This window comes from Onychostruthus taczanowskii, unplaced genomic scaffold (assembly GCF_017590055.1).
Source record: "Onychostruthus taczanowskii isolate IOZ18803 unplaced genomic scaffold, ASM1759005v1 scaffold4, whole genome shotgun sequence".
NCBI classification, from domain to species: domain Eukaryota; kingdom Metazoa; phylum Chordata; class Aves; order Passeriformes; family Passeridae; genus Onychostruthus; species Onychostruthus taczanowskii.
In genome coordinates this window covers 19050380-19109801 of record NW_024501459.1, presented here as the reverse complement: position 1 = coordinate 19109801, position 59422 = coordinate 19050380, and the positions used below count along the sequence as shown (strand labels likewise).

Sequence of the window (59422 nt, the reverse complement as noted above, 5' to 3'; positions counted from 1 at the left end):
GGCACGGCGGGGACCCGGCAGAGATGCCGTGCCGCCCGGGCGAGCGCTTCCTGCTGCTCGAGCGCCCGGTCGCCGTGGGACAGGCGGGCTCTAAGGAGGTGGACGCGCTGGTGGCCAAGCTGGGCGAGGTGCTGCAGCTGAGCGCGCAGCGGGCGCCGCCGCCGCCCCGCGTCCCCAAGCACCTGGGGCCGGGCAGCGCCCGCGACCGCGCCGCCCCCTACTCGCCGCGGTGCTGCAGCGGGGCCGGGTTGCTGGCGCCGCGGGGACCGGCCCCGCCGCAAGCTCACTCGCAACATGTTGAGCCTCCGCGGCCGGACCGGAGCGGCCAGCAGCGGGTGACCAAGCAGCTGTGCGGACGGGGCTGGCTGCGGAGCGCCGCCCGCCGGAGGAAGCAGCCTCCGCCGGGGCCGGGCGACGGGCCGGCGGAGGAGGAGGACCCGCACCGGCTCCTGCAGCAGCTCATCCTTTCCGGCAACCTCATCAAAGAAGCCGTCCGGCGGCTGCAACTGGCGGCGGCGGCGGCGGCAGCAGCGGCATCGGCGGCCTCCAGCGGCAGCGCCTCGGCGGGGAGCGGCGGCGCGGACGGCGAGGCGGCGGCGGCGGTGCAGCCCCTGCAGTAGCCGGCGGGGAGAGCGGCGGCGGTGACCGGGCGAAGGAGCGCGGCCGCGGGCGGCGGCGGAGCCCCCGCCGGGCGGGCTGCGGGAGCGCGGTGCGGGCTCCGCCAGGATGTAAGTGTGTCCCGGCGGCGGGGCCCCCGGGCCGGTGCCCGTTCGGGCGGGAGGATGCCCGAGCCCCCCGCCCCAAGGTCACCCGCGGCGCGGACCCCGCGGAGCCGCAGCCGGCGAGGCCGCGCACGCCGCCCGCCCCGAGCTGTTGTTGTGCCCCCCTCCCTCTCTGCCTTCCCGGGAGCTCCTCCTTCTCCTCCCCCCGCCGGGGCAGCCCGGCCGGGGCCGCGGACCCCCCCGCCGCCGGTCCCCCGCTGCCGCGGAGCTGCTCCGTCTCCCAGGAGCCATTTGCAATAATCCTCGCTGACCCCGGCGGGAGGTGTTTCCTTTCCCCTCCCGGGCTGGTTTGGTTTTTTTGTTGGGGGTTTATTTGTTGTTATTTTAACGTTTATTGTTATTGTTTTTCGTTGTGACTGTATGAAGCAGTTTTAAAAAATGTGAATATCAAAGCTGGAAGGCAGCTGGACTTAATAACAAATGAGTGAATGGAGCCTGAGATGCATTGTTCACATAAGGTAGCCGAAACAAGTTTTTTCTACCAAAAAGAAAAACCCTGAATCCACCCTTCCCCGACAAACTCAATGGCTCAAGTACAAGATGCAGCTGTTGATTTTAAATATATGCACTTCGTACCGGAGCGTTTGAAATGTGTTCCTGATTTACAGGACTTACTGTCTTAATTAACCTGTCTGTATTGAATAAACGTGGTCTTGTTTTTATTTTTGGGTCTGTGTCTCATTGTTAAGAGGAAATGCCTTCTGGTTCATGAGAACAAAACTGTGTAGGCACGTTCCCCCTTGGTCTTCTTTCAGTTGTAAGATCTCCATTTTGCAAGCAAAAAAAAAAAAAAAATGCCCACAACAATCCGCATAGTCTGATGCAGTGGGACACCGGTTATTAATGCACGGAGATGCAACTGAGCCCCTTTGTTTGCCAGCAGCGTTCGTTCCTAAGCCGTGAGACGCCCCTTCGAGCAGCCGAGAATGTGGCTGTTGGAATTTATAAGTCAAACCATACCGAAACAAAAATTAGGTATTTTGTACTGGGGAAGGAACATGGTTTGTCTTGGTCACTTGTTCGGGTTGTTTTGATTTTTTTTTTTTTCTTTAAGGATAGAGGGGGAAAGAAGACTCTAGAAAAGAGAGAAGAGGTCTAGGCAGCAATCAAAAAAAATTTTAAAAATGTGTAAACCAGAATTTGGTAATTTGATTCTGGTCATTAAGTTTGAATACCTATTATGAATAGCTTCCTTTGTAAAATCCTGTGTTGGGTTTTTAGGAGTCATTGAGCTTCAAGATGAGAACTGAGCACATCAGACAGACTGGAGCTTAACAATCTCCCAACCCCCACTCAATTTGAGGTAAAAGCTTCTCCTTTGAAGAAGGTAGCAATCCCACATGAAAGAAAATGGAAGATGTTTGCCTTTGTCCAAGAGAGCAATTTGAGCAGCTACATTTACTTGTGTGATTAGTTCTTCCATGAATACATTAAATCCACAAAATATTTTAGATTTCTCTCTCTGCCACAGCTGCTGCTAGAAACTGATGCTGAAGCATTTTATGATGTTTCACTGCATTAGGACCAGTATGTGATATTATTAGCTTTATCTTGACTAAGTTATAAGTTGAATGCAGTTTTTCCATATCAAAGCATGTAAAGTGCAAAAAGAAAAAAAAGTTCAGTGCATTTTAGAACCTCCTTAATTACTAACATCTGAAGTCCTTTTTCTCCTAACTTGGGCTGCTTTCGTGGCGTTTTGCACAACTTGGAAAAGATTCAGATCTGCCATTAGTTCTTACTCTCTAATACAATGATGTACTGTGGAGGTTATCCTTCAAATGAATTTTTATTTGCAATTTTCTTGTTTCTTTCTCCAGGAAAAAAAGTTCAATAGCAGTTACAAAGAATATAACCACTAGCCACAATTGAAGAACTAGTTATTCTTGTATTTGTCTTTTAGATGCTCAGGGAGGTAGGTATTTGCTGTGCAGATGCTGAATTTGAACCCTAGGATGAGTAGTTTAATTACTAAAAAAAGCTGGAGGAAACAAGCTAAAAGCTGGGCATAGCTGGTGGAGCCTGAATAGTTAATTATGGTTAAAAATATATGGGTGGGGGTCAGCTGGAATTCTGAAAGCTGGCGAGTTTGACTTGAACTTTTTGCCACTGATAATTATGCATCGATTTTGCATCTCCTTTCCCTCCCCCCCTTCCTCCTCCCCAAACCCTAGCCCCTGTATACTAATGAGAACAGCTAACTTTACAAGTGTCCTTTGTAGTCACTGAAAGCCTCGAGACATTCCTTTTAAGGATTTTACTAGAATAACACTTTTCAATAAAGTGGCAGTTGAAGTGAGGCGTAGAAAAGATGCTAATAAATTTCTCTGTGACTGGCTGGTTTTTAAGCTTCCTAAATTACTTCTAAAATAGCTTTTACTTTCTCCTTTGTGCAAGGCTGGGAGATGTATATATGAGCAGGGTTATAGTAAGCTAGTTACGCAGTGTGTGATGATTCAGTAAAAGGAATTTTGGCCCTTGTTTCAGGTAACTTGCATAACTCACTGACACATCTTTGTCACTTAAATCTTCCATATAAATATTTGTCTTCATCAAAATACAGAACATGTCACTCCTTCTTAAGGGAACAGATCAAACATGGCTCATTTTGGTTTTGGAAGACACATTTTAAAAGATGTTGGACCAATTGAAGTATTGCCAGAAGGTTTCTGTTGATGCGTTGCAAATTCTCCTTTTCTTTGCCTTGTGCTACACTATGCAAGCATACAAACTGTGATATGAAAGTCATCATCTGCTTTGTTTCCCAAGTAGGATAAAAAGTGTTGACCTGGGAAATAATATTTTTTCTGGGATTTATATATCTGTGTTTCAGAGGTGGGGTTTCTTTAGTATATTAAGTCTGTGCCAGTCCTCTCATACCAGTTGTTGGTTTCTAGAGAAACAAAGTGAAAATACATTTGGCCTTTACAGTATGCTTAAACTTTCTTCATGAGTGAAAATGTAAGTTTACTTACAGGTTTAAATTTGGAATAAAATTGTGTTTTCATGATAGGCATTTAGCTAGGTTTTATCTCTTTTTTTTTTTCTGTATTGTGAAGAAAAAAATTGTTCAAAACACACAGATTTTGCAGTGGATGACATGAACTGTAGAATCAAAAGTAAACCGTTTAGATTTTTGTAACAAGTAACACTTCAATGCATTGGGGAAGAAATTTAATTTTGTTATATCTACGGGGGCTATATGTTTTGAGGGTAAGCGTAATTTTAAATAATGTTGTAAACAAATGCACTAAAGGCTCCCAACGTCATCTTTCAATGTGCCTCTCTGTGGTGTTGTGCTAGCATGGCACTGGGCTGCCACAGATTTTTCATTTGTGGTCTACATTGCTGCTTAACTCCTCCTGAGTTTTCTTCATATGACTGGACAACTGTTTTCCTGACTGCCCAAAACTCAGCTTTGCATCCTAGTTATATCTTGTTGTTTGTACTCCCATGTTCCCTGAGCTCTTAAAAGTACCTCAATTTAGCCAGAAGTCTGGCAGGTAGAATGATTTTTGTCTGCTATTTCCCTCATGTGACCCATATCCCTTGTAGCTCACTACTGTGTATTGTACCAGCACTTAGAATCTACTGTAGAAATTACATTGGCATGGTACTTGGCATGATAAACATGGTGGGAAAGTAGGAACTCCACCCTAAGTTCTTAAAATGTGGTTTAAAAAAAACCTTTCAAGCAAATAGCAAGCACATTCATGGAAGGCAGACAGGAGAAGGAGGATCTGTGCTGGTTAATGCACAATTTAAGTTCTGGTCAGCTGGGGCCAGTCCCAGTGTTGCTGACTTCTCCTCCAGCTCCATATAAAAAACATTTCTCATTCCCTCCTAGTCCCTGGCTCCATGATTTTCATCTCTTCACCCTGCATTCCCTGCCTTAGCCAGGCTATTTTTTTCAGCTTGTGGTTGAAGTATTTCACTTTTGCTTGTCTTGTCCATGTCATATTACTCTTCCCAAATATTAAGTAGCTTTGTTCTCTTCAGTTGCTTTTTGGTGGGTGCTTTTGATGTGCTTTTTCACTTGACTTTCAAATATTGTTGCTCAGTCATTATTGGTGGCCACGATCTGGTTAACTCCTTACAAACCTTGCAGTGTGAGTTGGAGGGCAAGTTACAAATGTCCTTCATCTTCAGTTTGTACAGCATAGGGCAGAAATCAGAGGAGAAATCCTAGCTGCAATGAAATGAACAGATGAAGTTAACAGAAAAATTATTAAATTATTTTCAACTTCTATGCGATTTTCCTCCTTTTTTTTTTTTTTTTCAGAAGTAGTTGGGAAATACCACTTAAAGTGGTACAATAACTATATAAACGCTTTGGGGGGACACGAAAATGACATCAGCGCACTCATTTCCTGAGTCAATGAGTTTGGTTCACTTTTTCTCTTCCAAAAATTATGTTTCAGCTGTGTGACTAACCTCAGTCACCTTTGTCAAAGCTGCAGAACTGCCATTATGCAATTTCCTTGGCAAAAGGCAGCTGCTGGAGAAGAATTGGTGCCCATAGAGAGGAAGGCTGCAGTGTGCCCGAGCTGCATTAGTAAACACTGTAAACTCCACAGCAGAGGAAGCTACAGGAAATCAGGCACCATAAATTCAGAGGCGTGCAGCATTCTGTTCCTTATGCAATATCCTGTATTTAAATTGTATTATTTTTGCTTCCCATTATATAATATGGTGGTGTCTGGTGGAGTAATGCAGCCAGCTAAGGGTGCTCTTCATCACTGCAGGCATTAGGTAGGACATGAGCAATCAAAAGAAATTGTAAAAAACACCACCTCTCTGTGTCCTGCTTGTAATTACCGACTTGGCAGGACTTCATTCATGAAGAGGTGCAAGGATAGGATGTAAGCTCCTGAGCTATATGAAGAAGTTTAATATGTTCAATTCCAACCCCAAGAACATATTTTATAGCTGCAACAATTTTAAAGCTAGGGGCAAAAAAATTCTGCTGGAGCTTTGAGCTTAGAAGCCAGGTGGTAAGTTTGAGAATAAATGGACTTGCTTTCATTTTCCTCCCATGTATGTACTTCAGTCCTCATCCAAGGAACTTCACTGCTCCCTGGCACACTATGGGGCTTGTATCATCAGCTGCCCCTCAGGAGATGATCTCTGATTGATTTTGCAGTCCAGGGAAACTGTAGTCTTCCAGCTCAATGGGATCACTTTCAGGAGCAGTGCTGACTTAAATACATTTTTCGTTTAGTGGTAAGGGATGAAACAGCACCAGGATAAAAATGTTTTAATTAGAGGAAATGGATCCTGGCTAGCTTAATAGTAAATATTTACTGCTCTAAGCATTTTATCGTGAGAGATTGGGGCTTATTCTACCCTCATCACAACAATTGTCCTAGTTTCAAGGCTTAAATCTGCAGAAGCATGGGCTCGCAGTTAAAGTGCAAATTTAGTGTTCTTAAACCTACATTGCAACGCCATTTCTTGTTTACAAGACTAACTTAGTGTTCCAGAGGAAACCACACAGGGCTAAAGCAGGTGACTGAATGCATGCATATACATCCCCAGCTTCTCCTGCAAAATGGAAGATGAGAGGGTGCCTAATCCTCTCCTGTTGCCAGCAGGCAGCATTGCCAGTTGCTGTTCCGGCAGCACCGATCTGCCAGTGCATGGATATGCCCCACTGGTGTGGTATCTCCTCTCTACATTGTTTTGGAAGGTAAAAAAACAGTCATTTATGTTTTCCATCTTGCTGTTCTGCTCTGTTGTTAGTTTTCATGAGGCTGCTGTGACAGCTGCTTTCCTCCAATGCCTCTATGCAAGCTTCCTGAGCTGCTGTCAGCTCTGACCTGAGCTGTGGCTGGATTCTGGATCACAGGACAGAAAACTTGTTCCTGTAAAAAAGGAGTAAGTCAGCCTGGAGTGTGCCAGACTGGTAGTAGGATGGAAATGAGAAACATAAATGTCCACACCTGCATTTGTGTAGATCTGCTCTTCTCCCACTTTTTTCTTTTTCCTTTCAAGAGAGGCCACAGATGTCAAGTATCTGTGGAAATCAAACTGCCTACCTCAGTAGGGTACACAGCACTTTTGGTTTGTGTTGGTCCTGTTCTCCAGTCTGCAGTGAAATAAAGATGCTTTGGGGCTAAAGAGCAAACGTGCTCAACCTGGGTGCTGTGCATGTGCAAGCATGGATCAGATGTGACTGGCTGAAACAGTACTTGTGTTCAGGATCAAATGTGCAGATGTTTTATTGACACTAAGAATAAACTTATACGAAGGACTGCTATTCATTAGATTTAAAACTAAATTTTCAGGGAAAAAAAGCTGGTAAAATCTGTGGAAGAATGCAGTACTGCTTTCTGTCTCAAAAAAGTCAAGGCAAATGTCTTTTAGTGTAATACTGCCTATGTCCTGCATGTCTTTACTTGATAGCTGCTCCTGAACAGGTCTTATCCTAGAAAAAGCAGATTAAACCCTACCAGAACTACCAAATTATTGTAAGAAATAGAATTACAAATGGATTTTGGTTTACCTACTTCTTCCTAAACATAACAAAAATCCTTATTCTAAGGTATACATCAATGATGAAGAACTCTTTGAAGAATGTCTTCATGCACGAGTGACTTAAGTTTGCAGTCAGCATAATGCAGATCTGCCTTATTGTTGCAGTGGCTTTAGCTTATCTGTTATTGACAGTCTCAATTTGGCTTCAGTAATTTTAAATATGATTGCAAACACATAGAAGTTCATTTTGTGTTATCCAGGAGGCACTGCTTTTAAGTTCATAAACTTTAGAAAGTTTTAGACTGGAGAGGAAAAGTTTTAACTTGAATGGTAAACCTAAATAGAGTACTGATTTTCCATGGGTGATTTCAACTTCACAAGTTGTTCAGTTTATTTGAGCTCTTGTGAATCAGCAGAGGAAATTAATAAATTGACACCAAATGTGATCTTTTGGAAGTGATAGTCATAGAATCACAGAATTATTTGAGATGGAAGGGGCCTTTAAGATCAACTTCTTCCAACTCCCCTGCCATGGGCAGAGACCCTTCCCACTAGACCAGGCTGCTCAAAACCCCATCAAACCTGGACTTGAACACTTCTGGGGATGGGGCATCCACAGCTTCCCTGGGGAACCCTGTTCAAAAGCCTCACCACCCTCACAACAAAGAAAAAGCCACTCCCCCTTGTCCTGTCATTACACACCCTGGTCAAAAGTCCCTCTGCAGCCTTCTTGCAGGCCCCTTTAGTACTCCAGGTCTCAGGAAAACAGCAGGGGGGGAGAATCATCTCATCATAAGGAAACCTTTAAAACTGTAGGGACAGTCATACTGGGTAAGAACCTGAGCTCTGGGTTGCTCAATATCTTGGATGCCAGTCAGCTGCTTCATATCACCTGCTGTGTGGTGGAACAGCCCTCAGCAGCTCTTGTCCTGGTGTCTGGCAGTTTGGCTGCTTCTTGGTTAGAGTCCCTTGGTGCTGTTGGATTTTGGAGCTTTAGCCATGGCTACAGTTGATTTTCCTGATGGCTCTGCAGGACATTGTGGGTGTTCCAGTGCTTTCCGAGCCAGGAGAGCTGCCCTGCAGTATGGCCTGTGTCTGCTCAAAGCAGAGGCCAGATTCAAAGCTGCCTTCTCTGGATGGCACTGGGAGGCTGATCAACATGGTCAGGGAGCAAGGTTCTCCCTGTGAGAAGCAGAGGGGCTGGCCAGCCCATCAAACCTGACCACCTTGACTTCTGCATTTAATGCTGAGGGCTGGTGGTCAAAGAGTAGGAATGGATGTGGACGCTGCCTCCAGAGAGGAATGTGGGACTGCAAGTCATGCTCTGTATGAAAAACTCCTCAGGACACATTGGAGCTGACCAGGAAGAGAAACAGAAGATGAGACAGCACTTCACAGAGGTGGGATTTGAACCAACACAAAGATAGGAACAGCTCTGGGGGAAAATGGCTTTATACACTCTAGATCAAAGGATCTACACTGACACCCAAAAGGGTGCATAAGCTTCAATTCCCCTTACTAACTCCTAGAGAAAGAGGTTACTGAGACTTTGACAGCAGATTATGGAGCCCCATCATGAGAGGAAAGATTGTTAGAGATCCATCTGGAGAATTGTCAGTAGAAACAAACTTCCTGATGGGAAAAAGTAGTTGCATGACAGAGAAAACTAAGACAGGCTTGAACAGCTATCCCTGACTGCATACAAAAGGGTGTGGAAATGTGGACCCTGACTGTGGGCAGCATTGTTCTTTCTGTGCTGGTGTGCTGTTGGCCTGGGTCTTACTGGGGTTTTACCCTTTTCCTGTCACTGATTGACTCTGGGACTGTGGGTTTGCAGGACAGATGGCAGGACAGACATAGTTTGGGGGCTTGCCCTACATCAGTACTCCTCAACTCCCCAGCATTTGAGATCTAAACTTTTTGTCTAATGCCCCACTTAGAAGCCTCGGTCTCTACGGGGAAGTGGCAGAAGTACAGCGCTGCCCAGTCTGATTTCTGTAATTGTGGCTATAAAACAGCCTGTGTGGTTATTGACTCTTGGCTGTTGCAAAGTGATTTTGAAAGCACTGGAGTTGTAGCAGCTACACCTTCCTCTTAACTTGCTCTTTTTTTCTCTTTGTTTAAGTTAGTTATTTGCTACTGCACTTCGACCCATATTACAGCAAACAAAATTAAGTGTATCTATTGGCTTGCTGCTCTTTTGAATGTACATTCAGCAGCAATGACAAAATTTTTTTGGTACCAAAGACTTCAGCACTTACGTTGTCATTTATTGAAATTCATGGCCCTGGGTGCTCCTGGCATCAACAGCTTCTCTTGAAAAACTGCTGCTACTCAGTTGTTAATGCTCACACTCTATTTGGTGATGTCTCTGGGGCACAGCAAATCAGCAAAGCTGATTATATAATTTACCACATCCTTATGTCCTGGACATAAGGATAAACCTCTTTCCCATAAAGACAGCCCGATTTTGGAACAGGTTGCCCAGAGGTTGTAGTCTCTCTCCTTAGTAGGTTTGATTAGATTGGAGAAAACCCAGAGTAACATGGTCTGACCTCAGGGCTGTCCCTGCTTCTGACAGGTTTCTGGACTTGAGACCTCTTGAGGGATGTTTCTGACCTGAATTATCCTATGATCCCACAAAGTTGGCACATTTGCTTGCAGTAAAATATTCCTTTCTAATGCAGTACACGGAATTCACCCAGCGTTTCCCTAAATCTCAGTTAGGAATAAGGAATCCAGTCTATGTGAATGTATGTGTTTAGCAAGCATGCAATTACAAGGCTTTTTCCTGCCATATGTTCATTCACCCTGACTACTACTCTCATTTAGTGTTATATGATTGAAAAGACCATTCTTCTCAGTTTCTTCCATGTCTAGATTCTGATATTTCTCACTGAAATCTGTGAGGTTTCAAAAGCAATAGCATCCTTTCCCCTGGTACTTAATACTCATCTACAGCAAGCAGGACATCCACTGTTCTGATACTGCTCAGGCAGACACATGCACTTTCTTCTCCAGCTGTAGAAAAGACAGACAAAAAGGACAGAAAGGATGGCAGATGTCATCTCTGTAGTTTGGGCATTCTTACTTTCCTCCATGGCCCACACCTGGATCATTTGGATCATACCTTTGGACTCAAGAGGAAACAAACCACTGCAATATTCATGTGTGCCCAAGGGCAAGGGTTATTCCTGAGAGGCCAAGAAAAAAGCCTTTTCCTAGATTTGTAGGAACCCAGTCCTCTGTGTTCTGAGGATTGTGTTCATAGTGGCAGCTCTTGTCTCAGTAAACCCAGTGCCTTGGGACTTGACAAGAGCTGACACCACCTTCTGTATCAGGAAGCAGTTTCCTGTGTACCAGTGATATCTCAGAAATTGTTCTAGGCTGGTGCCTGAGTGGGTGTTTCTGATCACTGTGCCTGGACAACAAAACCACTCCAACTTTGGTTGTTCAAGATGAAAATTAAATGTGAGGTCAGGTTTCTGTTTGGTACATAATCAAATTCACATCCTTTGCTTCAGATAAGTCATGAGCCTGAGACCACCTTTCAGACATATCTGGGTGCCCTGTACACCTCTCCTACCCAGCATATACCCTCCTGTTCTTCTCTTGGCAAGGGCATTAGGAAATTCAGAAGAAAGCCTACATGTATGATCTTAACAGGGCATGGCCAGCCCAGGCAGTTCAGCTGTCCAGACCTCCTGAAGCTCTCACTGCAATCTCCAACAGCATAGGCAAGTTGTTCAGCTTTTCTGAATGACAGCATCTCTAAATCTCACCTGCAGTATTGGTTGGCTAGCTTCCACAGGGATGGCTTCTTCAAAGTCGAACCAAACTCCCCCAAGGTTTCAGTTAAATAAGGTCAAATATTAAGAAAAAAAAAAAAAAGAAAAAAAGAAAAAAGGTGTGTGTGTGGAGTTTTCTACAGTGGCAGAACACTTTTATTTCTTAGCAGTGTCAGACATTTGTAACAGATGCATGGATGTTCCCAGAGCAGAATGTATATGCCCAACACATCTCCAAGAGCCAGCTCTGAGGAACCAACCATTATTTCCCAATTAAATATCAGAAATGGGGAATGATGGATGGTTTAATCAGGCTGCATGATTTACTCTGGGGTAGACCATTCACATTTTTTTTTCCAAAAGTGTCTTGGCACAAGGGCTTTTCTTGATGCTTAATTCTTTTCCTCTCTCTTATCTGAAATGCCATTATTCGCTGCTGTTCTCTGTGGGAGGCGTGACCAGAGGCTTACATGGCAGTGCAGGCAGAAGCACTGCTGCCTGCTCTGAACCACCGCAGTCCTCTCCCTTGTCTCCATCCCTGCCTTTCAGAAGCGAGAAGAGCTTGTTTGGTTTTTAACACCCTATTATCCTATCCGGCTGCAATGCACTGCTTTTTCTTTTTGCCTGGCTGGCTTGCTAGCAAGCCCCTTTTCTTTTGCATGTATCCGTACCGCACTGGCGTGCCGAGAGGCGAGCACAGATACTATGTCTGTCCTGCTACGTGTTTGGCAAAAGCCAACCAATCCTTTTAGCACCAAACGAGATGTCATTACAGTCACCCTCTGGCCTCTCCCTCAGCAAAATGACGCTATAAAACCAAAAAGGCGGGTCCAGCCCGTCCTGTTGGAGTTGCTGAGGAGCGCTCCTGGCAGTCAGTGGCGGGGCCGGGCCGGGCTGCGCGGTCAGCCCCGCACCGGGATGCTCGGGATGCGCACCCGCCTGGGCTGGGGACTTCCTGCCGCTTATCCTCGCACCTCCCTCCAGTGCCGAGTAGAGGGAGAGCGCTTACAAACGCCGGCTTTGAGCGTGGGGGTTCAGGGTCAGCAGCCCGTGTCAGCTCCGAGCCTCCGTGCTCCTGCGTCGCGGGGCTCTGACGGGGCAGAGGAGTGCTTCCCGTTAGATACTCACAAACACCAAAAACAGATGCTCCATTGCTGCAGCGTGCTAGCTGACAGTCATGATAGGGCTCTGCTTACTAGTTCAGTTACATATTGGCAACCTAGCCTCTTTGCATGCTTTATTTATCAGGCATTAATTGCAATTTCCACTTACCACCCCCAGCCGAAATCACTGCACTGTCTGTTGCAGCGGTCAGACGTTTACTTATTTTTGCTTTTATTATTAGCATAAGAAAACTCAATTACAGCAGGCATGCATACACAAACACACAGTAGTAGGTCTGTGCTGATGTTCTTAAAGATACACATCTGCTGATACTAAAAATAGCTCCTTGTCAGCAGCTTGGTAATTTTAGGCTCAATGAGAATTCATCCCCATGGTAACTGTACAGTTGTTGAATCATTTATTATTTGAGCTTCAAAATCACAACAGTGCAAGCAATTTTCATCCTCCGAACATTTTTAAGGACCTTTTGCAGTGTTGCAATACTCCTTGCTCCACACCATCAATATTTATCAAGCAAACAGTTGTAGCTGACTGCCAGCTTCTCCTTGGACATAGTGGGGCTGGGATACTCGATAGCAGGATGACAGTTGGAATAGGTTTCACTTTTGTGATAACAGCAGCCCCGTGATGTGGCTCTTTGGCCAGGGATGGTACACACAAAGCCCTGCAAACTCCCAACTGGCAAAATGAAACTTTAAAGTGTCAACCTAAGCCACGGTCTTTGTCTCGAGAGCCAGAAAACAAGATATCTCAGGTCTCGGTGTTGCAAGAGGTTTTGTAGATAAGAGGCTGTTAGTTTTTAACTTCTCAGATAGGCGCTGTTGACCCCAAGCCGGTGGGGGACACACTGCCTGGCTTTGTGGAGATAAAAGTTGTTTGCACTTTCCCTTGCTTATAGATAATGCTCGTAGCCATCTTGTGCTAAACCCAGAGAGGTCAGACCACTAGGCTAGCAAAGAGTAAGGTGAAACTCAGGTTCCCTGAGACCAGCCCTTGCTCGGAGTCTGCTGTCACGGAGTCTCCAGAGAGCAGGACCAGGGAAAGCTCTGCAGGGTGGGGCAGGAGGTACAGAGTGAGCGCTGCCAGGTTTGGAACAACAGAAATCACTCAGCAGCAGAAACCCTTCCATAGCACCCAATGGCAGTGAAATGGGGTGCCAGAGGCTGATTTCAGGATGGTCTAAATCACAGACACCAGTGCTCTCACCAGCGGCACATGTGACTTGTGTCACACTGTTGCTGGCCATTAGATTTACTGGAGTGCACAGTACACAGGGAGCTGTTATGTTCCAGGTAGGAGAGGTTCAGTCCCTTTTAGTCTGACTAACTGGGATCTGAAAGACTGACCCAGAAACACAGAGGCTATTCCCAGGTGCCAGCAGTTGTAACGTGATACACTTAACAGAGCTGCTTCTCCTGGGCTAAAACATTGTAGCTATTACACACTGTCAAGACTGATACCTTATTTTTAGATCAAATGCACGTTAATTGTGTGAGCTTTTAAGAAGCTCTTGGACAAGGTGTTTTGAATTTGCCTTTGGTCTTATTAGTTCAGTTGAGTTGAACACAACAAAATAAGAACGTGCAGGTGGCTTTTACAGCTGCTGTGCAGCTGCCTTCTACCTTAAGCAGCATCCTGTAAATCTGTCGGTACCCGAAGTGTGTTGTGCATCACCCTGGTGGGATTTGTCAGGTGATCCTGGTGTGCACTGCAGGGAGAGCCAGCGTCTGCCATCAAGGAAAGCTCATTTCCCCTCCAGTGCAAGTGTATGATCATCACTGATGTCAGTTCAAGCCACCTACATGCCAAGACAATACCGTGGTTTTCTCACAGACAGGAGCAGGAGAAAGTGGCCCATCCACAAACCAGCCCCCAGCTCTGAAGTTGTCTCCTGGAGAAGCAGCAACTATTCTTTATTCTTTATTCTTTATTCTTTATTCTTTATTCTTTATTCTTTATCATTGCACCTGGCTCCTCAGTCTGCTCATTTAATTAAACCAGAAATGGTCTTCCTTCCAGTTGGTTCTGCTGCTGTCAGTTCAGTCATTTATCCCAGAGCACATACAGAGATAGATGTGGAAGACACTGCCTTTCTGTATTTCCATTTCCCAGGCTCCATCTTCTTGGGCTGGGAAGTGCTCTCTGTGGCCACAGCCTCATCTGGTGGAGGCGATGCCAGGTCTCACTGTGCCACAGACAGAAGTGTCAATAGCAGAATTACTTGCTTGTAGCAACAAAAAAGCTGGTCACAGTTCATAGGTTTTATAATGAGTTGGGAGGTGAAGAAAGTCACCTGCACAATAGTCCAGAAGTGGAGTTTATTCTCAAACCCTTTGTGGCCAAGAGCTTGGCTTCAAGCAGCTTTTCCCACTTGCCACAGAGTGCTGGGTGGGTGGTTTGATTCTGCTGAGCAGGGTGCTGCCCATGAAGATGGGGGGGCTGTGCCAGAGGCTCCCAGCTTTTCCCAAACATTGTTTTCCTCTTTTTTTCCTGACAAAGGATGAAGATCTGAGTAATGACCTCAAATATGCTGTTACTGCCCTGATGTGTACAGCTAAGCACAGCACCCAGTTTTACATTGCCACTGTTTATTTACATTTACCTCATTATACTTTTTTGATCCTGCTTGGAGAGCAGTGGGGGGTGGGAAGAACATCCACATTGATGTTGTGTGATGCTCCAGCAGCATTGTAGACCAAGGACCACCGCAGCCCATGAGCTCCCCAGCTGGTTGTAAGCCAAGGTTACAGAAGCCTTCACCAGGCACCAGCGAGGGTGTTACTGAACCTGCAGAGCAGCTGCAACTGGTGACCACACAGGGAAAGGAGACCCAGCCTGCCTGAGCCTTCGAGATCAGGTTGGGTTTGAGGCTTTGGGTACAGTCTCCTTGAACATAGGCTGCTTTTTAACCTGAAGTCAGAAAGAAATAATGAACATGTCATGCCATTCCATACTATTTTTGCAGTCACTATCAGAAAAGAATCAAGTGTTAAAGCTCATGTCTCAACTCTACTAGTTTTTACCATCTGGTTGTAACTGTATTTCAGGGATGCCTCACAAGCAGTGGGGTGCTCTAGTAATGTCACTCTGTCACTTTGTGCTTACTTTGTGATAGCTTTTAAGTGACATTTTTTCCATGTAATAACCTTTCCCACTTCACCTGAAGGCAGACTTGCATGGGCTGAAACTTTTTAATGCATGGGCTGCTTTGTTCTGTATTTGGCCTGAATCTTGCACTCCAAGTTACACATCATTCTCTTAAAAAAATGCAGGTGAAGTACTGCTCTGTTCCTTTTCATGTGGAGAGCACATGAGAGACCTCCTGCTGCCTGTGGAAAGCTGGGACTGCTGGGGAGCTTGCAGCAGACGCCTTCCTCTGTAACCTGATGCTGGCTTTGATGTAGGGGCTGAGACTGGAAGCTAAGCCAAGCCGTGGGTGATCCTTTGTTTCCTGGAAGCCAGAAGGGCAGGTGAAGGGACAGTATGGACAGCATGGACAAAGCCAGCAGCATCTGGATTGCAGCAGCCCATGCAACTGCTCCTGTGCATGGAAAGACACAAGACATGGGATTTGGTGTTAGAGATCTCAGAGCAAGCACTCACAAAATCTAATTCTGCTGCTGATGCTTCTTTATACAATGATGGATAGATTCTCTCTGCAGGCACCAGTGTGTAGCAGCTCTCTAAAAAGCAAACCAGGCTTGCTGATTAATGTAGGCCATCTTTAATTTTCTCTGCACTCATTTCTGTACATTCTCATTTAATTCCTGTGCTGTTATGGTGGGCTCTCCCTGCTAAGTGCACTTAAACGTGTCTGCAGCCATTGAGAGAGGACTCTCCTCTGTCCCTCCCCATCAGAGATCTCACTGCAGCTGAGTTCATACAGCCTCAGCTCCTGCCCAAACCTCCCAAACACCAGCAGGAATTCACAGCATGGCCTCAGCACTCCCCATCCAGGCTCCCTGACTGTGGTGAGCCCAGGTCCATTCTTTTATCACCAGTCAGGCTCACGAATCAGCATGAAATTAGTCATTAATTGCTTGGGCAGACAAAGCTTGTAGCTTTTGAGGTCCAAACCACTCCTGCATTTGATTTCTCTTCTGTGGTGCAACAAAACTGGGTGGGATATGTTTCTTCCCCCCATTTGCCCATCACAGGAACTCTTGACTGAGTGTGGGATGATTTGTTGTGCTAGTGCTATGGTCAGGGTGAGAGCCTCCAGCTGGCCTGCCCCAAATTCCCCTGGGATCTTCTCAGGCTGTTTCATTGCCTGTGTTGCTCTAGTGACAGACCTGTGCTGTTGATGGTGCTCCTTGGTTAGCACTGCTCATTCCTGGCTCAGCACTGGGGCTCCCTTGTGTGTGCAGCCACCATTGTTGATCCAGCTCCAAACTGTGGTCAGTAATAGCCAACTGTAGAGTAGTTAAAGGTCTCTGTTGCTTCTCTATGCCCACAAATACCCCTGGACCCTCAGAGCTAGGCCCAGGACCCAAGGTGGTGTGTGGTGGCTCAGGGCTGAGTGCAAGCATGGCTGGTGAGGGAGAAGGGATTTTCAAAGGGGGTTGCTTTCATACTATGAAATCATGGCCCCAGAATATGATTAGGGGCATATCTTGTAGACAGAAGTGATGTTTTTCATTAACTGAAGAGACAAATTTGAAAAAACCCAAAGTTCAGGTGTGAGATGATATGATAGTCTGTGTTTCAGACAGTTTGTCGTAGGCAATGAGAGGCAGTCAGGTAGGGCTTACTGGAGTTCTTGTGGGCTCCTTGCTCAGCTGTGGCCACTCAATCAGCCATCTCCCTCGAGCCCAGCCAGGCTGATGTGTGCAGCCACATTTCTCATTTTTACAATGAAGAAGTAAAATTGGTATTGGATAACTTTTCTCAGTGCAGTCACAGACAGTTTCACAGCTGTTTTCCAGCTTGGTTCTGTAGGCAGTGTTTTGGCTGTATATCCTTTCAGTAGGGTTTGCTGCAACTTTGTTACTGGAGTGTCTCATTGCAGACTTGGACCACATTCCCTCGGGAGATGCAGGTAATACACCAAGGAACTGCCACAGGACATACCAGAGCCACAGGAGAATAGTTTTTATCACCACGTTCCATTTACACCATGAAAACATTTGTTTTTCCTTTGCTTCCTTTAGTATGGTATGACCTGCCATCAGCTTCACAAACCAAGCAGGGCAGAGGTGGCAAAGGGGGTGAAAGCAAACTCCTCTTGCTTACACTCACTCTGACTGCCCAGGTGACCTACAGTGTGTAAAAGGATCGCTTGGCTCCTTTCTGGGCGAGGGCACAACAGAGCACAGTTGTTTACATCTCCATTCAAGTGATTAACGATTAAACGACAGCAAAGCAAGGGGTTGGTGCGGCTCCACGAGCTGACCCTGCCTGTCTGAGCCCGTGCTGAAATAACCAGCTGTGCTGAGGGGCTGGCAAGCCCAGCAAACACAGGCTCCTTCCCCGAGGACAGCACCACAAAGGGACACGGTCTGGAGCGTGGGAGACGCTGGGGAGTGGACAATGCCTGCCCTTGGTAATCCACTCTCCTGGGGCAGCGCTTTGACATTTGCTCAGGATGGTTGCTTTGGGTCTCCTCTCATCCCCTTCCCTCCAGTGAGGGACACAGCCCAGCTTTATCCTATTCCCAGCTCCAGAGAGGAGCTCCAAGGAGGTGACTCTGGGAAAAGCACAACAGGCCAGACGTGGGAGCATAGAAAAAGAGAAGAAAGAAAAACTTACTCCATGTAACACAATAAATTTAAATATAATCTTTATGAAAGTATAACATATTTTTACCTTTTTTTTCAGATCAATTCCAGTTACCTTCATATTAGAAATTCTTTACACATTCAAACACATGAGTGATAGATTCCCATCTCAAGTTCAATCAATACTCTTAACCTCAAGAAAGTTACATTGTGGAATTGGACTTTCATTTTTACTGATGGAGTCTCAAGCTTTCCTGCTTAAATAAATAAAATTGCCTCTAGCTGAGAACCTGCCTAACTGAGATAATGGAGATATTAAGGGATAGCAGAGCTGTAAGATTCACCAACTAATTTTGCAAAAAGAAAACAGAACATACACATTTCTCCCTTCTCTGGGAAACATTTCTAATTTGCTTTCTAAACCATACACACATTATAACAGGGAAATAATATTCTATTCAGATTTAGGTTAAATTATATTTAATGTTGTAATGAATTTAAACAGAGACATATTGAAAAGGAATATAAAGAATTCATTTCTGAAAATACAGAATACAAAGACTCCAAAACATAGGAGAGCTTGTGAAAAATAGCAAAATACATATGGTCTGAGTTGGGGGCTAAGATGTACAGCTAACTTTATAATATGTGAGGACAGGGTCCAAAGAAAAAAGCAGTATCATCACAAAGATGAACATCTGAAGAGGACATCTTGTCCACATCTGTGCCTGACAGTGGGACCAGTTATACCAGTACCATTTTCAATAAGTGCTTGGCCAACCAGTCCCAAAAGATTACCAGGGCGGAGAGTGTGCAACCTGCCCAGGCAGTTCAGATCAGTATTTAACTACTGCTGGTAGGAGCAGGTTTGTTCTGAACCCTTAATCCCTGCCTGTCACTCCATCCCTTGCTTCTGGTCCCATGCACAATGGGAAGAATTTATTTCTTCATAGCCACATTTTTTAATATACAGTTCTCATACCTTTCCCCAGCCTCCTTTCACCAAACTAAGCAATGCTAATGCCTTCAGCAGGCCTGGGGGAGCTGTTTTCATGTTGCTTCTCTTCACTGTGTAGCTTTTGAGCAAATTGTTGGTTATAAGTTTTTGCTGAAGTTTGACAGTTACACTGCAGAGAATACTTGGAAAAATACAAAGGCATCCCAAACCAGAAGCCCATTTGTGCAACCCAACATGAAATTTGTTTTTGCAAAAGCATTTAACTATTTTTGCATTCAGTTTGTGATTTATATTTCCAAACATTTTCTGGCCTACTGCTTCCCATCCCCTCATTGTCTGTCTCTATTTGCACACTTGAGATATTCCTGCACAGATAATAGGCAAAAATTATATTCCCCCATCACTTCCCTAGTGGCTTATATAGGCTAATTTTCCTTTTGCATAACTACTAATTTGTAGTTGTGCTACATAATTAAAGGCAGAACATTTTCTCAGAAGGAAAAGTTGGAAATAGCATTTTAAAATATCTTGCATCAATTAATCATGTTCAATGTAGTCATGTTTACAGAATAGTGATTTTTAAAAAAGGCCCTGCCAAATACTTTAGACTGTAACAGCATGAATTTTTCCAGGATAAAACGTAAATCTATATTACTCTGGCTGGAGTGATCAGGGGAAGGTTGGACCAAGGAAAGAGAAGGGCAAAAACCAAGGAAGAATTAAAGGGGGGGAAGATGGAGTTTTTTTGATTAGACACTAGAAATGAGATTATCACTTGCTTTGTCTGGAAGACTTTTTCTACTTTGTCACCCCACCACCCTCTTTTGTTCTTTCTTCCCTTTTACTTACTTTCAGGAATACCAAGGCACTGCTGTGGATTTGGGGTCATGGTAACTAAAAACTCCTACAGCACCACCTACCTAAAGTGCCTGTATTCCTCAGTTCTGCAGTATTTATTTTGAACGTGCCAAAGAACCTATCTCATTTGCCAATTTTAGCCTCATACATCTCTGCTTCAGGGTTTCCTTCCCCCTTTCTTCAGCACAAAAGAGGATTTTAATTGCCATGAGAAGGTGCAGCGATCTACTCCTGTGCCTGAAGCCCAGTCCCAGGGCAGGCAGGGGGACCCAGGGCTGCTAAAAGACAGCAGTTATTTGGGAGCATGAGTAGCATCTGATTTTCTGATTTCTCTGGTAAGAGTGACAGTTGTGGTGCTGGGTTACTGGCTACAGTCCAGAGAGACCAAGCTCAAACTAACCAGCTCTGACTGACCCTCTCTTAGAGCAGGCAAGGCACTGGGTGGTAACTACAGGTCATGTTACTTTTCTTGCATAGAAGACAGTCAAACACCAAGAAAGGTGGAGAGAGCATGAAGTGGAAATATGAAAGTAGGACCACAGGAGAGAGGTGAACTGCATTTCTCATTTTCTGAGTACACAGTGTAATCCAAGTTTGAAAATGCCTACTCCTGTAAGCCTTTTAAAATTTAAATACTTGAGTGAATATGAAAAGCCTACAAGATAAGAATCAGAGACAAAGCATTTAACATCCCACACATATTTTTACAAAGTTACAGCATTTTTTCCCCTTAGATAATCCATTTTACATTCCTAATTATTTCTGCACTGTGTAAAACATGCCTGCATATAAAGTTTACAGTGGCTTCTTTCGCAGAGATTAGACAAATATATACAAGACAAAAGATTTTTTTTAATTAAAATGTCAAATGCAAAATTAGAGGTGGTAAAACACTTTAATTAAAAAGAACTATTTTAAACTGTGTGCAAAATTATGTAAAAGAGACTTTTTTGCTATTTCAAAGAACCAAAGAGAACAGACTTTGTAGGTTCAGGCTGAACAATTTTTGTGTTAAGAGCAGCTTAATACTTTATCAAGCAGAAACCCTCAAGAATTTTCACAATTTCAGTGCCTGTACTCTCAGTGAAGGGCTTAGTGGTCAGTGTGTGCATATCTGAAAATTGTGCATGAGCTTCAAAACAGTAACAGATCCATCTGGTCACTTCCAGAGTTCTGGTGGTTTTTCTCTTGAGCACAACTGGCTTGAGAAGCAGTAAAGCTGGAAACAATCAAAATCTCCATCTAGGCTTGCTGTGATTGTTCAAAACATCAGAAAGGGTAGAGGAATCTGCATGAAAGAGTTGTGCAGGTCACTGAACACCATGATAAAAGCAAATATTAATTTCTTGATTTCCTAAATTAAAAATCTTTACAGATGAACCAAAAGCTTTAGTTTTCACCTTACACACACACAGTTTTAATGACATCTTCTACTAAAGTTAAGAGTGCTACACTAAGAATATATCTGAATTTATTCACTATTACATGACCTTTTACCTTTGGAGGTAAAGCTTTAAAATTAAGTCCAACATGGCAATGCCATTCCTATGTCTCAACGCCTGCTTCTGCCACTTCTTTCCTGTCTCTGGGCCAACACAGGCAACTAGCACTGCTAAGCTGTAAACTGCCTAAAAACAAAGACAAACCCCATGAGTTTTCCCAGCTGGATGAGGAAGCTTTCTGGTCTAGTCACTGGATGGCAACACAATAAATGGATGGGAAGTGATGTAGCATAGTTTAGGCCAGGAGTCCACTAAGCAGCTAACTATGGCTCTGACTGTCAGTTCAGGGACAGGATTTAGCTTCATCAATCCAGCCAAAGGCCAGCTTGTTAGACAACAAGCTGATACGGTCACTTATACACATGCAAAAGTACACACTTGGAGCAGATGGCAGTGAGGTGATGCTGCAGGGAAAGGTTTTGGCCGGAAGTGGATTACACCCTGAGCTAAGTTGTCTGTGTCAAAAGCAGAAGAATTAGAAAAAAACAGACAATTTTGTTGCTATTTTTTCAGAGGGAAAGCTGAAAAAAGGAATAGAGGAAAGAAAAGGGCATTAAAAAAAAAAACTAAAAACAAATCACTTGACTATGTATTTTTTTCAAAGATTAGAGATGACAACTAAAAACAAATCACTTCTTTGACTATGTATTTTTTTCAAAGATTAGAGATGACAAAAGCATTTTTTGCAAATACATTTCTACATCTTCCTCTGAGACTACAACATAAGTTTCATGGTCCATCAATACACTGCTTTGCAGTTCAACTTGCATTTTTCTGCACAAATGCTTTCTGGGTGACTTCACCCTTTGACTGCTCCTATACAGAAGATCAAGTAAACCAAACATGAAAGGCTGAAGTGGCCTGATCTGAAAGCTCACAAAAGCAAAAGAGTAGCTGGTATTATACAAACTACTTCATTGCTGCAATTTTACATCAGTGTGAAGATTAGACATTGGATTCTGTAGTTACCTAAGAAAGTGGCTTATGCTGTCTAACTAACACCCCATTTTAGTGCATTGCTAGGAGAGTAACATCATCTCCACACTTTGCTCCACAGAGAAAACTGGCTCTGAGAAGCTTTCTGCAGGCTCTCAGTACTGCTATTAAAGCTTGAAGTAGCATGCATTCGAAGCCCTGGGAAACATGCAAAGCAGCAGCCCTTAAGATGACTGGAGTAGTTAAAATCCTTTAAATTATGGCTTTCATAGGGTTTTACATATTGCAGTGTGACATTCAGGACACAGCAAAGTGTAGCCACCTTCTCAGGGCAGCAAATGACAAATTATGTTGAGTATGGTGGTTATCTGAATAAAACACTATGATACCTACAAACTCTGTCTCCTGGGGTTTATCCTTACCTTCACTAAGGAAGCCTAACTGCTGGGGCCTTTAAATGCAAATCCATTCTTTGGACACTGTCCTGGCCGCATCATTTGTGTGTACAAGTCCATCCTCTGCTGCATACTACAAACACAAGTTAAGATAGAAGCAATCAGAAGCCAAACTAATGCAGAAAAGAGCCAACAGCTGGCTATGCAACCTTAACCTTTCTTAAAGTGCTGGGCAGATGTCAAAGTTCAGGCTCGGAATCAGACACTCATAATGCTCCCACCACATGGGAGGTTTAAGAGCATTGGCATTAAGAGCAATTCAACAACAGAAACAACACTGGGGTAATCAGCTTTCCCCAACAGCACAACACATGGGTACACACAGGATCCTGTTGGGAGACCACTGTCCCCAGACTCTGGCAGCCCCAACTGACTGACCTCAAGAGACTGTCCCTGGAGACAAACACCTCCTGCACAGCCACACATGCCCAAAGTCTCTGAAGGAAAAGTTAACATGCTCACTACTAAATAGATTTGCACAGACCACTACTTACCCATGAAGTTGTGCTAATACTGAAGGATGTCACTGGCTTCTCTTATTTACTCTATAATTTTATGAAAGTAAAAAAATACATTAAGAACTCCCTTCTCCAAGAGCTCATACTTGCTCAAAGCTACCTCAATAACTTTGCTTTATCTCCTGAGCAGGACATCAAGAACCTAACCATTTGCATTGCCATTTCAATGCTATTCCTTAGACCTGGGATAACCTTTCCAAACCACACTAAAGAGGTAGCTCTCAGATGATCTCCACTTCTGCTCTCCCAGCCCAAGGCTATGAAAATATCATAAAAAAATTTCTGCTGGGCTCTATCAGTCTTCCCTTTGTGTCCTTACTTTGGTGTTTCAATCCTTAGCTAAGCTGGTATTCATGAAGACTAAGTTTAGCCCAAAGGCTACTGTCCTAAGATGCCTTGTGGAGGAGTCCTCCCTCCACACGAGTCCTACAGTGTTAGCCTATATTCCACCTCCCTAAATTAAAGCTCATGTTCTTGAGTGCCTCTGTAGCTTCCAAGTCCAGCAGGCACATTTGCCCCCAAGCATATGTCCTCATCAGTTTTCAGTCTTGACCTCACCAAGTTCCCATTATTTGCAAAGCCCTGAGTCATCTTTATGCAGCAGAGTATGGAAGGGAATAGTTTCATCACAGCAGGTAACAAGTAAATCAGCAGACAAGCCATTCCTGGACACAATATATAGATGTTTATTACCTCCCTTCAGAGAAACCTCTTCAAGGTGTTTCAGGAAGTGAATGAAATTGACTGTGGTTTAACACTGCAGTTTCTACAGGGAACAGCTGTCCATGTCTAGAAAGAAAGCTGCTTTTCCTTTTTCCACAGGAACTGCTTATAATGCTTGTTTATCCCCACAGCTGTGTTCCTGGGTACCTTTGTGACATCATCTTCACTGGTGGTTCCACTAGATAGCAGAGATAGTCAGGTGCCAAGGACAACACTTGTAATCATTTCTGTCAATTTTGAGCCTATTGTCAAAAAAGACATCTGTAGGAAGGTAAGACTTTATGCTGTAAAGAAGCATCTTGACACAAACTTATCACAACACTTCCCACAAATAATTTCCTGCATGCCTTTTCTGTTACATTAATAGTCATACTAATCCCTAAAAAACTACAGTCAATACACCTTTGTACTGCTCAGATTCTCAAACATAATACCCAGGGGTCAGTTTATGACACCAATGAAGCCAAAAATAAGTCTTCCCCACCAGTGCACCATTCAGCTTTAGAACTTATAGTCATCACATGCTGTCTCCAACCTTTTTATTTTAAATGTAGCTATAGAGTAAGGATATGAATCCATGGCAGATATGCCCATCCCACAGTTTGGATGCAAGCTCCAGGCCGGTATCTGCCAAATACACCTGGGGATGGAGATCCCCACAGCTGCCAGCAAGGCAGTATTTGCTTCCATTTACTTATGTTTCATGGGCTGTTTAGACACAGCATCTTTTGTGGTCAATGGCAACTGCCAGATTTTAAAGGTTAGTGCCACAAAGGGACAGGCTTGTCTTGTTTTAAAGAAATATTAATGCCACAATAACATAATTTGTTCAGGAGTAATAAAGAAAAGTCTTTTCTTATGCCCAAAATATTTAATCTGTAGCTGTTAGAAACTGTGATATTCTTTTTCAGGTCTTCATAGCCTTTCTCAAAGGCTAAGGGTGTTACCTGCTCTGACTCTAAGAGAAGATAAAATATGGATTGTTACCAGCCAATTCTATGTTTGCCCAGTCTGAGGGGTGACATCCTCCCAGGGGAACAACAGCAAGTGACTTAGAGTGGTCATGTCTCCAGATGGAAAAGAAGTCAATAGAAGACACATGAAAATGTAGTGGAAAGTGTCCAGGCAGGCATACAAGGCAAGTATTCCAGGCTACATTCTCTAATCAAACAAGCCTCAGGAACTAATACTTGCATGTTTTACATCAGGCCAGACAGAATTTCTACAGTGGCTCTTAGTAGGTGTGTACCACTATATAATGATGCAGTGCAAGAGCTTGAACTCTTTTTGTATTTGTCTAGTACTTGAAATCAAATATGATATGCAGCATTTCCCAATGCAAACCTTTTTTCCTTATGAACTGATCCTTCAACAGGCAGGATTGGAATTTTTCCAATCAGTATTTCTGAGATTGTTGTATTCTCCAAAGAATCTCAAAATAAAACAATTAAGTTTCAGAAATCAGTTTTGGATGCATGAACAAGTTTTCACATGTTCTAAAGGTTGATGTTGGCATTCAAGCAGCATTTCTACACCTCAAGGGATCCCAAATATTCATCACTAAAATATTATGTGAAAATAGAGCTTCACTGTCTCTTCTGATTTTCTAACAAGTTTTTCCATTATACATTTGCTTAACAGATACCAATATCCAGAAGGAAGCTGTGGTTTATATTACAAGTGGGTGTGAGTTGGGAGCAGTCAGCATACATAACCAAGCAGCTTTTCAGATCTCTGCCAAGTATCTTGCAGGTCCTTCAAGAGAACCACAAACATACCCAGCACTATTTGCACATAGGAACAAATATGTGCATAGACACCATCTAGAGGTTTCAATTCTCTCCCTGCACATTTTCTATCCCTATTTTTCCTTCGGATTTTTTATCTGTGGTCCTGAAAGTTTTTTTGTTTGTGAAGTATATTAACTATTGTCTGCTTTGTGACAGATATTGGTACAATATCCTTTCATCAAGGTACTGATTAACAGCTTCTATTAATTTCAGGACTGTAAGACAGGTCCTGATTGCAAGTTAGGGATACGAAGTAAGACTTACTCTAATACTCAGAGGAGCACTAGCAGTGAAAGAGAACCTGTCAGACTCATTGAGTTTCAAGATTAAGTTATTCCCCCTCTTTTCTAGGCCTAGGAAGATCAGCAGAGCCAGAGCATCTCTGCAGCACCTCAAAGTGAGATCCTCTGACTGAAGCCAGGAGGAGGAACAGAAAAAATAAAGGACACACATTACCAAGTAGCCTTCAGAAAAACTCAAAAATTGACAGATGGTCCCAGACTTCAGCGAAGAGCAGATCTTTTCAGAAACTGGTAGGGATTTTCAAATACTCCTTGGGCTGGTATGGGACATGATTACAATGTGCATGGATACACAAGCTTACAGCATAATGTCTATAGTGTTCACTACTGGAAAGCAGCCCATGAGGAAATGCAGCTTGAGTATAAAGCTTTTTTAGAAGTGGTTCAAACAAAAGTTAATACTAAATTTTGTGGTATAATCACTAAAGTTGAAAGCTTTAACACAGTACTTTGTTCACAAAAACCAACAAGACATGTTACTAGCAAAAGTATTTACACAGCTAGAATAATTTTCCTGTTCCAAGATTGGAATGTTTATCCACATTTAAAGAAAGAAAGGCTGTATAACTTGACAAATAGCAGAAGTAGGAGCACTAAACCATCAGGTCACCTGTTAATCAAACAGAAACATTTAGATCCCTATGACAGTATAATCATGGAGGAATATTACAAATGGTATACTCCACAAGGCAGAATTAAAAAAAAAAAAAAAAAAAAAAAAAGCAAGCTTTCAGATCCAAGAAGTCTTATTCCAAGATCAACCCAGCTCTATCTCTGGAAACATCCTCCTTCAAAAAACCCTTCTTCCACCTATCCCTGGAAATAAAACTCCTTCAATACAGATACCTTCCCCACATTTAACCAGATAACCTGCAGCCCACTCTGCCTACTGAAATCAACTTCCCAGCTGGATAAGGCCATGGTAGCATGACAACAATAAACAGGGGAATGGATCCAGAAGCTCTGCCACAGAAGACTGCAATAGCATAACCTGGGTAGTGCTGGGACTTCCAAAACACCCCTGTAGAAGGCTGCTTCTGCATAAAGTGAAGCATCCAGCAATGTACCTTGGTGCCATGAATAATTTGAGATCATTGCAAGTATTTTAAAAAGCCACCTGCATGGATGACACACATGCCTTCAGGCACAACAGGCAGATCTTCTCTCCCACCACTGAACTGTGTTGTAAATAGACAAAAGGAAAAACTATACTGATAGTGATCTCTGCAGCAAGCTTGCACAATGCTGCTGTAACAATTAATCCCTCATAGAAATCCAATTGTTTTACCAGTTAACAGGGGAACAGTCAGAAGATGACAGTATGAGCTGCTACCTGAAAATCAAGTCATTGAGTATATTAAGGAAACAAAAGGAAGAAGTCCCCACCAATCTCCATGGCAGCATTTTGTATGGTGGGCTAAGTACAAACTTGGACACTGCTACCAGGAACAACGTTTTAACAGATGTACCAGCTTTGAAGAATGGTCTGGTTTGTTTGTTTGGTTTTTAATTTAAATAATTTCACTGTCCTGATATCCAGATAGCTGTTGATCAGAGCATTACTGTTCTGCTGCTTTCACACATCATAGCTGTTTTACTAATTAAAACCTACAAATGAAGGGATAATGACAGCCTATGGAGGCATGCAACAATTAGTCTTCCCTGCTAATGCACTCCTCCTCCAATGAAATATGGTAGTAGTTAAAGGCATCCCTGCTGTTCTAATCCTTGGCAAGCTACATTTATTTTGAAAGTGAAAAATTAAGTGTCCCCCCAAACATTCATTCTGGTGACAAATTTGTGTCACCAGACACAAACTAAAGAGTTAAGGTTATTTTGACAAATTCATAATGGAGAGCAGCTCAACGGAACAAGGACAGGTAATGGAGTCCCAGATTCAGACACTTTATTTAAAACATTTGAACTCCATTTACTGGACAGCAACTAAAAGCCACCAATAAGCTTTTATATCCAGTGATCCCATCACTGCAGATGTGATTTCAGCAATCCAAGCTGACATACTTAGCATAAAAATAATAAAAACAAAATCACAAGAGTTCAAGAGATGTGGTCCAGAGTGTTGATGTGATGCTGTGAGTACAACTAAAAGAGGTTTTGTTTCTGGCTGCTGCTGTTCTCCATCTGTGACAGAGCTCCCAGGCTAAATACGCATATGGTTGTTTCCTAACCCAGTTCTGTCAAGTGATGCTGGTTAGCCAGACACCAAGATATGTAAACAAAGCTGCTGGCAGCAGCTCTGAACAGTATCGCCCACTTGTTCCTAGGTTTGCCAGCTTTAAATTCCCTGTGACTTAATTGTGCTTCAATAAGAAACTGAGCAATAACCAAGGTTAGAAAAGACTCACTTGTTTCCCATGATGATCATTATGGAGAATCTGATTCATCACAGAGAACAAGTAAAACTTTTTTCTAACCTTGATTATTGCTCTGATTGGTCATTTTACTTTTACACATACATCTGCATGTATGCATACATAAATATTACTGCTGTATGTATGTTGCACATGTATATACTTCTACAAGGTTATGATGTATATACTTCTACTAGGTATGATGAGAAAACCCATACCTTATCCAGAGCAGGAAGGGACATAAGCAGACATGAAAATACTAAGACATTACCCTATATTTCCCTGTGCAGCAAGTGTCAGAATTATACCTTTATCACATAAAAAGACCTTTTAACTCAAACCACTCCAATGGAGAGAACTGTACACACTGACCCAACAGAGAGATAACCCCAGATTAGCCACTATTAGACAAACACACTGGAACAGACCCACACTCTCAAGCAGTACCAGTATCTCTCAAGACAAGTCCCACAAAGGTGTGAACAAACAAGTTTATACCTACCCACCTTGGTTCAACAGCACAAGAATTTACCATAGGGGACAGAACACAAGAATGCTCTTCCACTAATTTTGAGTTCAAGGACTTCCTGAGCCAGGTGTGGCTTCTGTGTATTCACTAACTCACAATGAATTTCCTGTCGTGGAATTTATCCAGTTTGTTTGAACCTACACCAAGTTTCAGTTTCCATATCATGTTTTGGCTACAAGTCCTACAATTAAGAATCTCTTCTTTCCACTATGCTATTTTAAATACTTTTTAAAAAAACAAATGTATTACTACATGTATAGATTTTGACAGATACTTTTGAGGCTTTAAAGGCACTGCTTAAAAGTGATAAAAACAGCATCAGAACTTAATAAACACAGTAAGATTCAACTTTGCTTTAAAACTGTTTACCCTGTAGCAATAGCTTTCAAGTCTGTATACAGTTAAAGTTTCTATAGGATGTGCTAGCAATTGCCAGGTAGAGCAGTTATTTCCAATGTACATACAACACCTAGTACACCTAGGATTAGATAAAGGAAACTCCTCCTTCCTACGAATCCTATTGTTCTTTCTTAAAAGCTTGGGACTAGGCAGAGAGCAAGACCACTGATTTGCTGTCAGAACATGTTGCCAGATATAATTACAAGCTGAACAGTGATATCAAAGACTGACAGATCCTGAATAACTTGCTCTCCCTCCTTTTCATTAGGAATTCACTGAAGCTATTTTAATAGCTTAGAAGGCATCCATTTCTTTACACCACTGGTTTCATCACCAAAGCTGTAAGAGCATTAATACAAGTCTGAGAGTTTCAGGATATCTGATAGGTACTGAAAACCAAACCAATATCTCCCTGCTTTCCACCATTTAAGTTTATTTCTGTGTGGAAAATGGAGTTGGACTATTATAAAGCAACTTGACCTTGCAAAACACAAGCTGTAGAAGCTTTTGGCAGCAGCTCAAAGAAGTTTTCCTTATTTCCATAAATATTCACCAGTTAGATTTATGAACCATTGTCTGATCATTACCTACCAGCTCTATATTACTTTTCCTGGATGTGCTTTTAAATGGAACACTTAGTACAGAGGATACCCTATTCTTCCTGCTGCACATATCTAATTTTTGACTTAAACTTCAGAAAGCTACATTTAGGAGAGTTCTGATTGCTGCTTCAAATGGACTATTTTTTGCATCCTGGATAAAGCACAGGAATTTGCCTGAAAAGCAGTAAGTATTAAAAAAAAAAAAAAAACCAAAAAAAAAAAAACCCAAAAAAACCAAATGTAAACCTAAACCAAAACCAAACCAAACCCCAAAAACGTCCTCTACAAAGAATCACTACCTCTATTGGAGTACATACAAATTGTCTGCAGATCAAACATTCTGGATGGAAAAGCAATACCTAAACACCAAATCTCACAACAAAGAAGCCAACTTGGGTCCAGAAATTTTTTCCTTATTTTCTTTAAAAGAGCAGTATTTGTAATTGGCAGAGAAACTATAATGTAATAATGGTTTCCTAAAAACAGTGAACATTGCCAGTTAGACAAGAATATAACAAGGGTATTTTGGGGCTTGGGACTGATCAGTCTGTGACCAACATATATGCCCACAGCACAAGCAGCCAGTGATGAAACTCACGTGGGAACTCATTCCGTGGGAAATCACCAGGACATGATATTTAGCCTGCAGTGGCCAGTCTATTCTTAAGACGTAAAATATATCAGTAACCACAGACTATTACTGCTACTATGTTTTCATGAAATATAGAACTGTTACTGAGAACCTTGTTTTATATTGCCAGTGCAAGTTTGGAATTTTATTTTTCTTAATCTTACATTAACAAGGCTGAGTTTGGTAATATCATAACCATAAAACAGATATTGAAGGCATTATAGAAAGTAACTCATGAGTGAAGGAAACATTTTAATAAAAATCCACAACAGTCATTTCACAGACATATAGATAAAGTAATAAGAAAACCTTTGTTATCTTACAGGTATTGAAGTGCTCATATTGTTTAACAGCTTCCTAAGTAGCTATTTGATCCCTGCTGCAGAGATAAACTTGAGTTGTTCAGCAGATTTCCTACCAGAGAAATGGTTTATGGCTTAAAGGGAACATGGCTCCTTCCAGGGCCTTATGAGTGCAGAGGGCAACAGGTATCCAGAGATTTTGTTCTGTAGCAGATAGCTAATACATCCAGAAGAACCAAAAGCCCTTTGTGAGAGGTGTTGAGGACAGGAAGAACACATGCCTCTATATGTTTTACATATGCATTCAACACAACACATAGTCATAGAAGTAAACAGTTTTCATCATAAAGGTCAAAAGTTACTTTGTTACAAAGAGGCAGTATTTCAGAAGTTGCTAAGGCAGAGCCCAGTCCATCCATTCTAAAGAGGGACCAAGGGCTTCTTTATGGACATGGGAAAGAGTACTGCACATGCCAATTCCCACTGAGGGCATAACAAAGAAAACTAGTGGGTTTGAGAGGAATGATAGGTGAAACAAAAATAATAAAAAAAATATCCCTAGGACTTAAATGTGTGTCCCAGGTTAAAAAAAAAAAAAAAAAAACAACCAAACAAACACACTAACCAGCCTCCCTGTCCCCCAGACATTGCTACCTGCAATACCCTAAAACTTGGAAAATTCCTAGTTATCCGGAAATTGTTTCCCTGAACAAGATACCAAACAAGCTGTTCTTGGTATCACAAGTCCTTAGCAGAGCAGACAATGTTCTTTTGTGAATTTTGTGCATTTGCTGTGGACAAGGAAAAAAAAAAAAAAAAAAGACTTCTTCGTTGCTGCTTGGGTTCTCCTCTGCTTTACCTGGGGTAATATGCTGTGTAGTTCATGAAGAGCTGAGCCCCAGCAGGGTAGTAGGCTGTGGAGGGCTGGAGTGCTCGTGGGTTCAGAAGCATGGATGGCTGATACAGAGCAGCTTCTGTTGGCACAACTGCAGCAGGAGCCGGAAAGGAGTAGGCAGGGGGTGAAAGGCCTACAGGGAGCAAATGGAAAATAGATTAGGACCTCTGAAATTCCAGAGCTAATACATACATACACACAACTCCACAGTACATCAGGAACCTTCTCATCCTTGTTCACCACAGAAAAGAAATGTGAGCCACCAACGCCAGTGTGACTACTAAGTGTTACACCCAGCCTCCAGTCTACAGAAAAGTCAAAAATACACCAAAAAAAAAAAAAAAAATCACCTCTTGCTCTGGGAATAGGGTCCCTCCCTGATACATTGGTCAGTTTTGCTTGTCTAGACTCAGATTTTAATGAAGTCTGCATTCAAGAACTACAAGACTTCTGCACAGTAAGAAGAAAGCTTCCATGACAAAGATCTGTTTAACATTCAACAAAAGAGAGAAGACTTTCATCCTGTTACTGCTTATCCCTTAATTAATCAACAGCAGTGAGAAAAGTCATGGCTTTGCAGCTTGAAGTGTTACCACTAAATTTAAAAAAACCAAAAAAACAAAAGTGTACTCTGTGCTGTTTCAACAAGATGTTAGGCCCTAAATGAATTCTTACTGATGAGAGTTCACCCATCTCCTTTACTTAACTCTTCTCCTTGTCATTGCCATAGGAGTGAACATACAGCTTTAGATAAACTAAGCCTTTAATTTCACTATTCAGAGTTACAGCCAGCATCTCACTGTATTGTAAAATGTGGAATGACAGGACCAAAAGGCCTTATCTGAGGAATACATCACAGGTATTTATAGGTGGAAATGGGAATATTGACCTGTGTGTTTCCAAAAGTTTGTGACTCTGCCCACGAATCTGTCCTAGGAGCTCTCAGGATCCAACCCATCTGGAACAGCCATCACACATAGGACTATCTACTGCTGACCCCTGCTCAAGATACTTTTGTTGAAAGAAAAAAAAAAAAAAAAACTCTCCCAAGGATTAGCTGAAGGTCTTTGCGCTCAAAAGGAACCACTCCAAAGGAAACTTGCTGCTGTATTGGCAGCTCTGACTAGCAGGTAGAGGCCATTTCTTAAACAATCTACAACCAAAAAAATACACTTGCATAGAGAGACACAAAGAAAGCTACTACTTGACTAGCTTGCCATTTATGATTTTAGAAGCAAAGTATTATTTTTCCCATAGGCTCAGATTTATGTGGCACAGATGTTTAGCAAGTTAGTCCTTAAACTCCTGAACTATTTCCCCCAAAAGTTTGCCTAGAAGTGTGTTCATGCTAGTAGCTCTGAGAATCAAAACTTAAAAGGAAATACAGATTCTGCAATTCTCTGAGGCAGAAGCCTCACTCCCACAAAGCCAACCTCCATTTCATATGAATAACAAAAAGTAAAGGAAGAGTTCAGTCAGTTGCAGTTCAAAAGGCAGAACACATGAAAAAGTCTCAAAGGGGAGCATTATCTATAGTTTCTCAAATTAAGTTTTGGAAGTGAAAAGGGTAGGTCTTTTATTTGACATGTTCACCATGACAAAAAAAAATAAGTACTAATAGATCAGTTAAAATACAAAACAGTTCTTTAAGGTCTAGGCAGGGCTTAGAAATTACTTTTCAGAATCATCACTCACCCCAACCAATTAAAGTTTCAGGGAGGGGAGGGAAAATTTGCCACTGGAAAAGCAAAAGTAGTTCTTCAGTCATAGTAATTTACAACCAAAGGGAAAAATAACGATTGCAAGCTAGTGATGATTTAAGACAAAAGACCTTATTTTAACACCCCCATCTCACAATGCTATCCAAGAACCAGGACAAGAGTTAGGAAAGCAGCTCCAATACCTACCCGCACACAGTGTAGAGCATAGTGGCAAGACCCAAGCAAAACTTACATGGTAACTTACATGGTGGCGGGGACAAGCCATTTCGATTTAAAGTGCCCCCCATTAATACAAAGTTCATCTCCTCAGCAGAACATTGAAAGACTTCAACATATCTGTCCTTCATAGTCTTCTTATGACACTTCTGTGCAGCCAGGAAAGCTCGATCTGCAGATTTCATCTGAATGAAAGCATCCCCCGATGGACGTCCCTACAAACAAGGCAAACAAAAAGGAAATGTTTCTGTAGGTTCCATGAAGAAGCAGCATAGCAATAATTTGTGCTGTTATAAGAAGTCTCTTCAGTCATAAATGCATTCAACTCCAAAGTCAAGTACAGTCAGTCATCCTGAACAGTCATCAGCATGTTTAAGCTCTCCTCTCTAAAGTTATTCCCACTTGTGATAACTTGATTGTATTTATTCACCTGTTTTGATTAAGCTACAATTGTAACTTCTTACCTTCATATCTTAAAAAAAAGACACCTATGGGAGAGACTCTAATTCAGGGGTGCTTTGGTGCTTTGAGACTTGCTCTTACAAATTTACTATGAATGCAGAATTGGAAGATCTAGTCCCTATTTATTACCCGTGATTTTTAAAATTCAATGATAAATACAGTCAAGTGCTCATTGCTAAACAATGTGTTTTAAATTTTATTTCCTGAAGACCAACATGGGCTGGGATGTTTTAGTGGAGTACTAACTAGCCTAACATTTGGTATGAGCTTGCAGAGAAGAAAAAAAACCTTTTTATATGTGTAAATGAGTGGGATACACCACTGGGAGGAGTTATTTCAGTGACATGCAGTTGCTGATTTGAAGTAGCCAAAAGTAGAGAGAGATCTGAAGCTGGCTCTAACTCAAGTTCTGGGGCCAGTCCTTCTTGTTTTGGAAGGAACAACAACATTACCTGCATCCTTTACACAGTCTTTTATGATTAGAGGGTTGAAACCTGGGAACTTTGAGAAAGATAAAAATCTAGTAGTCAGGCAAAAGCAGTATTTGGGGAGAAAAAAAAAGTCTGATAGCTTTGGGCAGGGCAAGGGTAGCAGACAGCCCTTAGGGTTACGTGCACACACCAATTTCTTCATCCAGGTTCTTTCATTAGTGCTGTCAAGGGCTGATACTACTGTAAGTCATTACTTGTGCTTTAATATCTGCACTTCTCAGTCTCTCCCAGCACTACACATTCATTACAGTTTTTTAGCCTTGTCTAGGTCAAGTTCCCACAGACACAGGAATGTCTTCAGATAGACAGGTACTGAAATAACTACTTTCCCTTCTCCATCCCTATATTCCTGAAACACAGAAATCCTACTTGGGACCAGGAAGTATTTTTTAGTTTTGGTTGGCATTCAGCTTAAGCTACAACAATTTTAGAACCATAATTTTTATACAGTTTTTAAATCAGCTTGTTCCATTGAACCACTCAGAGCATCTCCATGGAGTTAAAGGACTCCTCCCCCTGAAGTCACAAGAATAGAAAGATAAATCTCACAAGAATGCACAATTCTTTGTCTAAAAGGTTTTTTTGTCTAAAAGGTTTTGGTAGAAACTGCTTCCAGAAAACAATGGCAAAGATGTGACACTTTACACATCAATGAGCTGTTAATCTTAGTGCTTAGCTGTGACTGTTTAAAGAAAGCAAGAACACAGGAAACCCAAAGCTTCAGTTTCTGACTTTTGACATAGGAATTCCTGTCTCTAGAAGGCTGCAGTCACATTTGTCTTCAAATATACTTGTGGCACATTGTTAAGCAAGGCAGGGACAAACCACTCCTTTGAGAGCTAACATTGCCCACACTTGTGTTTTGATGGCATTCTCACTAGGCACAAGAGGAATCATGCACACTGTTGAGCAAGACTCTCCATTTCAAGCCTCCTACAGCTCAGGATCATGGCTGCTGTTCTGGGAGTACCAATGACTCCAAGACTGGCTTAGCCTTCAGTAAAGCTAAGACACAGGTGTCAGAAAGAACCCGCTCTACAGCAAATGCAGCAGCTGGCACAGCAGGGTTCAAGTAATCTATTGCCAGTACACTTTTAGAGGAGAGCTGGAGGCACATTAATACAATTGCTGCTCTTCCCAAAGGTACTTCCCTATGGACATCATCAGGACTGTATTCATATATACAAGCACTTGGCAGAGTGGCTAGGAACATGTTTCCTACCTACCTGGTGATTTAGTACCATGTGAACTCCATGGGTCCGAATATCTGTAGAAAACTCTCCCAGGAACTCCAAAATGTCCTCTATAGTAGCAGCATAGGGAAGACCACGCAAGCGTATGCAGTCTCTGATGTTAGTGGGAGGCACAAATTGTTGAGGTAATACTGGAAGAATTGGAGGTGTTGGGAGAGGAATGAGAGGTGTGGAAGAGTACCTGTTCAGCACCTGTGCAAAACAAAAACAGATTACAGAAGCCTCCTTACTCATTCTTCAACTTAGAAGGAGTAAACATAATCCCAATGCCACCTGTTTTCACTCTGGTCAGTATTTTAAGATACAAATGAGCTAGATACAAATATTAACTGTAAAATATCTGATTTCTAAGCACTGTGTTGTGTTTTAAGCTCAGAATCCAGCAGACTTCTACAGTCACTCTACAATAAATAGTCATGCCATTGTTTTAAAAAAAATTTTGGGGTTATTTTTTTCTTGAAAAACAGTTTGGCTTTGGGAAATTTACTTGAACAGATAATGCAAGTCTCAATAGAGATCTTACATGGAATATGGAACCTGTATATCTACAGTATTTTTATTGTGAAACTATCCTAAAACAATCCTAAAACATTCTACCACCTACAGAGTCATGGTAACACTTTTATCCAAAAATATCTCATCTGCAAAACTTTAGGAGAGTTTGGGAACTAGAAGCACATTTCACTACCACACAACCCTAACTGTGCCTGCCATAGTCCATTCAAGAAACATTAGGAGCATTACCGAGTCACAGTACCTGTGACACTTAACACTTTGAGAAATCTTGTTAATAATTTTAACAGCAAAAACACTGTCTGGTGAAAAGTTGCCTGAATATTCAATCACTACTCTTGAACTCTCTCTGAGAAAGCTGTATAAATGCAAATAAATATTAATCTATCTGAAGTTTTTGCTAAACAAAGAAACATATGAGAGTACTTAAGTAAAAATGCAATGACAAGGAGCACTGTGGCTCTGCCTTCTAATCACTAATGTCACCTTTTAAACAAAGCATTGAAATCTCTACATATTAGGGAGAACAGAGCTGCATAATTTCTTGGATACAATGACATGGCTAGACATGATTCTAAAAGGTATCTACCTCAATTGAAGCTCTGCAAATATTTTTGGAGACTTAAACAGTCCACTCAACTCTCCTTCCTTTCCCTGACAGCTTAGCTGCAATTAGTGGTCCACAAGCCCTATTAAGCCAGACTCATCAGTTTCAAACTCCTGCTAGGTAGCCTATGCCTGCAGAAGATGGCAGAGATCTGATGCCCTTAAAAACAATTTGTAGAATTCTTCAGATATGTTACACTGGAGAGGAAAACTACATCAAAAGGCTTTGCTTTTTTGCGTCACTGACTAAAGATAAATCTTTTAGCTCAAGATTTGTGGCTAAACACTCCTGAATAGATCATCATTGGACTTCGTCAAATTCAGAATATATAGTGTAAAGCACAAGACCCACATCCACATTTTACAAAGCTATTGGAAGCCAAAACCCCAAAGGTTTGTATACGACTGAGAACATCCCTATACCATAAGGTCTTACATTTCAAGGGAGCAAAGTCTCACAGAAATTCAGACGATACTCATTCCAGCAAGAGACAAGAGTGAGAAAAGGTAAAAGAAGCTTTCAAGTCAAGGCCCACCATTATTTGCTTCCTCTACTGCCAGCACAGAAGTTTGGACTACAAAAAGCCAGTGTTTGAAAGGTTTGCACCTACCTGCTGAACTTCTGCTGCAGTGCTCCGGAAGAGTTCAATGTACCTTTTCCCCAGCAAATCCTTGTGCTTTTTCAGTGCATTTTGTGCATATTCCTCACAAGCAAACAAGACAAAGGCATCCCCTGTTGGTCTGCTATCAGGGTAAGTGACAAACAGGACTCCCTCCTTTCCTCCCGTTACAGGGCAGTGCTGGCCAAAGAAAGTCAGCACTTCTTCTGTTGTTACATTGAAAGGAAGACCTCGCATCCTGACAATCACTTGGTTTTCTTTTGACAAGAACTGTGCAACCTCATTGGAAGTACCTTTAACAAGAAAACATACAGAAGCACTTCAGTCTAGTAATATAAAAATCATGAGCATAGCTACATCCTCTCCACAGATGTTTTTTGAACAGGTAGAACAATATTTGCCTGTAAAGTCAGTAAAGATAACCCTCTGATAAACTAGATATATTGTATAGGACACCTCCCAGTAAAGTATAATAATGTTACCCCATCATTTAGAGGAGATTGCTCTTCATTCAAAGGAAAAATAGAAAGTACTTGCAACATTCAAAGCTCAAGGAAATCACAATCTCTTGTGTGAGTGGGACCTGTGCTATTGTGCCCCTTGTCTAACTGGCATACTCTGGAGCCATAATATATGGCAATCAAGTGCCCAGATCATTGTGCTGGGAAAGAAAGCTGGAAGAGCAGGTTGAGAACAGCTCAGGGATTTCATCTATCCCAACAGAACTGTCACAGTCTGATAAGTCTACTTTCAGTACCTTCAGAAGACCAGTGATGCTAGTAACACTACCTTATTCAAAGGTAGCTGCTAACCAAATTCATATATTAATACAGTCCTTTCACTTACAGTTCTCTTATTCTGCAAAGTTTGGTTGTACCACACGCACCATTCTTCACGAATGTTCACTGTGCAATGTCTTTCCTCTGAATGGCATAACTGCTTCCAAACCTCTCAGTTTGTTATGCAGTTGATAGCTTAACAGCATCTGAAGCCTCAGCCTCAGATCTCCAGTTAGTCAACTACAAGCCTCAGCCCAAATCTCAGTCAGGAAGCAATGAGAAACTTAAAGTAGTATTATTTCCAAACCTATCAGTTTGCTATGCAGTTGATAGCTTAAGAGCACATCTGAAGCCTCAGCCTCAGATTTCCAGTTAAATTACAAGCCTCAGCCCAAATCTCAGTCAGGAAGCAATGAGAAACTTAAAGTAGTATTGCAGATAAAACAGCTTATTGGCTCTTAATTCAAGTTTTGTATGCTTGCAGACAAAGGGGAAAGAAAAGAGATCAAGAGAGAGTTTGAAGAGCAAATTTTGCATCCTCTCAATTATCAGCAAATATTTCAAGATTCCCCTTAAATAAGTATTTCCTCTAAATCCTCCCTATTAAGTCTGAGGCAAAGATTTGATTTGAAGAAAATCAGTTCAATAAATCCATTGTATTTACACTGCGATATCTGTTTATGTGCAAGCCTCCACAGCAACAGCAGTTACATTGTTTTTAAAACTACTCTGGTTTCATTTTTTCAGCAATCAATAGCATTTAGATTCCCACTATCACGAAGATGACCTAAAAATTAAGTTCATATACAAGATCACTTTGTCCAATCAAATCCCAATTGACAGATTGCTTGAAAATGGCAGGAATGTGGAAGAGAGGCAGACAGATAAATCATGGAACACCTTGAACTGTTGCTAGCAGAACACATAATAATCAATACACCAGCCAACTTCTTGTTCAAAGACAGAAAAAAGGGCCACACTCAACAGGAGCAGTTTGCAGCCAAAAGTTAAAGATGCTGATGGAACAAACCATCCCTTTTCATCCCCTAAAAATTACCTCCTGCAATTTTAAGGAAGTCTTCACCTGTTGCCTTGTATACCTAAAGGAAAAAAAAAGGATCATGTGATTGGCATGTAATTTGTATTCATTTTGAGAAGAGGATTTCAAAGCCCACCATGTCACTCACCTCTATGTATCGGTTCCCCATGTGATGCTTGTGCCTTTGTAGTGCTAGATCTCTATGCTCTTCGCTTACGAATCTCACAAGAGCCTCCCCGTTCCTCCTGCCTTGGGCATTGAGACAGAGCGCAGCACCTCCTCTGCAAGATTTAAATGAAGAGATGAAACTCCATGACCTACACAGCTGAAGAGCTACAAATGTACAAGTGCATTCTTCACTACTAACTTGGCAATATTTAGACCTTTGAAGAATCTTGCTATGTCCTGGTCAGATGACTGCCACGGCAATCCTCTTGCTCGGATAACAGCATTGTCATCCACAAGCTCCATCTTGCTGCTGCAGGCACAGAAAGAAGTAGTAATGCAGAGACATCTGCCACATACCAACCTGTCTGCTTGTCATTTATACTCCAGGAACAGGCTTCTGTCCCTGCTCTGTGTCTGCTGGATAGCAATGCCAAGACAGTGAGGCCCAAGTGCCACCAACAATTGAAAGCTACTGTACAAGTCTCTCCAAGAGAGTGTTTGCTTTGTTAAGTTGCCCCTTTCCAAGTTCCCCTTTCCTGCTTTTTTACATTTACTCGTTGAGCTGTCATCTCTTCAATCATATTCCCAATTAAGTTCCTTTTCCTGACATCATTCATGCTTCTCCATTATCTAAAGAGGGTGACTGGTATAAAAATCAAGTACCTGCAGTTCTAATCTAGCTACGTAGAAATTTAAGCAGAACAATTAGATGTAACAGAGATTAGTGCTTATTATTTCTACTGTGACAGTGTATAAGAACCAGTCACAAGCCAAGACCAAATCTGTTCAGGGCTGTACTCAGCACACACAGGACTCTGGCTTGAAGAGTCAAGCCTTAACATTGCTGGTTGGGGCCATCACTGTGCTACTAGAGACTAACATAGCTAAAGGTTACATTGGCTGCTTAGCATGGGAATAGCTTAGCCACAGAAAGCCAGGTTCAATTGGTCATTACTCCAGTCCCTTTTGTTCTCTTATTTTTTGAAAGTGTCAAGTTCAACAAAACCTCACAGCTACCCAAGCCTGCCTTTCTGGTTATCGAAGGAACAGCTTTTTTGCACGAAAGAGCTTAAATTATTAAGTAGATGAAGTGTTGTTCAGTAGTAGAGGACTCCCTTGTACAAAAGGGCTGTGGTATGCCTGGTGGGTCATGTTTCTCACTCACATTTTAATTTCTCAGGTGGCCTTTCTGTAGCTGTCTGTCTCAAACTGTTCTCCCTTGACTCCTAGTTCTGTACTTCTCATTATCTGAAATACAATGTGAATCTTCCACTTCATCCCAGAACTTTGTTAGTGAAAAGAAAAAAGCTTAGATCAAGGCTGAACACAGCCTCTGAGCTAATCTCTCTGGATACTTTCTGCCAATGTTGCATTTTTTCTTACTTTTTTGACTCAAAAGTATAAGCATCATCTACCATTATGACAGATCCTTAATCTGAAAGAGGGAAGTGTTTGTGTAAGATGGGAATATAAATAAGGTCAGTTTAACACTAGTATCTTGTGATATTGCAGAGAAATCATTGATAAAACCACTGAGAAAAATCTGTATTTACACATAGAAAAAATGCAGCTACACTAAAAAAACCAAAACCAACTACCCAAGCAACAAAGCAGGCATCAAAGCTTTATGTTTAAAACATATTTGGGAATAAGAATCACCACAGATTAAACAACTGAGTGGTAGCATAGTATTCCTGGCACAATATCTTCATGAAAGTGTTCCTTCCCTATTAAAAAAACAATTATGTATATGCAGTACCTATGTAGTAAATTGCAGGAAGAGTGCAAGAGTTAGTAACTAATAGGGTTATTTCTGAAACACTGCTTACATTCTTTGTTAATAGCACAACACACTTACTACCCATTATAAGCACTTATTAGCAGAACACAGAACTCTCAGCAGCTAACAGGCAGCACTGAAATCTAACAAGAAAACAGGCTTGCATCTGATCATAGATTGCCTGCTCCCTTTCCCACTTGAAGGATCTAATCAATTCCCATAGCAGTGGGAAGGTAAATAAATATAATGCTAACAGCTATTGGCAAATTAGGAAGAGAGATGTACAGCTGATCTAAGCAGTAATCTTAAACAAAAAGTGGTGGGGTTTGAAACATGTGCAACAAGAAGAGGAAGTACTTACCAAGGCCCACTTTCAAATTTGTAGTTCACCCTTTCTGGATCTGAAAATCTGTGATCTATGAAATACAACACAAGTTATTTGCTATTTTGTCAACGTACAGGACAGGCAGTAAAACCAAAGAAGGAACAAAGAAAACTCATTCATCATAATCACTTACTGTATGGTTCAGATATTAATTTTAAAATTATATTCCCCATATCTTCAACTTGAGAGGCTCCATAGGGAAATGCTGGACTGTTCTTGTCAAGATTTAAATCTTTATGCTGGAGTTAAGTCAATCATCACCAAACAGATTTCTAATTGGTTTCCTGCTAGAGCAACACACTTTCATGTTGTCCTTGTATGTTGCTTCTCAGGGGAAGATTCAATCCATCTTCCTGCTGGGATACATTAGCTGTTCTGCCTTGGCCTCTAGTTACTGCCACCTGTGGGAGTGTAAGGTCACTAGAGAGTGTCTGGGGACATGAGACCCCATAACAAGGACATGTCTTCAATATGTATGTTTGACAGCTACACTGCTGCATGTTGAAGAGACTGGAGCCATGTTCTCTTTAATTAACATCCTCTTTAATCTTCAGGGGAAGAAGCTTTTTGACCAGCTAAATCCCAAAGCAAGGAAGATTTAGGGCAGGAGAAGCAAACTATCAACTAAAAGCTCCAGAAATGGAGGGATGTTCCACAGGCTTTTTGACCAGCTAAATCCCAAAGCAGACAAGTACCTTACCACTTCAACAAAATTCATAAGTGACACCTTGTCTAAACCTTGCCCATTAGAAGTTACAACTCAAGTTTTGTGCTGTTGCACAGAAGCATTTTGAGAATCTGATGAGAGTCCACCAGTCATGTGTTTTGTCAAGAGGCAAAACAGAGCCCCACAACCCATAGATTCAGACCAAAGGATTTTGGAAATGACTGCAATAGAGAGCAGGAAGCATCCTGTCCCAGGAAGGCCTTAGAAAGACCATTTTTTTCAGACAACTGTAAACAGTTTACTATGGTATCTCCTGCTTTTCATCATATTTGCCCCTCTCCAACATCAGGCTACAGGACTGAAAGATTATTTGCAATTCTACTCCATTACTTATGAAGCAAATTTTTAAAAAAAGTCTCCCACTCATTTTCTTTGAGGACTGAAGGGTAAAAAATGTAATCAAGAACAGAACAAAAAATAAGGAAATCTGGGAATAAGTGTTGCACTTTTTACTCACTTTCAGTTAGCATCAAGACTTCAGAGCAAAAGTGAGAGTTTCTTAAACAACATCCATCCTGGCATGGAGGTACAATAATGCAACACATTGAAAACAGCCAAGAGCACCAATTATTTGTCCACATGCCTCCCAGACTACATTAAACACATTTCAAATGCTCCAGAGCCTGCATTATGCTGTTCAAAGGTTGGTTCATAGTCCAAGATAGCAGGTTTCCTCTTAAAAGAGGAATGCTTTCTCCACCTAGAGCTGAGCAACATTTGAGTTGTCAGATGCCTACATGAAGTGCAGGGAACAGAACAGTTTCTGTTAGAAACAAACACCTCATACCAGCTTTGTTGTATCATCTCATCAACAGGTGAGCCAGCACAAATTTCTTTGTGAGATAAGGTCTTCCCTATTATTTGTAGGATGACAGCAAGACATCCTACAGAAACAGATTTTTAGAAAACTGTGTAACAGTTGTCTTGTTACAAGATGAAAAATAACTTGAACTGAATTAATGTATTCCTCTTCCACAACAAGGAAAGGAAAGCTGCTGTGCCAACAAAATACACTTCAGGCTAATTTGATTTTGAAGCTTTGTTGGTTTTAAGTGTGCATTGGAGTATGGAATGTGAGAGGATGATGCTTAGTCTTAGAAGAACATTTGAAGCTTAAGTGAATTATCTTATTTAAAAACCAGAATACTTAAACCAGTGATTCCTACCCTCCAACTGCTTCACTATAAATAGTTTCCTAGTCGTTGCCTTTACCCTCCTCCTCCTCCTAGTACCTTCTTTGGGGTAAAGTACTGTGAACAGCAAATAGTTTTCTTAAAAACCAAGGCAAAAAGCCTGAGCAACTCCAAAGCATGGTTTAAGAGATTACAACTATTTATGACAACAAAAAATTTCTTAATCAGTCTTTCTTCCTTAGCTTTAAACAAGCTCAAGCTCACTACCTCCTCTGCCCCCAGAAAGAGGGGGCTGGAAAGAAAAATAACCCACAAACAGACTCTGACAGAGGGTGTGTAAGCAGCACCACACAGATGTTTCTGGGCACCCTGTGTATCAGGGCAGAGTAGTGGTCCTCCTCCCTTTCCTGACACTGTTCCCCTGTAGCACCTAACAGGTCCACACTGGGCTTGTGCAGAGCCTCTGAGGGAACCAGAGGCAGGCTGCTGATGGTGCAGGTGTTGGAACCCTGGTCTTGCCTGACCAAGTTTTATGAAGATTTTGGAAATGTGTTTCCTCTGTCAAAAATCAAGAGAAATGGGGCAGGAGTTTCAATAGCTATTCCAGCAGGGGACATGCATACACATGTGCTTGGCTGTTAGACTATGCTGTCAGAACTGAAAAGACATTTCAATATTTCCTTTGTGCTGAGCCAAAGATCCCTACAAGTGATCAGCATTCAGAGAGGGGAATGCAGAAATGTGAAAAGGGAAGGAATTTGAAGAGAAACCATCAGACAAGGAAAACAAACAAGGACCCCACCCCATAATAATTTTCTTTGGTGAAACTGTTTTCTGAAAACACTGGTCCACAGCAGAAGCAGTTCCTGAAAATGCTCTAGTGCCAACAGAAGCTGGTACCAGTTGTCAGACACAGGGAGTCAGTTGTGCCAAACTCTAGAGAAACAAACACAGTGGAGGGGAGGAAGTAAGTCATCAACATTATTGCAAGCATAACCTCACACCTTCCCCTCTGATTAGTCAGAAGCACAGCTTTTAGGCAAGATTGGAGAAGAAAACGGATCATTTTCTGCATGTTTAAAGAACATGCTAAGTAAAAATCTGTATTCTAATGATCAAGATTGACTACACAGAGGTAGACACCTATGGACAGCAGCATTAGAAATTATGGTAGTTAGGAAAAAATATAAGTGAAATAGTTTATATTCCTTGTTCTGTGAAGGGATAGGAGGCCACACATGTTTGTGTACATTTATACTTAAGGGATCCTTTTCCTGAGCAATTGGAGGAAGACAATTACAGGGGATAATGCAAGTTCACCTTTAAAGAAGTGTTAGAAACCAGACATGGCTCTCCAGAGCTAATATATGAAGTAGCATCCACACGTACATTCTTAATGAAGCAACAAGCAAAAGACAGTCCCAAATAAGGCAGGATAGCAAACCAGGAATTACTTCATCCTGGTGTGCAGCTGTGGTACCACCTCCTGCAACACTCAGCAAGCTAAAGGGAGCAGGAAGGAAAGGTATATTCTACATTAGGGTGGCCTCTCTAACACTGAAGAAATTTCTAAATTATTTCCTCAGATGTATCACCACAGCTTCACTCACTGCCAGTGTCCTCCAAGACTTATTCCTTCCCACTGTCTCAACTCCTTTCTCACTGAATAACTAACTAAACCTGAGATGACATGAAACAGCACTGCAATTGTGCTCTGATCCTTTCCCCTTTGTTCTGTTTCTTATTTAAGTCCCTTTAGACAGAAGATTACATCTTTCCACATATGCTTTGCATAAAGGTAATATAATAATAATATTATATTACCTTTATGTTTCTGAGTACTATCACAGGAAATACAAATAGCAATATCCAAGATTCTCACCTAATACCCAATTATGGGCATTTTATTGTCAGAGTTAAGCACTATTGTTTATAACTGTGCTCCACATTATTGTTTCCAAGACACCCAGGTAAAAATACAAAAACAAACCAAAAAAATCAAGTTTCAGTACTACAATATCCAGTGCATTAACAAGCTGTTCTGTAGTGCCCCTGAGTTTCTACTGACAACACTGGAAAATACTCCTAGTAAGAAGTTATCCTCACACATCCAGTTCAGAAGTGAATGGAGCAAACCAAGCACTGAAGGAAGCAAGAGCTATTTGCCATTTAATAGCTTCTGCACACCCAATCTCGAGGCAAAGGATGAGTCTTCTGCAAACCTAATAGGAATAGTCATGCAAGCTTTATTCACTCCACCCTGAAGGCACTCACAGGGTAAAAACTGGCTCAGCAAGCTTTGCAAATCAAGAAGTGTAGCAAGTATGGGAGGTACAGAGGGTGCAAGAACAACCCTGCTCCTTTTGTATGCTTACACATTAAAAAAAAATGTTGACAAACCCAAGTCCTTTTCTCTGCTGGAACATGATCACTTCCCTCAAGTTTTGTTACTCAAAATTTCTCATAATTGTCCTGCTGTCATTACACTTACACAATTCTGACAAAGTCTGCCAGAAAACTGTCGCATACACAAGAACTGTTTTGACACCATGAGTTAGGCAGCAGTAGTACTCAGAGATAATTACAACTAGTCTTAGTTCTGCCTTGGTCCCTTGAATTTCACAGCATTTTAAACATTGCTTTACCTTTATCTAAAAGAAATGAGTGGCTGTTTGTTGTGAAATGCAGAACTTCTTGCAGGGGTTGGGAGTAAAGATTTGTAAAGCTTACACCTGAGTTCTTCAGTTTGTCACGGTTTCATTGCTATACACAAATTCCAAGTAGCCTCCTGAGAGAGTAAGTCCACAAAGTACTTTCTAAAGGAAGAAAAACCCAGCCAGTTATTCAGTCTATTATCTCTATACTCTTTTACAATATTGTGCTTGCCTTGTCTGCAATAAATACATAGCCAAGCCCCTACAATCCAGTATGCAGTATACCAAAATGTCTATCTGCAAATGACTGTGCAGTAGGAAGTTACCTCCCCTGACAGCCGGGAACAGTAGTGTACATTCCCCATTTGCCTGTAATTTGTTGTTTGATCAAAAGTGACCCATCAAAACAAAAGTTTTTGAAGACTTTAACTTCAATGACTGTAGATCAATACCCAGCTTTCTCCTAACTACTTCATATCATAAAAATTTCCTCTTACTTATCACAACCAGGCTATACACATATAAATAGAGATGTAAGTACATGAAGGGTTGAGCCCAAAAATTATTCTACTCCTGCTTCTACCAGTCTCTAAATGCAGGTCTCTTGAATATCTAGTCATTACCATAGCTCCATACTAAAACCTGCCATCCTCACCAAAATCTAATGTATAGTTTCTGTAGCAGAAATCACTATAGTTTCTGTAGCAGAAATCATGGAAGATTCATACGCCCTTCTTTAGCTGTGAGGTTAGCTCCATACTAAAACCTTCTATCCTCACCAAAATCTAATGTATTTGGCACACTATAGTTTCTGTGGCAGAAATCATGGAAGATTCATACGCCCTTCTTTAGCTGTGAGGCCAAGAAGCTGCACTTTCTACAAGAATAAAAAGTGCTTGATCAGATTCTATGTGCTAATCTGCAGCTTCATTTCAACCTACTGTACTTATTTCTGACTTGTTCTTGTGTCCACACCCCAGCATAGCCTTATATGAAGGAAGAAGAACTAAACAACTCCGCACACAATTTATGGAACTAGTCTTTAGGCTGCTTAAACAATCTTTTTATCCTGAACATCACATACACGTCCATGGTCTGCAAGGGCAGTTGACTTCTGCAGCTTCTGACACTGAGGAGGTTAAGGTGATACATTTCAGCAAGGATAAACAACCTTTTTATCCTAAACATCACATACACGGGCAGTTAACTTCTGCAGCTTCTGACACTGAGGAGGTTAAGGTGATACATTTCAGCAAGGTGAGGAGAATGAAAATTATCATATTTGTCAATAAAAGAAAACAAAAATTGTTTTACACTTTTTGGTCTCTGCATCCTCTGCTGCCACACTCTCACACAATGACAGGGGAGAGACAATTGATTTTAACCATGTTGCATAAACATAGCAAGTTCACAAATAAGAGCCTCATCAGTTACAAAACAAAATAAGCCTCAAAAATAAACACAAGACCAGAATGAAGTTAGGTTTATATACCTTAAGAACCATATCTTATCCTGAACTTGGACTCAAGCTGAATGCATTTGGATAGACCAACTAAACTTCTAGGAACTTGGAGAATATATTATTGGCAATTGCCAAAATGACTCTCAGGCAGCACTAACTCTAACTCCTGACAGTTACCTGACTACCAGCAGACTTCCTGACAGTCAGGTAACACAGGGTGGTTTGCCTCCCTCTCCCAGCAGGCAGGGAATACTCAGTCCTCCACCATGCCCCAGCTGACCAGCGACACTCCAGCTAGCTACAGTCATACAACTCCTTCCACAGTGGAAAGGCATACCCCAGACATTCACATAAGGAGAAAATAAGGGCAACTCTCTGAAACAGCTGAAGTAGCTCACTGTCTTTAATTTCTCCAGATCATGTCAAAGCATTCCTTAAACAATGTATTAAGTTTTTGACCATAAATTTAAGAATTCTCCATCATCGAGTTTCAATGCACCACAGCATTTATTTCACTTTTCTTCATAAAGATTCAGAATCTTCTATTCTGAAGTGTACTGCCTTCCTTCAGAATATGGGGAGAAATAACTTTTTGTCCCTTCATTAGCAGAGATTAATCTTAATTTGCAGCTAAAGCAGAGCAGAATGGTTAAACACAGAAATCCACCCCCATATTTTATGCCCCCAACAGGTACAAAGCCCAGGCAATACTACTTCTGCAGTGAAAGCCCAAAAATTTCTGAAGCCACAGACATCACCTCTTAATGGCAACCACTCCATGGACACAATAAGCAAGTCAGAAGAAAAGTTAATGAAAACAATAGCAGCAACATCAACCACCAATACCAAAGACAAACATCTTTATTCCTTTCCAAAGACAAATTCCTTTATTCCTCCTTGATACCTGACTTTTGGGACCACTACTTCAATAGCTCTGTGTCCAAGAATATTTCTGGGATAAGGACTGAAGCTTGCACCAAGAGGAGAGACTGCTAGGGAAGAAGGCATGGCCAAATCACAGCTTCAGCTCTCAAGTTCAGACTAGGAAAGAGCCAGACAGGATGGGGTTACAGACCCCTTCAGACTATTCAGAATGCAGTTTTAGACATCCCTATCACTGAAAATGGAAACATACTACTGACTGCATCTTGGTGCCAGCCAAGCCTCACCACCCTGTGAGGTGTAGCATGTGCACCTTCTATGAGACTGAATACCACATGTTGCAACAGTATCCCTGTGTTAGATATTTACCACTAGGTCACACCAATAATAACCATCTCCTCCTGAAAATTAAGGTGGTCTCCCAACATTCGCTCTTCCCTAAAATAAAATAAAAATCTAACTGATGCTATAAAACTCAACACCTAAACTTTAATATTACAATTCACAACAGCAATCCGGAAAAAAAAAAGTGTCGCTTTCTTTAAACTTCACAGTTTAGTGTGAGATGAATATAAAGATGGCAAAGAAAACATACAGAAATCAAGAAGAAATACAAGATTTTCTCCATAGAAGCATTAATCCTCATATGCTTTTATCTTTATCTTTGTGAGAAAACTAAGTACAGCTCCAAGTCACTCATTAAAGTTATACCACCCCTAAACATGTGTTGCAAGCATTACTCATACACCTCTGTCCTAAAATTCAGCCAAGACTCTAACAGCAGCAGAGACACCATCCATCACTGTTAAAAGGATACATTCTGTCATGGCTGCAACATCGAGTTTGCTAACTTCTGGTGAGCCAGGGCAACACTTCTTGAACTCTTTCCGCAAGTCAAAAAAGGAGTAGAAGCATTCAGGCAGTAAAATATTCTGTAAAAGGAACAAAGTAACCACTGTCAGTTAGGGTGAGTTTAATCTACTTTGTGTATAGATACTAAACTTTCTAACAATATCTTTAGAATAGATAGGAAATGCAAACAATCCTTGCTACAGATTGCTCTTCATAGCCAGGTAAGTATGTTCCTAAACTTTTTTTTAATCAAACAGCTTTCTCTTTATACTGTTTTTAATAAGAGAAATGTGCTTTTGTACTACCAGAGAAACATTTGCCGTTATTACTAGAGCTTCAAATCCAATATATATGTAGCAGAGCAAATGCCTCCTATTGCAATATTTATCATCAATTCTTGACTGCAATTTTAACTGTTTAAAGCCAGAGGGTAGTCAGTTCAGTTTGTAGAATTAAGCAAATTTTGCAAGACCAGCAGACAGTTTATAGAAAAGGCTGGTTTCAGAGAAGAGTCACACTTCAAATATTTATTTCCAACAAATAAAAAAAATCTACTGTGCAGAAGAGGGTTTGACATGGTGCAGAGGTTGTCAGCCTATGCATGGTAACTGCTTTAACTGCACCATACAAAGCCAGAAGCAAGTTATGCAGCCCACTAGAAGTCAATGAATCTCTTATTGCCCCACCACTGCATCTACCACATGCTTCTAATTTTTTTGGGAGTGGAAAGGAGAAGACATGGAGAAGTCTTGGGGGCAAGCTGTTAAAGCCAATGCAAACCCTTACTCCTTCAGCTAGCTCTTCACCCCAGACAGAATACTACATATTCCTTCTGGCTGTTTGTTGCCTGCAAGGCCTTTCCAGACTGCAGATAAAGGCTTTCTGGGATTTAACAACTAATTAGCATGTTGGCATTATAACAGATAGCAGCCTATGTGAAAGCACATTTTGGGAGCCCAAAGAACACAGTTCAGGCTCTAAAACAAATTCTGCTTTGAGAACATCAGAGTTTATCTTAGCATATGGACAGGTGTATTAGGCAAACGATACTCTTTAAAGACTTATGAAAATGCAGATGGGCTTGCCAACATTTCCTGCTCTAGATTTAGCATGATTTTCTTCCTTGATGTGAAATGAAGTTCTGTACTTCATTTATGTTCTTTTGGAATGGCTGATGCCAATTTACTCTCTGAATACCAGGAGTTGCTAGATGGCTTCAGAAGAGATATCTTAGAAATAAATAACTTCAAGAGCCTAGAGATTTCTGCCTATCTGGACCTTAGTGATCCCACACTGCAATCCCTGCATTAGGATATTCAAAAACCTATTACAAGTTTCATAAGCATCTAGTTTACTTAATCTACAGGCAGCACAAAGCAAATTTCAAATGAAACATTCTTAACAAAACAGCAACAGAAGATTTTGATAAAGATTTGATGCCTGTCTGTGACCCTGTTATGATACAGAAAAAGGATCCCTGACATCAAACCAACTAAAATAACTGCAGGATGTGTCCCTTCTTTTACTCACATAATTTAAATGGATAACAAGTTTTACTTTATTAGCAAGAAGAAAGCCTTTTAAAAACCTGTTTCCACATTTTCTCATGTTTTAGGTCATAGAAGGCAAGTTACACATATAAGAACTGTCCCTTCACTGTGAATAGTGCTCACTGTTCCTCTTCTAAGACTTCAAATTTATCAATACTTAAAGCACAAACAAGTACTACAACCTTGTACTTGTACTACAAGCTCATTCAGTATCACTCTTGTAACAGCACAGACCTGCAGCAGTGTCCCTTGAAAGACGGGGCAGCAAATTGATGGGCAGAGAAGTCAGGTACAATGAGAGGAGCAGAACAGCTCAGTTACAGAGCAGTGCATGCTCATACCAAACCACAAAATGAGGTGTTATTAATATTGAGGCAGTTATTTCAGAACCAGAGAGACTCACATATTGCTGCAACCCTATCACTAACGAAAAGTAGGCAGGACTTCATAACACTGTTAGTGATTTGGCAACTCTGAAGCTATGGAAAACTCCAGACTACAGAACTAATCATCACTCATAGCCTGCATCACACTACTGTTCAGCTCCTTACAAATACGAGCACCGCCCTTGGAGCGTCAACTCAATACCCAAAGATTGAAAGTTCCTATAACTAGGCATGAATGTAAAATTTCTAAAAACAGTTTATGGTTAAGATTGTTAATTATTTAGCAACAATCCCACATCCCACCTGTTAACTCTGTAGAAGCTACAAGTACTGTCAATACATTGCTCCCTTCTCAAACATTTAAAAGCGTCTTCCTTCTGATTTAACTTAAAAAGGCATCTCAAGACCACATAGGGACAGGGCACTGTATATGCCCTGTCTATGTGTACGTTCCACACAGACAGGCTCTTTAGCCTCGTAAGCACATTACATACGAGCAATGTTTGTGCTACAGTTATGTGGAGGTACCCTCATACTAGAGAGAAGTTGATTTGCTTTGCAAAAAATCATTTAAAAAGCACATTAAGAGTAAGACTTAAGCTACAACTACATACCTTTTTGGAAGCTTCAGGGTGTAGAACCTGCCTAATGTGCAACTGTCCATCAGTACAGAAACAGAAAGAAGTACCTACACCAATGTTCAGCTCATTGCTCACGGACTGATTAAACTGTTGGCAGGAACAAGAAAAAACATATATGTTACAGAGATCAGAGTGGCACCACTAGGCAGTGTCATCAGTTGGTAATGTGTTATTCCTGGGCAGCAGGAACACAGAGCTGGAATTCTTTTTCATATAAATTTACTCCTTCACATCTGTAGGTTAGTTTCTTACTAGCTAAGCACAGGTTAACTTCCATGATAAATCTCTTCAGATGGGAACCACCCCTTTCCCCCTTCTAATGAGATATGGCTACACAGACAGCCCACACCACAGAAGAAAATTCTTTTCAAGACTTGCAAGAGCATTGCAATGAGACAAAGCTGATTGCAAAGACCTGAGGCAGTACTGGGGCAGAAGAGCTTTTTAGATGGGGCACTCAAACATATCAGAAAGACAGGCTTTCAGCCCATTGATTTCCTCAATAGGAATCACACACACTTCCTTGTTAACCTAGAGGCTTCAGTACCATCACCGTCCCAGGACTGATGAGCACAAACCTTAACAGGGGACACCTAAGTCTGGCTTCTTCCAACACTGATTAGGGCTCACCCTCAGCTGAAACTCACTCAGGAGCCAGCATGGCAGGAGAGTGGGGTAGGGAAACAGCTAACCCTAACCTTCCTCCCTTGAGGTTCAGTTCTTCCCAAGGCCAATAAAGAAAAGGCAAAGGAGAAAGGCCCACAAAGCCCTAGGCTTCCTGGCCCACACTTGTTTGTGGTGCTCCTGTACCAGGCTCCACTGCTCTCATGGTGGGGATAAGCAGACGATGATACCACCTCTACCCCACGGGGGAACTCCCAAAGGAGAACGGCACTTAGCGGCCAGTTATGGGGTGTCACCTGTCTCAGTGCCTGCTCCAGCGGTGGAGCCAGTGCCAGGCTCTCCACATCCACTTGGGTGATCTCCTGGCACTCGGCCGTCAGTTCTGTGTGGTCAGGCCGGACCAGCACGTCATGCAGGTGCCCCAGCTCCAGAGAAAGCAGAGGAGGGGGTGAGTCAGCTCTCCGGGCTGAAAGTCCCCACCTGCAGCACCAGCCCCTACCCTCCACCAGAGCTTGCTCCAGCCTGGGACACCCACTACCAGCCCAGCGCCGAGACCGCCCTGCCCGCATCCAGCATGGCAGGCGCCAAGGGGAGCAGCAGGTCGGGGTGCTCCCCCGTCGGGTGAAAATACCTCCTTACTCCTCAGGTCGACCACTTTCCACAGGAGCTGGAGCAGCTCTCGCTCGTCTGAGCCCAACCTTGCCCCGTTGGTGCCCGCCGTGGTCACGAAGAGAATCACCAGGTAGTCGGGAGACGCCGTCATCGTGCCACCGGGCCAGCAGAGCAGGTAAAAAGAAGGAAAGGAAGAAGCGGGGAAAGAGAAGAAGCCGAAAACTTTCCTTGCCCCAGGCGCTTCCAAGCGAGACCCAAGCGGCAGAACCCCCAGCTGTAGCCTCACTCCCCAAGGACCTGGCGTGGGGGAGGCGCACGGCTCCCCCTGTTTCCCACCCCCTTTTCCCCGAGGTGGGTGTTAGCCGCTCCCACACTAACTGCACTCCTGGGAAAGGCGCAATGGCTGCGAGCTTTTCTGCGCGGGGCCGCGGCAGCACCTGCCCACCCCCGGCCCACGTGGTGCAGGTAACACACACCTGGCGCCGCCGCCCATTGGCCCCGCCGGGCGGGGACGTGGCAGCGCGGCGGGGGCGGCAGCCGGAGTGCGGGGCCGGGATTGCGGGGCAGGGATTGCGGGCGGGACGCCCAGCGCGGGCCGGGATTGCGGAGATGTTGCGGGGACGCGACAGTGGAGGAGCAGCCCTGAGGCTCAGAGGAGCCTCAGCGTGCCCCGACGGCGGCCCGGACCCTGCCGAGCCGCGCCTTCCGCCGGCGAGGTGCGCTGCCCCGGGATGGTGCAACTCCTCAGCGACGGGGCGGGATCGTCCGGTCCTGCCGGGACATGTCGCAGAGGACAGCTCTGCCTCCTGCCCTGCTCGGGCAGCTCCGTCCCGCGGACGGAAGGGCGGGGGAGATGGCCACGCCGCTGGTAACAGCCCCGGCGGGTCCCCCGCTTTGGTCGGGGGCCAGGGAGCGCTGTGTTGGCGTGCGGGCTGGCTGTCCCCGGGAGCAGCTCCGAGGGAGACCAGGGGCTCAGGGCGGTAAAGCCTTTTCCTCTGTCGTCCTTAAAGCAGCGGCATCGCAGCTTCTCTATGGTCCTGGCACGGCGGATCAAGTCGTGCGTTAAAAGCTGGCTGGTTTGGCTGTCGCAGCCTTCCCTCGATGAGCTGGTGATTTTGGACCTTTTGACAATCTCTCTTGTTTTATGGTGAAATCTCTATTTTAAAATCTCCTTTTAAAAATCTCCTTTTTAATTATTCTCCAACACAATTTTTTTTTTCATGACAAATCACAGAATGCAGAGTAAACAACACTTTCTGTCTGCAGGGAAATCCTGTAATATACTTAATTCTTTAAGACATCAGTTGTTAATTTCCAACTTCATTGAGATGGTGCTTCTTGAAATTTTTACTGAGAGCGCAGACTCATGGAATATACTGAGTTAGAGGGTGATGCCATTTGGGCTTTGCTTTTTTTTCCTATGTTCTCCTTGTTCTTCACACATATATTTGTAACTCTGTCACCTATTGAATTAGTAGATAGTTTTCCCAGTGCTTTTCCATGGCCTTTCTCTAAGCAGAAAGACAAAACAAATTCCAGAGCTCTAAGCCCCGGGGGGTACAAGGCCCCGGTGGTTCTGGTTCTTGGTTCTTCCTGGGAACCAAGGCCGAGAACAACTCTTCGAGATACGTTCTCATGGACAAAGTACAACTAGTGCTGAAGGAGGCGCTCCAGAGAAGGGGCTTGACCTGGGGGGGAATTGCATCACCACTTGTCCTTCTAATTAGTGCTTTTTATCAATTTTGCTAATTTCCTAAAACCTACAGAAATGTACTCATCCCTGGAGGGGGTGGATTTTTGTGGGCATGTGGCAGAGAGAATAGGTTCACAGGGCATTTTCCATAACTGCCCCTGAAGGCCTTCATTAAAGATCCTCTTTTATATTACCTCCGTACTAAAATTATCTTGAGTTTCATTTCCAGGTTGGGAAATAGGTAACAAGGTGACCCATGAGGATCATTGAGTACAACTCCTGGCCCTGTGCAGGACATGTCAAGAATCACACCATGTGCCTGAGAGCACTGTCCAAATGCTTTTTGAACTAATGAAGGCTTGGTGATGTGACCACTTCCCTGGGGATCCTGTTCCAGTGCCGTCTGGGTGAAAAACCTTGTCTTGATATCTAACAGACCTCTCCTGACTCAGCTTCATGCTGTTTCCTCAAGTTCTTCATGCTGTTTCCTCAAGTTCTTGTCACTGGTCACAAGAATGAAGAGATATGTACTTGCTCCTTGTGAGGATGTTGAGGACAGTCATGAGGTCTCACCTCAATCTCCTCCTTTCTTCTCAGCTGCTCCTAATAAAGTTTCCCCTCAAGGCCTTTCACTATTCTGATGGCCCTCCTTTGGACACTCTCTAAGAGGTTTATATCTTCCTTATACTGCGATGATCAAAATGTTACACAATACTCGAGGTGAGGCTGCCCCAGTGCAGAGCAGAGCAGGACAATCCCCTCCCGTGCTTGGCTGGCCTTGCTGTGCCTGATGCCCCCAGGACAGGGTGGCCCTCCTGGCTGCTAGGGCACTGCTGACTCACATTCAACTTTCCACTGACCAGGATCCCCTGGTCCTTTCTGTGGCACTGCTCTCCAGTCTCTCGTTCTCCAGGCTGTCCATACATCCAGGATTGCCCCATCCCACATGCAGAATCCTGCACTTGCCTTTGTTGAACTTCATATGATTGGTGATTGCCCATTTCTCTTAATTTGTCAACGTCCCTCTGCAGGGCCTCTTTGCTCTCAAAGGAATTGACAGCTCCTCCCAATTTTGTGTTGTCAGCAAATTTACTTAGTATGTCTTTGAGTCTCATGTCCAAGTCTTTAATGAAAACTTTGAAAATAACTGCTCCAAGGATGGAGCCTTGTGGAACCCCACTAGTGACAGGTTGCCAGCCTGATGTCACCCCATTCACTATAACTCTGCACCTGACTTGTGAGCCAGCTGCTCACCCATCATGTCAGCTGGTTGTTCAGCTGTGTGCAGGACATTTCGATGAAGGTGTGCCTTATGTGTTTCTTCATCACTATTTCTTATACTGCTGCAGGTTCACAGCTTGCACCACCTTTTATTAGCACAAACACATTTGTTTGTCAGGAAGGGAGCAGGTGTGTTTCACCACTGCTGGGGATCCTCTCAGCCACTGACTTGTCTCCATAGTGCCTGGCGTCCTCTTCCTGCCCTACTGTGGTTTGGTGCAGCCTGGTTCTCCTTGTCGGGGCTGCTACCAAATTCCAACATGACACATGATGGCTCGAGTAATTGTCACTCTCTCTGGTCCAAGATTTCAAAATTTACATTCACTGGTAGCAGAGACTGCAATTTAAGGGCTTCAAATATCAAATTAATCCCTCCAGTTTTTAAAAGCAGTAGCTGAATTTTTTCATGTGAATCCAGTATCAGTAAACAGATAATTGTACCCTGTTTGTCCGAGGTTTAGAGCACCTGGTTTTCTTTGTGCATTTGTCTTCCAGCTTTTGATGCATGGAGTAAAACATTTGTGAAGTGAAGGTCTGGGGTGTTTGTCCTCAGTAGTGGCTGCAGGTGATCTGTACTCAGCATCTGAGGAGTGAGTTGGTCCTCACACAGGGAGTTTGCTTAGTGATCTCTGCTTAGCCTGGAGCAGAAAGATTCAATGGCATAGGATTTCTTTGTGCAGTTTCCCTTTCAGGTCTTAGTTTACTGCAACTTCTTAGAAAAAACATTTATACTTTAGTACAAAAGTCCAGAACGTTTCTGAAATTACTTCACAGTGGAGCATGCCAGACAGAGAGTTCTGGCTTGGCTGGCTGCTTGTCTTTCAGTGAAACTTAATCTTCTTTCCTAGGCAGTTTCTTTCTCAGTGCCAGCTTGGCTTTTGAGATGCAGCCCTTGTCTTTGTGAGAATGATTTTTGGATGGACACCTGTTCCTTTACTAGTGATATGTTGTATTCTGGCTTATGCACTTTTTTCTTCTCTCTTCTGCCTCATTGTTTCATCCTATGTCTCTGTCCATCTAGGAGCATGAGAGTCCCCAAATTATTGCTACAGCAGGCTGCATTATGTACAGTAATCCCTTTCAAAAGTGAAACTGTACCCTGAAAGTATTCTGAATTCCCATTATGTCTTTTGGGTTACTGGCTAACCCTTGTTGCATTTATTCATTTGTTTATGAAGCTGCTTGTCACTAATTGCCACTGTACAACCATTACCTTTTATTTTTCTCTTTCTTGGCTAATACATTCCCTAAAACACCTGTTTTCCAGTCACAGTTCCCATTCTACCCTCTTTCTTGAATGCTTGCAGCATCTGGTCTAACAACATGCACCAGTTGGTCAGGTTCCTGTGCTGTGTTGCCCAGGCTCTTGGCATTTGTGTACTCCCATTCCAGTTGCTTGTCCCAGGCCATTCCGTTGTCCTGGGACTGGTTAAGCATAGTCTTTGCATGAAGTGTCACCTTCCAGATGTCATGGGCGTTGTTATCTGCAGGAAGGTACTGGGGTGCTTTGAAGCAAATCGATCTCTCAGGGCTCCTCCCAGCACACTGTTGCTGTACTCATCTCCTCTCTGGCAATCCTTTTGTTTCCTGCCTGCTGTCTGTCTGCCCAGCCCGTTTGCCAATCTCAATGTAACCGTTTTTCTGTCATTTTTGTATTAGTTCAGGTGATTTCCCACTACGTGTCCTTTTGTTCCATTACTGTAACAAGACAGTTCTGAAACAGCTCACACCCTTCTTCTTGCCAAGGAGCTCACACCCCCCCATCCCCAATACTGCAAGAGAATCATGTGTCCTCTTATTTGTGTCCTCCATTTTTCTGAAGCTTCCTTCTTTCACCCATTGATCCCCTTCCTAACAAACAAACAACCTGTGACTTTGCACTTCTCAATATGTCCAGATTTTTTCTGCCAGTTCTGCATCTCCTGCCCTGATCTATTCCTCTACAGAAGGGTCTTCATCCCAATACCACCTGCAACTGTTATCCCTTCCTACACAGACCTTTGGCCTCTGACAAGTATCCCACCTGTATCACTTTTCCCTGGTTTCCTTCCAGAATATCAACTTCTTACAACTGAAATTGGTGAATCATCTCTATTATTCTTTTTGGAATGTGTTAGTGTTTGCCACCTTTTTTTTTTTATTTTTTTTTTTAATTTTTTTTTTTTTTTTATGTCTCTAAGATAACTGCTGTTCCTAACCAAATTCTGTTGAATCCACTTTCATCAGTGGAGAAAATACCAAATACCCAAAATACACAAATTGCTCCTCGATATCATGCAACTGTGTGTGACATTCAAGCACTGCTGTTCTTGCAGCAAGGAAATGCCTGACCTGTAAGCCCAGCCATGTGCTGAAGTCAATGACACTGCATTCAGAGCCATCTAAATGGAATCCTGCAAAGCTGATTCTGTTCACATCCAGAGCTGCAGCTGCTCCCAGCAGCGAGGGAGTCACTGCAGATAAACGTGCACAGGGCTGGAATTCCCCTGCCAGTTACCAAAGGCCTCTCACTGGCTGAGCTGTTTGCAGTGCTGTTGCAGGCTATCCCAGCAGAGAATCATCTGACAGGGACTGCGCTCCTCTGGCACAACGGCACACACGGTGATGCCCACATTTGGAGTAGCTGCAAAGCCACTGTCCCACAGAAATCTCTAAAGAGCCCCAAATGTAATCAAAACAAGCTATGCCAGGTGTCAAAAGGCATTGTGCTACTTTAGTAAAATACATACAAAGGGGTTTTTCTTCTTTTCTACATATTGTATTTTACTTCAGGAGTTTAGATCTGGTAATTCATCAGGATGAGACAGGATGCACGTTGAGGCAAGAATGACAGCGGGCAAATCTGCCAGCATGGCCAAGGACGCCCCTTGGTTTTAAGATTGTAAAATATTTATTTCAAGGGATTTGTACTTTAACTACATGTGTTCAAATAGCATGAGGAAGAACCATGTTTTCAGTGAACTGAGAAGAAATTCCAGTTAATGAGTATCCCTGCACTGCCACAAAACACCTCTTCAGGTGTGCCAGCAGAACTCATTGGGGAATTGCATGCTGCGGCCGGCACCCCAACACGTGCTGCAGGGACGGGAACTTCCTGAACTAGTTTCACCACCGCCAATGGATACATTGAACCACAGCCTTGTTTAAAGTGATGCAACATTTTCATGTGGAATACAGCTAGAGGACTGCTGCTCCTGGTGTTAGGTGGAAGTTTGGAGTGCTGAGAGAATA

General features: G+C 42.6%; 2 protein-coding genes across 3 annotated transcripts; one reads left to right on the top strand and one right to left on the bottom strand.

Annotated features, from left to right (window-relative positions):
• The first annotated feature begins 6 nt into the window (after window positions 1-6).
• LOC121340142 (GSK-3-binding protein-like) lies at window positions 7-1444 on the top strand. The gene has a single exon (XM_041412660.1). The coding sequence runs from the start codon at window positions 24-26 to the stop codon at window positions 618-620; it is 597 nt and encodes a 198-aa protein (XP_041268594.1). The 5' UTR covers window positions 7-23; the 3' UTR covers window positions 621-1444.
• Window positions 1445-22580: 21136 nt separating this feature from the next.
• On the bottom strand, window positions 22581-53368 carry ESRP1 (epithelial splicing regulatory protein 1). 2 transcript variants are annotated; one of them, XM_041412769.1, is made up of 14 exons: window positions 53237-53368; window positions 52902-53030; window positions 51955-52068; window positions 49370-49484; window positions 41828-41926; window positions 41671-41725; window positions 39729-39839; window positions 39510-39642; window positions 39380-39422; window positions 37535-37836; window positions 35778-35996; window positions 33615-33813; window positions 31626-31794; window positions 22581-22671 (listed from the first exon to the last, which is right to left on the bottom strand). In XM_041412769.1, exons 1-14 carry the CDS (start codon window positions 53366-53368, stop codon window positions 22581-22583), a joined length of 1911 nt encoding a protein of 636 aa, XP_041268703.1. The 2 variants fall into 2 exon arrangements, with proteins under 2 accessions (XP_041268703.1, XP_041268704.1); XM_041412770.1 differs by lacking the exon at window positions 22581-22671 and having other exon boundaries at window positions 31622-31794.
• Window positions 53369-59422: the final 6054 nt, after the last annotated feature.

Coding starts and splice junctions, on each gene's coding strand:
- LOC121340142 (XM_041412660.1), top strand. CDS start 24: ATGCCGTGCCGCCCGGGCGAGCGCTTCCTGCTGCTCGAGCGCCCGGTC.
- ESRP1 (XM_041412769.1), bottom strand. CDS start 53,368: ATGACGGCGTCTCCCGACTACCTGGTGATTCTCTTCGTGACCACGGCG. Junction 41,726..41,827: donor ATTAATATCTGAACCATACA/GTAAGTGATTAT, acceptor TGTATTTCATAG/ATCACAGATTTTCAGATCCA. Junction 35,997..37,534: donor CTGCAGCAGAAGTTCAGCAG/GTAGGTGCAAAC, acceptor TGTTTTGCACAG/GTGCTGAACAGGTACTCTTC.